The sequence below is a fragment of the Vitis riparia genome, chromosome 8 (assembly GCF_004353265.1).
Source record: "Vitis riparia cultivar Riparia Gloire de Montpellier isolate 1030 chromosome 8, EGFV_Vit.rip_1.0, whole genome shotgun sequence".
Classification (NCBI taxonomy): domain Eukaryota; kingdom Viridiplantae; phylum Streptophyta; class Magnoliopsida; order Vitales; family Vitaceae; genus Vitis; species Vitis riparia.
The window spans coordinates 17,928,128-17,999,938 of NC_048438.1; the positions used below are offsets into that span (position 1 = coordinate 17,928,128).

General features: G+C 35.7%; 4 protein-coding genes across 8 annotated transcripts in view; 3 read left to right on the forward strand and 1 right to left on the reverse strand.

Annotated features, from left to right (window-relative positions):
- Window positions 1–248: 248 nt before the first annotated feature.
- Window positions 249–39,102, forward strand: LOC117921178 (1,4-alpha-glucan-branching enzyme 2-2, chloroplastic/amyloplastic-like). 4 transcript variants are annotated; one of them, XM_034838990.1, is made up of 24 exons: window positions 270–662; window positions 2,790–2,947; window positions 3,580–3,863; window positions 6,041–6,139; window positions 7,720–7,762; window positions 10,209–10,268; window positions 10,815–10,832; window positions 10,988–11,068; window positions 22,634–22,750; window positions 22,977–23,060; window positions 24,214–24,335; window positions 24,520–24,639; window positions 27,000–27,129; window positions 27,225–27,335; window positions 29,582–29,710; window positions 30,340–30,443; window positions 31,574–31,718; window positions 35,451–35,598; window positions 35,726–35,826; window positions 37,121–37,198; window positions 37,393–37,548; window positions 38,257–38,331; window positions 38,433–38,562; window positions 38,663–39,102. In XM_034838990.1, the coding sequence occupies exons 1-23, from the start codon at window positions 533–535 to the stop codon at window positions 38,535–38,537; spliced, it is 2,598 nt and encodes an 865-aa protein (XP_034694881.1). In that variant the 5' UTR covers window positions 270–532; the 3' UTR covers window positions 38,538–38,562; window positions 38,663–39,102. The 4 variants fall into 4 exon arrangements, with proteins under 4 accessions (XP_034694884.1, XP_034694883.1, XP_034694881.1 ...); XM_034838992.1 differs by lacking the exon at window positions 37,121–37,198 and having other exon boundaries at window positions 259–662; XM_034838991.1 differs by lacking the exon at window positions 10,815–10,832 and having other exon boundaries at window positions 272–662.
- A 770-nt stretch (window positions 39,103–39,872) lies between these two features.
- Window positions 39,873–42,454, reverse strand: LOC117921179 (growth-regulating factor 3). 2 transcript variants are annotated; one of them, XM_034838995.1, is made up of 5 exons: window positions 42,116–42,454; window positions 41,994–42,051; window positions 41,737–41,861; window positions 40,911–41,259; window positions 39,873–40,504 (listed from the first exon to the last, which is right to left on the reverse strand). In XM_034838995.1, the coding sequence occupies exons 1-5, from the start codon at window positions 42,312–42,314 to the stop codon at window positions 40,048–40,050; spliced, it is 1,188 nt and encodes a 395-aa protein (XP_034694886.1). In that variant the 5' UTR covers window positions 42,315–42,454; the 3' UTR covers window positions 39,873–40,047. The 2 variants fall into 2 exon arrangements, with proteins under 2 accessions (XP_034694886.1, XP_034694885.1); XM_034838994.1 differs by lacking the exon at window positions 41,994–42,051 and having other exon boundaries at window positions 41,737–41,928; window positions 42,116–42,452.
- A 12,571-nt stretch (window positions 42,455–55,025) lies between these two features.
- On the forward strand, window positions 55,026–56,481 carry LOC117921120 (golgin subfamily A member 6-like protein 7). Its single transcript, XM_034838914.1, has 4 exons — window positions 55,026–55,348; window positions 55,637–55,747; window positions 55,925–56,008; window positions 56,149–56,481. Exons 1-4 carry the CDS (start codon window positions 55,115–55,117, stop codon window positions 56,218–56,220), a joined length of 501 nt encoding a protein of 166 aa, XP_034694805.1. The 5' UTR covers window positions 55,026–55,114; the 3' UTR covers window positions 56,221–56,481.
- An 11,738-nt stretch (window positions 56,482–68,219) lies between these two features.
- The window catches only part of LOC117920903, a 3,621-nt gene continuing 29 nt past the window's right edge, over window positions 68,220–71,811 (forward strand). The window contains exons 1-3 of the mRNA XM_034838595.1: window positions 68,220–69,673; window positions 70,298–70,499; window positions 71,056–71,811. The exon at window positions 71,056–71,811 is cut by the window's right edge and continues 29 nt beyond it. Coding sequence (XP_034694486.1) covers window positions 68,813–69,673; window positions 70,298–70,499; window positions 71,056–71,600 — 1,608 coding nt within the window. The 5' untranslated portion in view covers window positions 68,220–68,812 and the 3' untranslated portion in view covers window positions 71,601–71,811. The remainder of the gene's footprint in view (window positions 69,674–70,297; window positions 70,500–71,055) is intronic.

Below are 71,811 nucleotides of genomic sequence, written 5' to 3' on the forward strand. Positions count from 1 at the left end.
ATTATTTTTTGGTTTTCAATATGAAAAATTGGATTGGATTAAATATGTCTAATTCAAAATAGTCGATCAAATCAATAAATATTAAATACAATTAGAAGTAAAGAAATCGAAAAAGTATCGTTTGGGAGGCGAAGTACAAGAAAGGGAGCTGAATCCGGAAAGGAGAGAGAGAAACTGAGAAAGGGTAATTGATTAGGGAGCACACGTGATCCGTCCACCGCCTTTCGTACCTGATCTTCAGAGCAAGCGAACCCACGTGGCGGCCACTTGTGCGTTAACACTTAACGCCTATCTAGGGAAACAGAATTGAACGGACGACGGTGGAGCGTGGGCTGCTGGGTCCCAACCGCCTATCTCCATGCAACTCACGACTCCACACGTAGCGCTCCATTCCTATTGGCAGTAAGCACAAGACCCAATATCACGAAAATATCTGCTGATCCGATCATTCACTAGTCATAACGGGCTAGAACCTAAAACCAACGCTCACTAGATCGCTCCCGCTCCTCTCAAAAGAACCCTAGAGGGAAAAATGGTGTACACTCTCTCTGGAATTCGCCTTCCTGTGGTTTCATCCGCCAACAATCAGTCTGTATTGAGCATTTCCAGTGGTCGAAGGACTGCAAATCTGTCTCTCTTTTCCAAGAAGAGCTCGTTTTCTAGTAATCTTTCTCTACTTTTTTTTTTTTTTTTGTAATATAATATTTTATTACATGTAGAGTGTCTCACCTCTTTTCCTTTTTGGCGGTTCTGGTTTCTTAAAGTTGCAGAGGTTTTTCCTGCTTCTTGATTTGGGTTGATCCTTCTTGAATCAGGATCGCTTGAAAGGCAGGCTTACATTCATGGATTTTTTAATTTAAATCTGGAATTTGATGTTTTATTATTATTTTTTCAATTACTGTACGATCAGTTGATAACGGGTAATTCATTAATTCATCTGAAATTGGTTATTATTTTTCTTGTTTGAAGTAAGAGAGGGATCCATTCGAGTAATTTTGTGTGACTAACTGACATTACTCAGAAAAGGAATTGTGACTATGCAACTATAAAATTATAATGTTACCTACAGAAATAGTATTTGTATCAGTCCTAATAGTCAACTCCACGTAATAATTTTCCCAAATGGCATCCATGACTGGTAGATCTCCATCTGCCTACTTCTTGGACTTGATAAATTGGCATCCTGGTGTAGTAGCTTGTGACTCAATTTTACTACTTGCAGATGGGGAAAAAAGAATGCTGGGAGGTTGCTTTCATATGGGGATTTAATGTGTGATCAGGGGTGGTGGAAAGAGATGTGAATGCTTTAGTACCTGTTAAAAAAGGGGCTCCTTTGTATTGAAAGATCCTGAGGAGAGGATTGTGACAGTCAGGACGAGAGGTTTTTGACAGTCAACCAACTGATAAGAAGAGGAAAAATCCTTCTGGATGGATTGGTGTTATATATGTGAGAGACATGAGAAATGTCAAACCCCCTTCTTCTCTACTGCACTATAGAGATGAAGCTATGAGCATTGGTGTTTCCTTATGTGGAAGGGCGGCTATGGATAAATAAAAAGAGTTTGACGCAGTGTGGATGTGGAAGGGTGGCTATGGATGGATAAAAAGATGAAGGCATGAAAAGTTGTATCCTTATGTTTGATGTTGTGCATCTGGAAGTGAGGAACAAATGCATCCTTGAGGGTTAGGAACTCCCAATTAAGAAGTTTAAGGAGATGGTCCTTGAATGCCTTTTGTGTTGTGGCTGGAGGACTCTAAATTTTGCATTAACATGGGATGTGGTTTGAGTGTTTGGTTATGCATCCATTTCTTATTGTTTTCTTTTATGGTGTAATTTGTATATTGCATGTGCAGTTGGGTGGTGCCTCCTTTGCCATTATTTAATGGATTTTTCTTATGAATTAAAAAAAAGGACTATGAGGGCAAGGTTAAAAAATTGAAGCCATTATCAACCTTACTAGGCAAGATCTAGCGGAGTATGGGCTCATGGAGTGCTGAATTGAGGTTTTACAGAGAGGAAGTAGCATTTTGTGTGGTAGATTTTGCTCCTTTAGGGTGTGAATTGACAACTTACAGTCTTATACCCTTTTGAGGACGGCAATGGGAAGTTTTGCTTGTGGAATTGGCCAGACCATGGAATTGAAGGGGCAAAATCACCCTTGGGAGGTAGGTTTCAAGCTCCTCAGAGATTTTAGTAATTGACTTACTGCATGGATTAGAATCCATTCCGCATCACATAGGGCACTGTGAGTGCAGAGAAGATGGTTCTAAAATATCTCTGGTTCTTGTGACAATGATGTCAAAATGGTGTTAAAGGATAAGAAATTTCATTCCCTGATGTTTGCTCTGAAGAATCTTGCAACTCAACTATGGATTTAGAAAATGTGCTTGGTGAACTAATGTGTTCCCATCCTACATTTTCCTTTTGGAAAAGGACAAATATATCATGTTGGGATGTGCTACAGAGGTACCCTGTTGTTTACTGGTTATTGCCTATTGCTGGTGGTTTAAGGGCTTCCAATGGAATGAGCTGAGTTTCTTGTTTGGCCCCAAGGACACTGGCAACTGTACTTGATAGCAGTATTAATTTATCACCTTTAAGTTCTTAACATGTGAATAGATGAATCTTTTTTTTCTTCCCAATATAAGGTTGAAATTAATTTTTTTCCCTACAGTTACAATTAAGTCTCAGAACTTGATGTCACTATTCTGAGCAATGATTACCTATCTTGACTATGAACTTGATTATCTTATTATATTTGCAAAGCTAACATGATCATTGTTTGTAGGGAAAATTTTTGCTGGAAAGTCTTCTTATGATTCTGACTCATCGTCTTTAAGGGTTGCTGCATCTGACAAAACCCTTGTTCCTGGAAGCCAGATTGATGGCTCTTCATCCTCAACAGGTCAAATTGAAGTTCCTGACACAGTTTTGGAAGATCCCCAGGTATCTTAATGTGTGCCTCCACATGTACAGATAGACTGCGCTGAGACATGCACAAGCATCCATGTTTATGCACTTACCTATATATCGAAACAAATGATTCAGCAGACTCAGCCAGGAAATCCATTTTTGGCGTCTTCCTTCACATTGTTACCATTTTTCCTTATTAAAGTGATTTCACTTTTATCCTGAATGAGGACATGATTAAAGGGTTGTTGAGGGGTGTAAGGAAAAGAAGTTCTATGTCAATTTTAACATGATCCTGTCTTTTCTGTACATAATTATTTTTATATCATATTTTGGTATCAATGTAGTCTATGTCAACCTCTATAATAAATGCATCTTTTTTTAGGTTTTGGTCCAAAAAACCAATGATGGGCCATAGAAACCATCCCACTTCTTCATGGCTGTGATCCCCTACCCCATAAATCTCCCAACCTTGAAGAAGTTGGGATTAGATCCATGAATCGAATATAATTCTCTAGAGCCTTTACCAGCCAAGCTTGCTAACTTTCAACTAGCATAGCTTTTATATATTTCCTATGCTTTTGAATGCCATAGCAGGTTATTTGTGTTGATTTTTTTGAATTCCACCTGGTGTTTTGTCTCCTTGTGCCTCATGATTCTTGTTGTAGGTATTGCAAGATGTGGATGATCTAACAATGGAAGATGACAATGACATCAACAAACCAACCAATGATTGTAGTAAGGTTGATGAAAATCAAGATTTCGTTCATTCAGATCTCATAGATAAAGATGATAAAGTTCAGGGAGCAGAAAAGGCAGTTACTTTACCTGGGACAGGAACGATTAAAAAGGAGGAAGCTAGACCAAAGTCCATACCTCCGCCTGGCACTGGACAGAGAATATATGAAATAGATCCATTTTTGAGAGGTTATCGTGAACATATTGATTACCGGTGAGATTCTTTTCTGGTTGCTTGGTTCTATAAGAAATATTTGAAACAAAGAAAATTTTGAGTAACTAAATGGATGAGAACATGAAAAATTGTTGTCAAAGCATCTCCTAGAAGATGCGAGTTCATTTACTTCAGTCAATGCTGACATTCAGGCTAGGAGATCACTAACTTGGCAAATCATTCTTATTGTAACTGCTAATGGCGCCTGTTTTAACTTTTATAGAATAAGGTTTAATAAAACCTATAAAAAAAAGAGAATAAGGGTTAACAAAGGAAATCATAGCATAAGGTTGTAAATTAAGTTTGTGCCTGTTTTTTTGAATGTTCTACAGCTTAACATTCTCTAAGGTTTATTCAACTTTTTGCCTTTTTATCTTTGACTATTTGATTTGTCATATAATTCTATTAAGGATTACATTAGGTGAATAAATGAGTATATTTGTTTTTCATTTCTTTCTTAATAAGCAAATAAAATACATAATTAAGTAGGATTACAACTTGGGTGGGTCCAATCCACCCAACTTGGTATTTAGGTTGGTGGGCAAGGTTTGAATGGGATGGGGTCAAACTTGAGTGAGAAAAATACCATATTCAAAATATTAGGGTTGGTGTGAGTTAAAGGTTTGGGCACCCCGCTGAAACTCAAACCCGCATATTATTAATTTATTTATAATTGTATTGTATATTGTATTGTATATTGTATTGTATATTGTCTTATTATAATATAAAAAACATAAAAATGATAGGAAAGAACTCTTACCTTTCTTATCTTTAACTATATTGAAGTAATGAATTTATCATTTTTCTTTCATTGTTTAAGTATCTTTGATAGTTGAAGTTTTAGTTTATGAATAATGATTTATGTTAAATTAGTAACTAATAATTTATTTTATGACTGATACAATTAGCCTTTAACATCTTCTTTTATAATATGGTTTATATCTTGTAGGTTTTAAAATAATTGTTTTATTTGATAATCCTTAGTAACACATGGGAACTTGATTTGCCCATGGGCTTGACGTGGTCCAACATGGTCTCAGATTGGGTTTTGGCGTGGGTTGGACATATCGGTAGGCGGGTTTGGAGTAGGTTAACCCTCTAATGCGCCTAACTTGCCCAAGTTGCAACTCTATAATTAAGTGTCCTAGAGGGGCGAACTCAAGTAAACAGGATGTATAAATGAACCTCCAAATAGAAAGAAAAGAAGCAAATAACACAAGATGGGGCTGGGAAAATAGCTAATAAGCCAATTCATTCTTGTCAACAAATCAAGAAATAGCAAGCATCCCTCTCCTAGTGATTCTTGAGACCAAAAATTGGAATAAGACTTGAGAAGTTGGTCTTTTGAAGCTAACTCTGAAACTTCATCCTCTCAAAGATCCTCTGGTTCTGTTCCTTCTAAGTGGACCTCACTAGTTGATCAGAAATTCTTTAATTGAAAAGGGGAACATCCAAAAATATCAAAGATTGAAAACCTCTTCTTTAAAGGTTTTGGGTTGTTTTAATCCTCTGCTTTAAAAGTTTTGAATCTTTACATGTCTTACAACTTCTCTTTAATTTTATTAATTGATAGCAAAATGAGGTTTCCTAGGTTTGAGCCACGTGTGTAACTCTGCTATTCTCTGCTTCACTTAGAACATTTGTCTACTTTGCATGTAATTCAATTTTAAGCATGCCATCCATTATTTCTCTGTCTCTGACTTGGAGACTTCAGTTGTTCAAGTTCTAAGTTAGATCAACTGGCAAAGAAATGCTTCTGACTCCGCATCTAATTTGTTTTAGAGGTTGTTAGTAAGCATCTTTGGGGCAAACGATAGGTTTGTACTATCATTCACAATATCTTAATGCCTGGAAATCCAAGCAAAGGACTGTTGAGATAGAATGACTCAAACATGTGTTTAGTTATTCCACTTTTATGTTGGCAATGCAATCTGACAGAAGTTTTTGGGTTGCTTTAATGTGTCAACCTTAAAGTTCAATATGTGATTCTTCTCATGTTGTAGTTACATGCTAGTTCAACTCTCTTACCAAGCAGGCTAGCATAAGCATGTCCTTCCTTGCTGGCTATTTCAAGTTTGATAGCCTAACTGTTTTTGTTGAACAACTCATATTTCATCTTTGTGATGCGTGTCTCTGTGTGTGTTTCATTTTTTTTTTGGTTGTATCCTATGTTACAGTTTCGGACAATACAAGAAAATGCGTGAGGCAATTGACAAGTACGAAGGCGGTTTGGACTTATTTTCTCGTGGATATGAAAAGATGGGCTTCACTCGCAGGTACCACCCTTTTGCAGTCTCTGGTGATTGATGTCCATGCTTTATTTGCTTCTATATTGGTGCACCAATACTTCTTATGACATGATTGTTTACTATCTCAGTGATCACTAATTATTCCATTATTGATCTGAAATGAAGAGAAAAAATAAAGAGGGAATCTTCAAAGCAAATCAGATAAAATGAACAAAAGATATGAAGGTGGTTTCTATCCCTATTCCATAATCACAATGAGCCCAGTACTGTAACATATTACAACTGTAGTGTTGAGAGGCTTGAAGCAACTCTTTTGGCCAAAATACCACATCTGAGTTTGCCAGAGTTTTATTATGTGATGAAGCAACTAGCATATGGAGAAGACAATCAGATTTCATTTAACTAAACTATCCCTTATTTAAGCTGCCCATGAGCATGAGCTCTGCAATTATGACTATATGAAGTGGTAAACTAAATACCATGGTGTAATTTTTGAAGTGTAAAATTTCAAATTTGCATTATGAGTACTATTTTGGAATGCGCCAGAGTGTACATAGATGGCCATTCTTTGTCTATGCTAGGCTTTGTTGATTGACTTTTGGCTTAAAGTAAGAAGTTCTTTCTTTTTTGGGCATCAATTGTATACATTGTGTGCACTTTGCTGCACCATTTAATGAGGTGCCATTAACATATATATATGCTATTTGCCTATAAAAAAAAAATAAAAAATATCTTCAAATCTGCACATGCTATTCCCTGAAGTAAAAAGTACAAAAAAGAAAAAGGAAAATTATCTTCTGTGCGTGTGCGTGTATTGTGAAGAGAGGAAATATGCATGTATATTAAAAGAGAAAACAGGACTGAGTTTAAAGGCTAAAATGGGAGCCAGCTGCTTTGGAGGATTCTGAAGACAGTTACACTCACCTTTGTGTTTTGGCTGTATCATACATATTTTTCTTCCTTTTACAATGATGCCTTCTCTTTCTCATTCTGTATCATGTCTTCTAGTTTAATAATCATTTGGTGGTTGCAAATTAAGCAAAGAAAGTCTTCAACATGAAGTACAATAATACCTATAAAGAATTCATAGCATTCGGTGTTCATCGCAGTTCATAGGAAATCGATGTAACCAACTTCAACTGAGAGCACCTAATGCAAGAACCAACCTCTGCACTCTTCTTCCAAATCTCCTTCCTTTATGGCCTGTAATGGCTCCTGCAACCTGAATCTATGACCCTGAAAGTTCAAAATTCGTACAGGGCATCCATCCCCTGCTTCTTTTGTTTGTGAAACCCAGGATAGGTGACTATTTACTCTATAGGTTTGATGATATATTGGTACATAATTCACTTACTCCTGCATTTTGGAGGAAAAATGTAGCTGCCCATACGATGCTTTCTAATTCTCCTTTATGTACAGGGGCTTTTGCATAGACGTTTTCATCCTTAATTTATCATGCTGCATTTTTTGTATATATTTTGTTTATAGAAAATATCTATGCTTTTCCTTAATTAAATTTAACTAATAAATTTTTAGTTTTGGCAAAGGATATTTCCATGGTAATTGTGATCTTGCAGTCGCTGATTTCCCATCCCAATTGTTTTCAGTGCAACAGGTATAACATATAGAGAGTGGGCACCTGGAGCTAAGGTTTGTTTTGCTTTCTACCTCATATTTATTTTTTCTTCTTTTCTTTTCTTGGTGGTGGGGGAAGATAACCAACTGGATAATGTATTAGAAGATACTTCATATAGGTGTTGTTTGTCTTTTAAACTTAAGTCTTAAAGCAAGTTGTTTAAAGATTTAAGATAAAAATTTTACTTTTCTCTATTGAGACAATTTTCTTAGAAAAAGTAATAAGGTAAAAAACAATGACTTAAGCCTTAAAGCATTGAGTAACAAAAAAAGCCAAAAAAAAAAAAGAAAGAGAGAACAAGCAAGTTTTAATACTTGACACTATTAAGTACAATTTAGATTTAAGTTAAATGTCTATTTAGATTTAAGACCAATATATATATAAATCCCACCAAGGTTTACAAACAATAAATTAACAAAAAGGAATAGGGTCTTATTGTGAAATGAAATGGAAGATGTGCTGCTTAGAAAATCTTTGAAAACTGAAACTAAGATGGAATAATAGATAATGTTTATTTTCCTTCTAAAATGCCCAAATTCCATTAGCTAAAATCATCAATCTTTTGTGGGGCAAGGCGTCTTGTTTATTCGAAAGAATAACATATATGAAGGAGGACTTCTCTCAAAAGAAGGCCATTATCTGACTGCAACTTTTCCCCTTCTTGGTCCATGCTTCAAATGCAATAAATTCTTAGGTAAAAAGGCAAACATATTTGTTGGTATTTTGAGAAGGTCATCCATGGGATTGCACTTTTTACCCTTCTTGATCTAGGCTTCAAAATCAATAAATATACTTAGAAAGCAAATATATTTGTTAGTATTTTGAGAAAAAAAATGAGCTTATTTTACACTATTACTGTAATGTTAAATATTGAATAGATATTTAAGCATAAAATAAGAATAGCAGGATCTTGTGTTTGGGCCTAAAACTCTATTAAAGATCATTTAATCTGATGAGCTAGGAAGAGGCTGGCCATTTTTGTCTGATTTACGGTCCTACAGATGGTTCCTTTAGCAATAAATTTTCTTTAATAAAATTTATTTTAATTATTGGATCAATTTTATTAGATTTGCTTATTGGTTAGATTTGCTTATTGGTAATTAGAAATGGTTTGATTTTAGTAATTTTTTTGCTCTTGAGAGGCAGCCTTTTTGGTGAAAAAGCAAAATTGGCGCTGGAGATTCAGCCATTGGGGATATTGAGTGAGAATGTTATAATAGGTCATGGATCTTTGATTTAGTGCACATAGTTGTTAAAAACTTATGATACATGATACAATATAACGATATAATACATTTTTAATGGAAATCGACATGTATCATAATCCATATCTTATCCGAAGTGTATCTTATGATACATGATGCAATGGTACAATGATCCATACACCTTTAATTATTATTATTTTTTTTAATTTTTAAGAAAAATTTAATTAAAATTTTTTATTAAAAGAATTATTATATTAATTGTTTAAAACGTACAATAAGGTTAGAGATTGATCATAAAAGGGAGAGAGAGGTAAGATAGTCCTACTTGAAAGACTACTTTATTGTTGTCAAAACAATGTTGAATTATTCTTATAATGAATATTGGAGATTTTTTTTTTTTTTTTGAATGATTTGAATTTTGACAATGAAATTGATGAGTAAAAACTTTTACCTAATATATTAATTTTTTTAGATTTTTTTTTTCAATTAAGGAAAGAATGACGACAAACATGAAAAATGAAACTTTGTAAATGACACATAAATACATACATATTGACCACACATATAAGTATATATGCCTTGTTAGACTTTGGATTTAAAATTATGTTTCAAAATTCAAAAAGTTTATTTTTGTGGATTTTATGATGATTTAAACTCATATTTTGTTAAATTGAACTTTCGAAATTCTAGGATTCAATGTTTTCATATGGTATAATCTAGTTTAACTCTTTAAATCCTACTATCTTTCGTGAAATTTGTTAGATATCACTGAATACTTTATGCTCCAAATGTATATGCATATATATGCATATTTTTTCTATTTATTTTTTGTTGTATAAAATAATTCATGATACATGATACGATAGAATACATGATATGGCAACATAGAAAAACGATACACAATATGTTTTATGAGTTAGCAACTATGGTAGTACACCATACATGTGTATATATATATATATATATATATATATATTTGTAGGGATGATTAGTACACCAAAGGTTATATAATAAAATGATTATAAGAAAAAACATATCTGCCCTAGATGGTTCTGTTTGCCCTCATTCTTGTTGAAGTTTTATCTGGCTAAACTGTTTGTGTGGATATTGGTTACAGTTATTTTCCTTCCACAATGATCAATTCAAGTATTTGATTTTTTTATTGCAGTAATTGGAGGAAGTTAATGTTCTCGAGTCTAATATCATTATTTTTCCTCCTATTTTCATATATGGTATTTGGTTACTGCATTGACAGTCGGCAGCATTGATTGGAGATTTTAATAATTGGAATCCTAATGCGGATATAATGACTCAGGTATGTTATATTTGCTCATCTTTCTTAATGTCAATTCAGGCAGTGGCTTATTATTGACATTGTGCATGGTTGTCAGATTTGATTCTCCTTATGCTTCCAGCTAAATCAATAAAAGTTAGAGCGTTTATCTCCTTCCTTTCTTTTGTTTATTTATTTATTTTTTCTGAACCATGATCTAGTTTTGTTTGGTCTTCCACCTCCACCTTTTGTTCCTTCTATTACATTGTTATTATTGTTCTGAAGAATTTAAATGGATGATCTTGTTCAGTATGCTACCTTATTGGCATGGAAGATCAGATTTCATGGGAAAAACAAAGATCAACTGATGTCTTTTTCTTAGATTGTTTTGATCTGATATTAAAAATTAGTTTGCTCAGGAAGAGGGAAAATGAAAATCGTAACATTTTCTCCACGCCACTGCTTCAGTGTTACAGTGGAGAAAAAGATTAGTGAAAATCTAGGGTGACAATTGAGTGGTCAGTTTATACTGTATTATTGGGTCTACTGCTAATACTTCATTTGATGAATTTGGTGTGAGCTTATCAGGTAGGCTCCAGGACAAAGGTGAAAGTCAGTGGCCATCCATTTTGTATTAAGACCGAGACTGCTGGGCATAGTTGCACTTTACTTTTTTTATGTTGTGCTTGGAATTATATACCAGTTCAATATCTTTAATTAATCTAACACAATAATAAAATTCATTGATTATTCATGAACAGAATGAATTTGGTGTGTGGGAGATCTTTTTGCCAAACAATGCAGATGGTTCACCTCCAATCCCCCATGGCTCTCGAGTGAAGGTACCTTTTTATAACATTGACTATAGGATTTCAGATGTGGTGTGGATAGCATTTTAGAAGTGCTAGTAAGTGTTCAGCATTTTAGAAGTACTAGTAAGTGTTCATATATGATGCATGTGAGGTAATATGAAAAAAGTCCAATAAAAAAATGAACATGTGAATTTATTCTTTTAAAACCTTGTATGAAACTAAGAAGAGATTCAAAGTCAGATAATTGAATTAGACATGAAACCAAATAGGAAAAAAAAACAGATTGGGCTGTAATATAAATAGAAAAAGAAAATGATTGAGATGAAATATAATTAAGGTTACACTTTTCCATACCAAAATTTTAGATAGTAAAATTCTTCTCAAAACCAATTTTTCTAAGTTAGGCAAAATAACTGTCACCTTAGTCCTTAGCTATGATATGTACCAAATTTTATTTAAATACATTATCTATTTCTTTTACATTGTGAGATTTTTTTGAGTTAGTCCTTTTATATATAATTTAAATAATCTTTTCTTTTAACAACCATAATACTTTAGAATTCATTATCATTATCTTTGTGTTTCCAATATTCTTGCTAAGTCAACAATTAACATAATCAAATTTATATTGACACTCATTCTCAAGTTTGGGTCTATTGTTGATGCAAATTCATTCCAATTTAGAGTCCAACAGAATGTAACTTTCACTTATCTTAATTTTATGAAAAGTAGATGAATATTAAAAAAAAAAAAAATACAAATTAGATTGCTTCTCAAAACATACTTTCCTTGTCAATTTCCTTTAATTTTATCAATTTACTTACACAAGAAAAGATGTGTTACGGGAATGTAATACAAAATAATATAGGGAAATGATGAGCAAATAAAAAGAGAAATATCATATATTTTTTTTTTTTTATAAGCAAGCAATTGTATTAAAGAAGGCTTAGAAGCCGCAAAGCATACAGAGAGTATACGAAGCTACAAAGACCCCTCAAACAAAAAACAAAACAACCCAACCCCTAATTGGAGGCTAACCACTCCAAGAAACCTATTAGGGAATTCGACTCCATATCAATGTACACTTTAGTCCAACCCCAAATATTGTACACAAACAAAGCTTTTAATTTCTAAAAAGGCAACACTCCCCCCTTAAAAGCTAGCCTATTCCTCTCCTTCCATATTGTCCAAAAAATGTATAGCGGGATGGATTTCCACACTTTTTTCCTTTTTCTCCCCACAAAAGAGCCTTTCCAACTACTAAGAACCTCATTTACAAATTTTGGAAAGACCCACTGTACACCACACAACGCAAGAATGATATCCCACAACCCTTTTGCCACTGTACAATGAATTAAGATATGATTGATCGTTTCCTCTTCACACCCACACAAGAAACATCGGTTAGGGAATTGCCACCCTCTTCTCTGCAGCCTATCCAAAGTGAGAACCTTCCCCCAAGTAGCTTCCCAAGCAAAAAAAGCAATTTTGGTTGGAACTTTGTCCACCCAAATATTGCTATGAGGGAAATCCGCTCCTGCAGTATTTGCCAACACACTACGCTTTCTTGATTTCAAACAGCCCGTCTTCTCCTTCCTTCCAAAACACCGAGTCTTCCTCCAAAGTTACTCTATAATCCCTCAACACAACTAATAAATTGCCCACCAAACCCAACTCCCAATCATTAGAGTCCCTTAACAGCCTTAAATTCCACCCTCCTTGACCCAAATTCTGATCCCAATATTCTTCCACTGTGACATTCCTTTGGGCAGCCATGGAAAAGAGGTCCGGGAAACCTTGGGACAGCACACTGTTTCCGCACCAAGGATCTGTCCAAAACCTTATTTTATTGCCTTTTCCCACCTTGAACACCATATTTTCCCAGCACCAAGCTGACTCCTTCAAGATTTCCTTCCAAACTCCAACTCCAAACACCCCATTTACCTTTCTTGTCCTCCACCCAAACTCCTCTCCTCTTGCCCATACTTAGCCACAAGCACTTTTTTCCAAAGCTCCTCCTTGGCACGCGCAAATCTCCAAATCCATTTGCCTAGAAGAGCTTTGTTCAAACAAACAAGCTTCCTTAACCCCAATCCTCCCTTCTCTTTATCCGCGCACACCACCTCCCATTTGACTAGATAAGCCTTGTTCCCCTCGTTGGCTCCTCCCCACAAAAAGTCTCTTTGAAGCTTTTTAAGCCTTCTTGCCACTGATTTAGGCATACGGAATAACGGCATTTGATACAATGGAATGCTGACCAGCGTACTCTTTATAAGAGTAATTCTCCCTCCTTTGGACAAATATTGACGTTTCCAAAGAGCAAACCTCCTCCTCACTTTCTCCTCCACCCCATCCCAAACGGAAGAGGCCCTATTAGGAGCCCTAAAGGGCAGTCCCAAATAGACAGTAGGCAACTGTCCCACCTTACACCCAATTTCAGCAGCCAGCTCAAGCACCCCTTCCACCTCCCCTACCGGAATGACCATACTTTTGTCCAGATTAATCTTTAATCCTGATGCTGCTTCAAACCAAAAGATGATCCAACTCAAATACAACAAAGACTCTTTCTTTGCCTCGCAAAATACAATTGTATCATTCGCAAACAGTAGATGAGAAATATTGATGGCCTGCCCTCTTCCTCTCCATATCCTACAGCCATGGATGAACCCCCTTTCAACGGCCCTATTGATTAACACACTTAGAACTTCCATTCCCATGACAAACAAGTAGGGGGAAAGGGGGTCCCCTTGCCTTAGCCCTTTTGAACTTGAGAAGAACCCAGCTGGAACCCCATTCACCAGCACTGAGAACTTGGCAGTGGATATATAGCTTCACATCCATCCTATCCATTTTGGCCCAAAGCCCATCTTTTGCACGACCTTTAGTAAAAATTGCCAATTGATACTATCATACGCCTTCTCAATGTCCAATTTACATATTAGACCTTTCTCTCCCCTTTTTTTCCAAGAGTCTATTACCTCATTTGCGATTAGGGAGCCGTCAAGAATCTGTCTCCCTTTGATGAAGGCATTCTGATCAGGAGAAATCACCTTTCCTATGACTTTTTTAAGCCTATTGGCTAACACCTTAGCCAATAATTTATACAATCCCCCAAGCAAACTGATTGGCCTGTAGTCACCCAAGTCCTCCACCCCCCCTTTCTTCGGTAACAAGACCAAAAAGGTATGATTTAGGCTCTTAATGAAGGAGTTCTGATCATGGAACTCCTTGAACATATCCAAGACGTCCTCCTTGACAATCTCCCAATATCTTTGCCAAAAGGCCACTGTGAATCCGTCCGGACCCGGGGCTTTGTCCCCATTCATTCCCATTAAAGCTGCATAGATCTCAACCTCAGAAAATGGAAGCTCAAGGGCTTCCGCTTCTGAAAGGCTGATCTGCTTCAGCATAAGACCCCCTATATCCGCCTTCCAACTCGAGTTTTCCGACAGGAGCTGCTGATATGCATTTGCAATTCCTTCCCTCACTTCTTGTTCCTCTGTAATCCTCACCCCATTTATCTTTATTTTATCCAGGGTATTGACTTTCCTTCGGGCATTGGCCATGCGGTGAAAGAACCCCGTGTTCCTATCCCCTTCCCTTAGCCATAATTCCCTAGATAGCTGTATCCAGTGCACTTCTTCCATTGACACCCACTTTGCATAATTCTCCTTAGCTTCCTTTTTGTGACCTAACTCCTCCTCTGTTAAATTTCTTTCTTTTTCCACTGAATCCCAACGCTCCACTTGCTGAAGAGCTTTAGCTTTGTTTTTCTCTAACTTTCCAAAAACCTCCTTGTTCCAAATTTTTAAGTTTTGTTTCAATCCTTTCAGCTTAGCCGCTAACCTGTAGCTCGGCCTGCCTCTAACCTCTATCCCTTGCTACCACCCCTCTATCAGATCTTTGAACCCCTCAGCTTTGAGCCACATATTCTCAAATTTGAAAGGGGACGAACCTCTCCTTAGCCCTCCTCCCTCAAGCAGAACCGGGAAGTGATCCGATGTTGGACGGGGCAATCTTCTTTGAAAAACCATACTGTATTGGTCTAGCCAACTGGGGGTCACTAGGAATCTATCCAACCTGGCCCACGATTGATTATTGAGCCCCCCACTCCAAGTGAAAGATCCCCCTTGCAAAGGGACATCAACAAGCCCTAAATCATCTATGATCTGGGCAAACCTCCTCATGGCTGAAGTAATCCTCCCATTTCTACTTCTTTCAGCTTGGTACAGAGTTGTATTGAAGTCGCCTCCTAAACACCATGGCTCCTCCCACAATCCTCTAATTGCCCCAAACTCCTCCCACAAGCACTCCCTATCTTCTCTGGAGAAGGGACCATAGACCCCCGTGAACACCCAGATTGCTCCATCTCCCACATTCCTGAATCTACAGGAGATGGAAAATTGGCCCTCTTCCACCCCCAGCATCTCCAACGATCTTTTATCCCAACAAATCAAGACACCCCCTGCCGTCCCCATAGCATTCAACACCTTCCAATCAAGAAATCTCCTCGGCCCTAGACTCCTCACCACCTCTTCAGACATAACTTGCATCTTTGTCTCTTGAATACAGAACAGGTCCACCTTTTGATTTCTGATAACTGACTTGATTACTTTCCTCTTGGAGCTATCATTCACTCCCCTCACATTCCAACTCAATATTCTTAAATTCATTGGACACCTGCACTCTGGTTCCCTCTACCCTGGGTAGGGCCTTCTTCTTAGTATCCCCCTCATGGTTAACAGAGCACTCCAGTCTCTTAATCTCCCTTTCGAACCTTAAGGTCTCCAACAAACCTTTACCAACTATCTTCTCCCTCATTTTCCTGATTTTGCCCAAGAATGTCAAGATTTCCTTTTCCAGACCTTCCGTTGAGAAGCCCAGAAATTGACTGAATTTAACTAGGCTACTCTCCTCCCAATTAAATAGATCTTCCTTCCTACCCTCTTGGACTTCCATCTGGTCTACAATCCACCCCGAACTTCTTCCCAAAGGGTCGACACTGTTGACCTCAACCAAGTCCCAACAGCCATCCCTTCTCCCTATATGTTCTTCTGCGCTTGGTCTTCGTGACCCACTTCCAATAAGAATTCCCTCCCTTCGCACCCCAGAATGGTCGTAACACTTCCTTTCCGGAGTTCGACCAAAACAAAAGAGATTAGAAGAGGAAGACCCTTGAGCCCTGAAACCCCCCAAATTTACATCTAAACCATACCTCGCAGCTTCTTCCTCTAACATCCTTTCTGCCCTCGGATGGTTGAGATCCAGCTGCTGCCTTCTCCCCATTTCTTCTTCTCTGCATCTGATGAACTCTCTCTCCAAATTGTCGTCTTTAATATGACCGTTGGAGCCTGAGGGATAGGCTTTTAAAAGGAGCCCACTGTCCATGAGATGGGCTTGGTCTGAGATGGCTTTCCCCTTATGAAGATGGCCCAGACTAGAGCCAGTAGCCCGCCCCGAACTTCTGGGTTGCCGCGGCCCAATCTGATTCCCCTTTGAGGCTTCACTTCCTGATGGCAATGAGAGCCCATGAGCCCAATTCAACTCCCGGCCTGGAACCGCAGGCCCAGTCTTCGATCCGGGCCCCTGCAACAAGCCCATTTGCACCTGGGAGCCCATTGCAGCGGAGCCCACGTCTTGCGTTAGACGACCAGTCCCATCCTCTGATTGACGCTGCGCCTCGAACCCTGCACCCGCCATCTCCTCCACTTGCGCCCCGGCGCGTGTATCATCATCACCTCTAACCTCCCTTCTTGGACGACTCCACAGGCCGCGTTTTCTCTCCTCTTCCTGCCTTAACGACGGCGCTGCCTCCCACCATAGGGTTAGGATAGTCATTTCTTCAACCCCTATCTCCATCGAGCCAGGGATATTCTCGCCGTCCGATCTAACCAAAATCCTAGCCCACTGCAAGTCCTCCATGCTCTCCGTCTGTGGGTCGACGTTTAAAAACCCACCGCACGCATCTCCCACCCTTCTCAACACCGACGGGACCCATAGCGAAATTGGGAGCCCCAATAGCCTCACCCACACTTCCTTTCTTGCCTCACCTTCTTCCAAACAACCCGATCTTGGGTTCCACTGCTCCAAGTCCAACTGAACTCCTCCCACCGCCTTATTACCAGAGCGAAGGACCCGCGTTGCTTCTTCCGCTAATTCTAATTCCAGTAATACTCGCCCTTTTCCTAAACTTGCCATCCCCATCTTGCCTTTCAATCCCCAGGCCTTTGCCATTTCCCAGCCCAAGTTTTTCGGATCTTCCCCTTTTGCATTGCTAGGGCTCCAACTTCCAATCAGGTAATGTTCCAGCCTACTGAGATTTCTAGTTAATTCCTCTCGTTCCACCTCCACTCGAATGTTATTGGACCCCTTATTCCACCAACCCTTCACCGTGTCCGCAAATGACCTTCCCTTCACCATATCCGGACGCAACCTTCCCAGTGCCTTCACCTCTTCTTGTTGTTCCTTTTTGTCAAAACTGATATCCAAGTGACGAAGAGCCTCTACCATCGCCGTCCATCCCCCCTTGTCCCCTTTGCCCTTTGGGATACATATACTGTATCTCTTCAATTCCAAATCGACGATCCCTAATCGCAAAAAGCAACCTGCCCTGTTAGTAACACGTACCAGGGAGAAGCTTCTCCCCTTCTCCTTCCAGCCCTTTTCCCATCTTCCTTCTTTCACATCCTCGATGCACTGATGTAGCCTGTCCATGAACAGACCTACGCTATTCAACCCCATTCGCACCCAAGACGACACCCCTTTCTTACTTTCCGTTATGATTATTAGGGTTTTTCCTCCCCTCTCCACCATTTCCAGCTCAAATGTCTTGGACTCCACCCCAAAACTGCTCGTCTTCCTCTTCCTCCTATTCTTTGCGCGACGAACATTCTCGCCACTGGCAGCCTCTCTCGCTCTCTCGCTCATAGTTTCCATTGCTAACAAAAAAAGAGAAATATCATATTAAGAATCAAAAACCGTTTTTGATCTCCCAAATATACTTGGTATTCCTTTTTTTTTTTTTTTTTTGATAAATAAGCGCAACATGTATTAACAAGAGGCAAAAAAGCCACAAAGCATACAAGGATATTCCATTTTCAAATCATTAAATATAGTTATTTAAAATTTCTTTTAGAATAGTGGTTGGTATTTAAAAAAAAAAAAAAAACAAAGATGATGAGAAAATTCTACTCTCCCAAAATGAAGATTTAGTTAAACTAAAAATGGGGAAAAAAAAAAACACTTACCCCAATTTCAATTGACATAAATAACTTTTCTTATTACAAGATTCAAGTTGTGAATATTGGTTAAAAATAAAATTTAAAAGAAACAAAATAAGACAAATTAAAAGCATTTGCAGAAATACTAAATTTATAGCATAAGTAAGAATGGTAATCTCCAATTATTATAGACATTTGATTATAAAATGAAGAACTATATTCTCCAATTCCTATTGTAATTAGATTATAAAATAAAGAAATGAATTTCCTTCTAGAATAGTAATTTATATTAAAAAAAAAAAAAAAATCAAAGATTTTGTTTCTTGGAGAATTCTAATTATTCTAAAATTAAGATTCAATTAAACTAAATGAAGAAAAAAACACACTCAATAAATGCTTACCCAAATTTCAATTGAAACAACCAACTTTAGTTTTTTTTTTTGATAAGTAACCAACTTTAGTTTTTTATTAAAAGATTGAAGTTGTGAGTACTTGTCTAAAAATAGTAAAAATTAAAAACATAATTAGACAAATTAAAAGTATTTACAAAAATACTAAATTTACAAAATTGCAATTTAATTCCAATAAACATTGGATTATAAAATAAAGAATTAGAAAAAATGTATACTTGAATACTAAACTTGGTTGCCTCTCAAATTTATCAACTACCTTAAATTTCAATCAACAAACTCCTCAAAGAATTGAGTATTGTTCTAAAAAGCTCAAAATCATAGAAATAAAATTCAATAGAGTAATCAAATTACACTTAACACATAAGTAGCACGAACATTTAATCAAAATCATCAAGAACACTAAGCTACAACTCACCAAATAGTACTTTACTGAAATTGGGTACCAATTTACAAAAACCTCTTAATTCTCTTCAAAGAGAAAAAGGTTATGAGAAATTTGAAAAGTTTTTAATGTTTTTACCTATCAAAAAGAAGAAAAGTCAGATACGAGCTTGAAGAATCTCTTCCTTCGGTCTCTTCTTGAATGGTCTCAACAGTTCATGGACGTGAACTATCTCTCTTTTATGAATGTGTTGGGTGGTTGATTTGTTGGTCATCTTTGGCATTTCTAGGTTTTTGTTTCTTCTTTGTTGCCTTGGGTGAGACTTTCTTTGTATACTGCCTGTGTACTTAGGGAGCGCCCCCTGTTTTGGCGTGTTCTAATATGATTTCTTCTCTTGGTTTATCAAAAAAAAAAAAAAAAATTGAAAAGTTTTCAAACTTTAGAGTTGAAAAGTGAAATGGTCATCATAAGAAATTTGAAGAGTGAAAGGGTAATTTTTAATTGTTAATTAGATGATATATTAATTATAAATATTTTATAATGTTATAGGGTGATTTTAAAGAGAATAAAATTTTAATATAATTGATATGAATAGGTTGGGGTAATAGAATAAATTTTGTAACATTAAATATTAATAAGTTGTAATTAAAACACCTTTTAAAATTATAATTTATGTTAAAATAAACATATTCTGAGAAAATTCTGGTCATTGCAAAATGAAGATCCAACTAAATTAAAAATGAAAAAGAAAATAAAAAGTCTCTCAAGAAACACATACCCCAATTTCAATTGAAACATCCAACTTAATTTTTTTTTAGTAAAACCTATAAGTTATAAACATTTGTCAAAAAATAATACGATCAAACAAATTAAAATTATTTACAAAAATACTAAATTTATAGAATAAATAACAAACTTCAAATTCAGTAAACATTGGATTATAAAATAAAAAATTAGGATTCATTAAAAAAAATAAAAAAGTATACTTGAATACTAAATTGGATTACCTCTCTAATTTACCAAACACCCTGGATTTCAATCTTTCCCCGATAAACATGTAAGCAAAATCATCAAGAACACTAGACAATAATTCACCAGATAAAACTTCAGTTAAATTGAGAGAGGTTATGAGGAATTTGAAAATTTTTCAAACTTTAGAGATGAAAAGTCAAATAGTCAATAAGAAATTTGAAAAGTGAAAATGTAGTTGTTAATTGTTAATTAGATGATATATTAATTGTAAATATTTTTTAATGTTAATTAATATTAATAAGATGATTTTAAGGAGAATTAAATTTTGTAATGTTAAATATTAATAGGTTGTAATGAATGAATTGATTAAAGTTTTCAAACTTTAGAGATGAAAAGTGAAAACAGTCATAAGAAATTTGAAGAGTAAAGGGCGTTTGATGATGAGGAGCATTCTACTCAGTTTTTTAAGATGTTCTTTCTTAGGAATTTGTTCTACGGGGTACACTAGTATATAGAGATAGATTCTATGTCTTTCCTTGATTTTATTGAGTAGTTAGGTTCTGGTTAAGGGAGGGAGTTGTTGTTAGGATTATTTTTTTATTTATGTGCTATTAGGTCTATTTGTATACTTCCTGTGTACTTTGATGTGTCCTTATGACATTTTTATTTTTTAATGAATTTGATTTATTTATCAAAAAATAAAATAAAATAGAAGAGTGAAGGGGTAATTCTTAATTGTTAATTAGATGATATATTTAAATAAGTATTTATAACGTTATAGGCTGATTTTAAAAGGTATAAAATTTTAATGTTAATTCATACTAATTCTAATAGGTTGTGGTAATAGAATAAATTTTGTAACATTAAATATTAATAGGTTGTAATTAAAAATCCTTTTAGAATAGTAATTTATGTTAAAATAAACAAAGATTCTAAGAAAATTCTGGTCATCTCAAAATGAAGATTCAACTAAACTAAAAATGAAAAAGGGGAAAAAAAAAAAAACCACTCAAGAAACACTTACCCCAATTTCAAGTGAAACAACCCAACTTCATTTTTTTTAGTAAAACCTTTTAGTTATAAATACTTCTCAAAAAATAATACAATAAGATAAATTAAAAGTATTTACAAAAATATCAAATTTATAGAGTGAGTAACAAACTTCAATTCCAATAAACATTGAATTATAAAATAAAAAAATCAGAATTCATAAAAACAAATGGATACTTAAATACTGAATTAGATTACCTCTCAAATTTACCTAACACCTTAGGTTTCAATCTTTCCCCAAGAAACATGTAAGCAAAATCATCAAGAACACTAAACGATAAATGGTGGAAATTTTCTTGTATTGAAGAGAGCAAAATAAAGAAAAAAGGGTTATGTTGGCATTGAAAAAATGGGGCTTAGGCTCATCCTCAAGAGTCAAAGAGTATCGCAGGTTTTAAAGAAAATAACACGTATAATGTTAATTGATATTAATTAGGGAAATGGAATAAATTTTGTAACGTTAAATATTAAGAGGTTGTTGACGAGGGGTATTTTTGGAATCAAAAGATAAATTGTCAACATTTTTGAATTGAAAAAATTGACAAACACGTCATACTTTTATTAGTAGTATAGATATTTTTTTATTTGGAAAAACAAATTTTATGATTTAAGTCTTTCAAAATCTTGGGCTTTTGGATTCTTAGCTAGCTAGATCTTGAAATTATGTTTTGTATTGTTTGATTGTATAAACTTAATGGATTTAATTGATACACTTTGATAAATTCTTTTTTTTTTTTTTCAAAAAATTTTGTCAAACCATCTACTAATACAAAGCAGATTTTGTCAGTATGGTCTTTATCATGGCAGAGGAAATTATTTCTCTAAGAAATTAAAGAAGTATTGTAAGCAGAGAAAAGTTATATACAGTGTAAGCAGAGCCATCCTTCCACCTGACACAAAGCCAAAAGCTAAAGCAAAAAAGGAAATTACAAAGAGGCCAAAATCCCTGATGTAACAGAATTTATTCCAGAAAGGTCAAGTGGGGTAGATAACTCCCCTATAAATCAGATATGGGATTTTGTACTGTACATGGATTAGTCACTCTACAAGCAAGAAGTATATTTTTATTTTGTACCTATATATGCATTCTTGCAGTAGATGAAAAACGAGCTGATTTATTTGAAAAAAGAATATTCTATGTAGTATGCATACAGTGTGTATAGAAATTACGCCGAGGATGAAAATTATGTATTTTTTTTTTTTTTTGATAGGTTTGAGAAAAATATGAAAATTGAAATGGCTGTAAGGCATGATGAAAAATTCCCATTCTCACTTGCAACTTTTTTCACAATGCTCATATCAAAACTATGTGGATGCTACCAAAACCAGATAACAGCTTTTAACTTTTAATCATTTTTCATTTATAAGAGGTACTTGCTGATTTTTTTATTGTTTGTTCTTTCAGAAAACATATTCAATATGTTATATGGGGTTGCTCCATTTAGCTAATGTCATAATTATTTCTAAATCCTTGCAATTGTTTACTTTGCCCTAAAAGCTAAGATTCGAGAGGGCCTGTACTGCTGCAAATAACTCTTTATAAACATTGTGATTGTAGATCCACATGGATACTCCATCTGGCATTAAAGATTCTATTCCTGCTTGGATCGAGTTCTCTGTACAGGCTCCCGGTGAAATTCCATACAATGGTATATATTATGACCCACCAGAAGAGGTATGGTCCTGCAGAGTACTGATTTTCTGAAAACATGGTGAAAAAGTATGAAACATATAGGGCTTTCAATAACATTGAATTTGAATGATTTGTTAATACTTCTGCCTATAACAAAAGAAAAAGAGAGAATATTCCTTTTGCAGCTCATATTGATTCCCAAATATCTGTTTGTTGTTTTTTCCATTTTGACCTCTGGCTAATGATGCTCTTGTTCATTTGTTTACAGGAGAAGTATGTTTTTCAGCATCCTCAACCAAAAAAACCAAAATCACTTAGGATTTATGAGGCACATGTCGGAATGAGTAGTACGGTGCGCGTCCTAAACCAACTCCCACACCACCTGTCTTCCCAATACCACCTTTGTGTCTTTTCTACATAACGAGTTCATATTTTATGCATTTGTTTTCTTTTTTTCCAGAGCTATAATTTGTTATTATCTGTCTTAAGTGGTGCGATATGTGTGGAATACTTTCCCTTTTGATAATTGGTGTTTGGTGCATTTGTTGAGATGATATGATTGTTCTCTCACTCATATAATTCAATTGTTTGGGCACTTAAAAGAAGAGTCTGCATATGCATGGAAAACACATGTATTGGCTTCCTATTATAGAGCCTATTGAAGAGTTATTACTTTCTTCGTTAGTTTCCTCTCTATAGTCCAGAAATTTCTTGGGTTTTAGTGTGTTTCCTGCTCCCTCATAGTGTTAAGACTCATACAAATAGAAACTTGAAACAAATTGTAGCCCGATTTAAGAGTTTGAAGTTCCATTCTCTCAAAGATTCTACAATATGCTCTTTGACACAAAGACGCATTCACAATTAAAGTAAGAATAACAAAGTTTTGTGTTTGCAAGAAGGAAACTTGTTGGTTTTTCACATCAACATGCCAACTTTTTGGTTTTTCTCCAACTAATGACAGAATTTTCTTAGTATGTTCTCAGATTATCTATCTTTTGTTAGAAGTTTCTGATAAAATGACCAAGCCACTTTGGTTTTGGTTCTTGTACTGTCAACAAGTCGATTAGTAGTACTATATGTACCTTTTATCATCTTAATGAGTTCTTCTCTATCTGCTCTTATATATTAAGCATCATTTTATAATGTAGCAGATATAAGAAATATCTGTGACTCGTGAATATGTCCCCCTTTTAAGTAACTCTGTCAAACTTCCAGTTTTTCTAAACTGTTAACATTATTACATGTAATAATGGCCAAGTTGTAAGGGACTGAGCTAGGGATGTGTGAGATTCCAGGTTGGAGTCCCAGCAAGGATAAAAGAAGAAAAAGGGGAAAAAGGGAAAAAAGGGGAAGCAGAAAAATTACCAATAAAAGAAAAAAAAAACTCATCAATCAATCAAATTGGAAAAATTTAAATATCCACCCTACCCCTCATCCTTATGCTTTCAATTATGCATAGAATTTCCATTTTTAATACTCATTTTACTGTTGACTTTGAGATGTAGGAGCCAGTAGTCAACACATATGCCAACTTTAGAGATGATGTGCTACCTCGCATCAAAAGGCTTGGTTATAATGCTGTCCAGATAATGGCAATTCAGGAGCATTCCTATTATGGCAGCTTTGGGTAATTCTTTTTCCAGTATAAACTTTGATTTATTGGTGTCTTATGTGTTCATGTTTGTCAAAATGCTTGCTTTCATGGTTTCACCTCTTCTTTTAGTAGATAGATCAGGCATTATTTTTTTTTTTAATTGGGTTTTTTCTTTACTTTTAACTGAAGATTCCAAATTCTCATTTATTTTACACAGGTACCATGTCACAAACTTTTTTGCACCCAGTAGTCGCTGTGGAACTCCTGATGATCTTAAGTCTTTGATAGATAAAGCTCATGAGCTAGGTTTGCTTGTTCTCATGGATATTGTGCATAGGTAATGACTAATTTTTTAGATGCAAATTATTGGAATAATTTGTCAAGCACTTGATATTGGTTTTCAAGAAATATATCCTTTAGAGGAGTTTCTATAGTAAGCTGCCTTAAGCAAAAGTTATTAGAATTGAACTTGTGATATGGGTTTGATGCTCCTTTTGAAAATAGAATTATATAAATTTTTTACATAAGACATCTGTAGGGTTATGACCAAGTTTTTATGATTTGATTTATAGAGTCTAGGAAAGTGAAATTTTCAATTCAGTGGCTGGTCTATGAAGAATTATCAGACACCGCATCAATGATGACAATCTGTAACTGTACACATCTAATTGTTGGCTTTTGTTGCCAAAGGTACAAAGGCAGGAGCATCTCATGTAGATTTTCTGGCTGTTAGAGCTTCTTTGGCTGATTTTCTGGCAATAGCAATCTGCAATAAATGGTCGTCAGGGTGTCCTTAGGAGGGAAAAGGGCAATTAGATATCAGGATGGAAATATACAGATTGATTTAACTTGGAAAAAATGTTGATAAATTAAGTGAAAACACTTATTAAATAAATAAAAACACTTAGATGCATAACATGATCTAATAGTTAACCTAAATTTCAGATAATTATGAGATAAAAAAAAAAAAAGAAAAAGATAAAAAGCACTTAAAAACCTTAAAAGTGAGTACTGAACATCATGGTAGCCATTTCTAGACGTGCTTCTTAATTAATAGATCATTTAGATGATCAAGGGCACAAAACAAGTGGTGCAACCCAAAGACATCTTAGAGAGCGTAAGAAATAAAACAACCAATAGTAAGTTGTAGGAAACAATGCGGGTACATATGTTCAAGAATCCAAGACTCAGGAGTGCAAACAACCCAGAAGCTGAAATTTAAGCATGTGCACAGCAAAAAATTTGTCTTCTTTCCACTTAGGCTTTCACCTAAATATAAACCTCCCATGCCATTCTGAAATCAAGTGTTCAGCTTTCCTTGGAAGCACTCAACATAACCCCAAGTTGAAAAGGAAACAACCATTAGTGTGTTGCTACTCAACCACTAGCGTTGAACTGACTCTGCATCCTCTTATACATGCTGCACCTGTTAGAATGTCAGTTCTCTCTTTTTTACTCAACTGCTTAATGTGAGATCCTATCCCAGTCACTATCCATATAAGGAAAGTGACCTTGGTGGAACTCCTTTGTGCCACCTCTTTGTGAGGAAAAAAAACCCTTTCATACTTTCTCCAACAAATTATAAAAAACAGTCATTATGAACTTCTTACCCTTGGTCCAAACCCAGACTTCCCCTCCTCGACTCCATAGATCCTACTCAGCAGCTCTTGCATTAACCACCTGAAAAGTTCAATGAAGCAAAGATTCCAAAAAAAGTTAAGTCCTACCTCGCACGCATATGCTCCACCACTGTAGCTGCTTTATTTCTTGCTATGGCAAAAAGGACTGGGAAAATCCTCTTTTGAGCGACTCTCCTTGCACCACATATCTGGCAAAAACCTAATCTTGCTATGGAAAAAAGATGGGTGAAATCCTTCTTCAAGCAATTCCTAGATTTTATTTCTAAAATTGCTCCTTTGTCTTGGGTTTAAGTGCTGGAAACGATCAGTGAGACTCTTTTTCTTTTCAAGAAGTAAAATTTACCAAAATAAATTTGAACAGCTTCATACGGCTTTCAGTGTTTTGCCACAGTATTTGTTTTCATGAAATACTTTTATGTTCGAGTGATTTTATAAGCATGAAAATTACCTATATAAAAAAAAAGATTTATAAGCATGAAAAGATTTCTCATTGCTGATCTGTGAATCACCCCTTGTCACTTGTGGATGATCAACCATGTTAGGTAGGAATAGTAGCTGCAAATAATAACAATTATATGAGAATTGCTTTGAGGCTTCCCATATGTCATAGACCTACTCTAATGATTATCCTACTTTATTGATTATTTTTCTAATAAGTGGTGTCAACCTCCTCTTATCAGGGCTAACATTAGAAACAAAATGGAAAAGAAATAAGTTTAGTGGTTTCATTGTTCAGTGATCTTGCCGCTTGGCTGGAACCTGATAGAATATACTGATAATTGCTTTTTGAATATGGTCATTTGATTGAAATTTATAGTCCAATAATAAAAAACCATTGATACCTACAATCTTGATGGGAATTCTAGCAGCAGTGTTCTATGTATTGTGAAACAAACGTTGGGTGAGTTTTGATCAGCTTCACGAAAAGAGGATTTTCTCAAATGCTGATCCTTTTTTTATGTTTTTTCAAGGATCTTTTGGTAGAAGATTCAATCAATTCTCTTTTCTTGGTAATATTTCCCATCTATTTACTAACTCCAAATATTTTGTGCACCAGCCACGCATCAAATAATGTGCTAGATGGGCTAAACATGTTTGATGGAACTGATAGTCACTACTTCCATTCTGGATCAAGGGGTTATCACTGGATGTGGGATTCTCGCCTTTTTAATTACGGAAGCTGGGAAGTATGTGCTTTGATGCCAAAGTTCAAGAAATAGTGTTTTGCCCTTTATGCTCTTATTGTTTTTTGTTGTAGGGATTAATTGTCTCTTTGTTTTAGGTACTGAGATTCCTTCTTTCAAATGCAAGATGGTGGCTAGATGAGTACAAGTTTGACGGGTTCAGATTTGATGGTGTGACTTCCATGATGTACACACACCATGGATTGCAGGTGTTATCTATGTGCTTTGAGAAACATACCTATATGCTTCTTGGTGTGGTATAATAACTTGATAGCATGTGCAAAATTCTCTTAAGAGGGAGGGTTTCTCCTCAAGGAAATACACTTATGTGCTTACTTGTGTCAAGAAGCATGTAGTTATGAGGAGGGCTTCTCCTTTATCTTCTTTCGACCTTTGAAGGGAGAGAATATCTCTTGTCTAGGTCCATGCACCATTTCCTTGGTAGCTTGTCTTATTGGTTAATAAGATTCTATGGTACCAAGAGAGAGGAATCCTTAACAGAGCAACTTGTACCTAGGTCTAGGTACCTTTTCTTCAATAACTTGTCTACTAGGTGATAAGAGTCTTCAATAGCAAGAGAGAAGGGATCCATTCTATAATAAAAAATTAGAAATTTATCTTAAGTTATGATATTTGTAATGTTGACTCTTAAGTATGTCATAGACATCTAAGCTATGATCTATGGGCATAGACAAAAGTGTTGCTTGTTTACACAACTTTAAGGTTATGTTTGGTTCCCAAAAAATTTAAAGGAAAATGCAAGGGAAAGAAAATAGAGAGGAAAATAGAAGGAAAGAAAAAGTGAAAAAAAAGGAAAAATAGATTTAAAATCAATAAGTTATTTTTATATTCTACTTCAAACTCATTTAATTTATTATAACTTTTCCATATAAAGATTACATAATTTGAAAACACACAAGTTTCTAACTAATTTTAATTATATTTGATTTTCTTTGGTATTTTCCATGGGACAACTAAACATGAGAAAATCGTTTTTTTTAGCATTTTTTTCTCTTTCCTTAGTTCTTTATGGGAACCAAACATAGCCTAAGATTTTTGACAAACTTTGTAGAATCTTGACACAAGGACACAACTACTTGTATGTTTGAGTGAATTTATTATTTGAGGCACATTTACTTATGCTTTAGAGTATAAATTTTTTAAATAATGGACAAAGTAAAAGCTTTATTATAATTTGTACAAAATATAATGTACTTGTTTTTGTTTTTTACTCTTTCTTGTATGTTCTTTACATTGTTGAATTGAGCAATGTTTTAGAAGCCTAAGGTAGTGTTTATGTATTTTTAATAAATTAAATGAGGTGTAAACCTCAAAGTGGAACAAGGTGTAAGCCTAAACTTTAAAAATAAATAAGCAAACAATAATAAATAAAAAAAGCAAAAAAAAAAAAATCTTAAAAATCAGAAAAACACTAATAACATAAAATTTAATAATAGTAAAATAATATGATTCATAATTACCAAATTAATTATATGTCATTGTCAAGAATTCTAATTTAGTTCATTTTTCTCTCTTCTAAATCCAATTCTCTTTCATGTCTTCATTAAATAATCTTGAGCACTATCATCACCAGTGGCGGATTTAGCTAGGGCTTAGAGGGGGCACAGCCCCCCCCCTGAAAAATAACAAAATTATCATGCAAAAGAGAAACTAACCACCTAATAAGCCAAATATTGCTTTTTGACTTACATTTGCCCTCCCCCCCCCCACATAAAGTAATCTCTCTCATATTGCTCCCCTGAATCTTTTTTCTAGCTCCGCCCCTGATCATCACTATCATTAGTAGGATCCTCCATTGGGTCATTATCATATCTAGTTGCTCTATTATTGATCTTTTAATTTAAATTACCTATTATGCCTACATAAAAAAAAAAAAGAGTTTTTGTTTCAAAAAAATAAAAATGAAAATACAGAAAAAAAGTTTTTAAATAATTGTAAAAATTGATTTTTAAATAACACGATGATTTATTTAATTAAAGGTTGATTTTTATATCCAATTAAAGAAAGTTGTTTAAACTTTTAACGGCCCTATTTTAGTCATTACATATTATGGTGACATCACTTAAATGTTATTTTTGAACCTCTCATCAGGTTTGCAATCATGTGTTACCAAATACTCAATTGTTTCTTGTTACAATTGATTTTTCTTTCAGCACATCAAGTGATTTTCCTAAAAGCTGCTACAATACCAAACAAGCCTTAGTATGCCATAAAGATTAATGCTTATTGTTTGACGTTTCTGATTTTTAAAAATATTGATTGAAATATCTATTGGTATTCATGGATGTTGATATGGATATATTGATGGATATTCCATTATTATAGTTGATACCCTGTTACTTGGGTTGCTGAGGTTGCGTTCTATATGAATATTTGATTCTATGTTCTACTGCAGCCTGGGTCTGACAGCATTTATTTATGTGCTTGCTGTTAGGTAGAATTTACTGGAAACTACAACGAATATTTTGGATATGCTACCGATGTAGATGCCATGGTTTATCTAATGCTCGTTAATGATCTTATTCATGGGCTCTTCCCTGAGGCTGTTACTATTGGTGAAGATGTACGTATTGTTCAAAGCACCTGAAACTTGTCTTTGGCTCCTTGATTTTTCAAGACCTTCCACATCTCTCTACAGAATCTAGAATCTCATGTTAGGATCCTCTGGTATAACAAACTAAAATGAACTCTTATTCGGATTGAATTCACAGATGTTGTCGCATAAACTACATACATAATATTCTATTAATGGGCACCCTTGAATGCATTGTACCCCAGGGTTATTGAAATCCAGTGCTGGAATTAGGATGAGACCGCATATCAATTTTTTATTTCAATAACCCCTCATTTGGTGTGCATTCAATGGGTCAATGAGGAAATTAAGTGGAAGAGAGTTAATACAGAGAAGCCAAACTTTAAACCTTCTCATCCTTTTTTAAAAGGGGAGGGAAAAGAAAGAGAAAAAGGAAAAGGAAAATAGAAAAAAAGTCATGGTGGTTGTGGACTGTTATTTTATTTTATTGAGATAGGGGTTTTGGTTGTCTAAGGAAAAAGTTAGACATGAAATAAAAAGGGAAAATGAAAACATGAAATAAAATAGTGATTTTTTTCTAATGCACTAAGAATCTGTCTATGGATGCTAATCCAAGGAATTGGTTTTCTGTTTATGATGCAATTATTTCCATTTTGCAGGTGAGTGGAATGCCAGCATTCTGTATTCCTGTTCAAGATGGTGGTGTGGGATTTGATTATCGCTTACATATGGCCATTGCTGATAAATGGATTGAGCTTCTCAAGTAGGCCTCTGAAAACTCATTGTCTTCTTTCTTCTTCCCCTCTTCTTCATCTTTTTATTTTCTAGCCTCAAATTAAATTCAGGTTGAGCAGTGTGAAGATGAATCTCACCTATGGATAACACCTAGAGGGGTGAAGGGTGGGATAAGTGAATGGGTGTTTTTAAAACAACTAGAGATAGCATCTCATACATGCTTATAATTCCCCTGTTTTTCCTTTATAAATTGATCTTTTTCAATCCTATGAACAAACAAGCAAATCACAAGCAACAATGGATGCACCAACACTCTCCCAAACAAGTTATTCAATGCAAGTCACATGCAAATGAAACGACACTCCTCAAACATCATATATAAGACATCGCATCAACACAAACACTCATTTTCACATGCCCCTGGACATCAATCAACAAAAACTAATATATATATTGTTCTTTCAAAGCTCCTATAACAAATACCAGCTCATGGTTCAATTAAACATTCAATATAACTTAATGAAAATATCATAAGCTAATGAAAAGCTAATCAAAAGACGATAAAATAGAGAGACAATGACACCAATTTTTTAACATGGAGAGACTTCGAAGAGATAAAAAACTATGGGTTTCAAGCAATTATATAAAACTCAAATTCTAAAGAAAAATGAATATAAGACAATAGAAAAAGTAATAAAGTATATTCTATTTTATATTGCATCAGCTAGGGCAATTCTGAATGTGAAAAATTTAATGAAAAGGTTTCTAAAAACTTGTAATCCATAAAAATGTTTAGTGAAGTTCCTGTTCAAAAAATTAAAATTCAAAAGAAAACAATTCTACTTTTAGTAGTAATTCTAGAATTATCTGTTTGTGTTTTATGTATTTTACTCTCATCTTGGGTAGAAAAACAAACAACCTGTGATCAGTTCCGGTTTCTATGTTCCTATTCTGATTGTTATTCTGGTCAAACATATAATAGTTTCTAGGCTATTGTCTTTTAAAGTCAATAATTCATGCTGCTGTGAGGTGATGTTAGAAGCACATTGCACGATGGATTTGGTATACCAGGTCAAGAAAGAGTTGTTTTACCATAGTTTATTAATTTTTTCCTTCATGTTATTATAATTCATTTCACATGCAAATGCTATGATGCAGGAAACCTGATGAATATTGGAAAATGGGTGACATTATTCACACGCTCACCAATAGAAGGTGGTTGGAAAAATGTGTTGCTTATGCTGAAAGTCATGACCAAGCTCTAGTTGGTGACAAAACCATTGCTTTTTGGTTAATGGACAAGGTTATACAAGTTCTTACTAATAATATAAGGAAAGATCTCATCTATATTGTGCATATCACCGACCATAGAATATGCATAAACATGTCTCAAAAATATCAAAATCAGATATGTTTCATTTTATAGTTTAGAAGTAAGATCTTTTGCATACACTTGTTTAACATATTTTTGCTCCTGTGGTCGTTACTGACTTGTGTTCATCCATATTAGCAGGTTACTCTTAATGTCGTTTTCATTAACAAATTAACACCATTTGTGCAATATTTTACTTTGTAGAGTTCGCAACTCAGTGGGAAAATTTTAATGTGTGCATATTAATTTATGTTTTTCTTGAATTGGTATAACTTTTTTTCATAAGCGTGTTGCTGTAATTTGGAGGTACATATTTTTAGTTTCAATAAAAAAAACTTGAGATGGATATTTTGTTAGTTACCAAACAGCTTGATCCTTTACTACTAATGTGTGTTGGATCAAGTGTGCAACTCAAGAAACATATATGCATGGTAGAATTTTTTATTTTTTATTATTTATTTATTTATTTATGAGGCTAATGCTAGAATTTGGAGGGATATGTCTACTTTCAACCAGGATGCTTAAGATGAGTATTTACTTAACGGCTTGATCCAGTACCACTCGTGCACTCAATCAAGTGTGCAACTCTTGAAACATGTATGAACGATAATGTAGCCTTTTCAGTCAAGATATTTAAGACAAATATTTACTCACCTAACAGCTTGATCCAGTACCACTTATGTGCCCTGGATCAATTGTGCAACTCTTGGGACATATATGCAGAATAATGTAGCCTATTTTGGAAATGCATATGCTGAAATTAATATTAATACTTCCATCTGACATAAGTACAAAGTTGGGATTAGAAGAATCTGAGTTTTGTCATTTAAACTTTTAAAAATACAAGGATTCAGACACTACCATTATATACTTTAATTGCATGTCTCATGTTGACAGCCATGTCTTTTACATGGTTCATTCCTACATGGAATGTAGTGGGGGGTAGGGGGATTGAATAGGTAGATTAGAAGAAAATTTGTTACACTGCATTTAGTTTGTGACACAAATAAAGGTTTTTTTTTGGTCTTAATGGGGTTGTTTATGTCAGCACCATGGTGCACATGCTGCCCTTTGTTGCTGTCAACGCAGTGTTAGAGGAATCCGAAAACTTAGTTTTATTCTGAAATCTAGAAACTATAGTAGAGGTAGATTGCAAGCAAAAAAAAAAAAATTACACTCTATATGGTTTGTGATTCAAATAGAGAAGGAAAAGGAAAAGAAAAGAAAGGAGGGGAAGAAAAATGAAAAGAACGCTACGGTATTTTCCTTACTTTAAAATGTTATACAAAGAAAGAAATGGAAGAAAAGTGAGGAAAAGCCTTAGGCATCTTTGTTACTTTGCTAGGCAGTGTCAATGTCTTTCATGATATACTAGTTAGTTATTTGCTCCATATAGTGAAGTGATGTACCCAAAATCACCCTTATGTTTTCACTCTAAATATCTAGACTTTGAGGTATTTTGATGGTGGAAAAAAAATTCTTCTTATATCATTTTTTTTTGTTCTCATTAAAAAAAATTCCGTGGACACTTTCAAAATCTTCCTTTTCTTCCTTGCAAAAAAGAGTGGTAATCTTTATAAACACAACTTCTGAAAATTTGTGCTCTTATGCATTTACTTTTTCTAAATTAAAAACAAATTGAGGAACAGTGTGGAAAACACCCAATGAAGACCAAAAGAAAAAGGAAGAATGTTCAACAAAAGTAGTTTTGTAATTTTAGCATTTCATAGTTTTAGTTGGAACCCTTTTTTTTTTTTTTTTTACTTTATTAGAATTGGTTTGGAAATAGAGTCTTAGTCTTATTAGGGAAAGGAGTTCCATGAGTCTATATATACCTATGTAGTTTTTTTGTTGATAATATTTATTGAGAATTGAGTAGCTATTATTAAGGCTTGGTTGCCATTCTCTTGGTGAGATTGTTTAGAAAGCCCTAGGTGTGATTTTCTAGGGTTTTTTTTTTTTTTTTTTATGATTACCAAGGATATACCTTTTCTTTATCTTCTTTGATTTCTTATCTTATTATTCAATAAAGAAAAACTTCTATAGTGCTGGAACTTTTTACAATCTTGCATCACAAATATGTTCATCTCATTGAATTTCGTGAGTACAAAGAAGCCACACATCTTAAAAAGGAAACCAAAACAAAAACAAAGTATATTCCAAAACTGTGGTACACAACCTAGATGGGTAAAAAGACCCTTACAAAGGATATCAATTGCCTGGCCTTTTGGAATAATAGAGTCAACCTCAATATCAAAAGGTGAAAGGCTTAAAGCTTAATCCTACAAGACTCACTGAAAAAGCTTGCATCTTTGCCTCAATAACTATGCATTCTCTTGCCAATTTAGAAAAAGCTCTTAGCATTATACCACAATGATCTTTAAATACTCTTTTAAACCTAAGCTATCTCAAGTTACATGAATACTTGTCTTTAGCTAAAAGGAATCTATTGGAGCCAAAATCCATTCAGGTTGAGTTTCCTTGCTTAACCTCTTGAAAATCTACAAATAAGAGTCCAATCTGCTTCAACAAGCTCAAAAGGATACCTACAAAGGAATTAGTTGATGAGAACTTAGATCTATAAATGAGAGTTTTGTCTTGCATTGACAAGTCAAAAGGGTATTCACAAACACATGGGTGACCGAGTTCCACAAAGAACTATAAAAATAAGTTGAGTCCTAATTATAAAAAAAAAAAAAAAGGTTGAGTCCCGTATACCCGTTAGACTTCCACTTGTCTTAAGCATCATGGCATTCATCTCCCACAAAATAGTTCAACCAAAGTGAGGCTAGCCATACACCAGAGAATTTGGCATCTCAAAAGCCACCAATACCCTTTAATGAAATATTATCACTATTGTCACACTTCTTGATTTTAGAGAAGGGGAGGAGGAGCCAGAGTCCCAAACATATCATTGGTATTAATTTTCTTATTTTATGCAAATCACTAGAAGGCCTTCATCCTAAGACTTGAGTTATGGTAGGAAAAACATCCAATTAATAGAAGTAGCTGAAAAAGAATTGGCTGAGAATATCATGGTTGTTAAAAACTTATGATACACGATGAAATATAACAATATGATAACCTTTTTATGGACATCGATATGTATGGTAATTCGTATCTTATCTTAAAGTGTATCTTACGATATATATACGATACATGATATAACAATACAACGATACATACATATTTAACTATTTTCCATAATTTTTAAGAAAAATCAAATTGAGGTTTTTCTTTTTTTTCTTTTTCTTTTTTTTTTTTTTTGTTAAAAAAGTTTATTATATTAATTGTTTAAAATGTATTAAAAGATTAGAAATTGATCATTAAAAGGAGAAATGGGTAAAATAATTTTTCAAGGTAAGTACTTGGGTGTTTTGTTTCTAAGGTAGACATGCTCAATGAATAACTATTCTGGAACATCCACATATTGACTATGGTTCCTTAGAAAGTAAATTGACTTCATCTTGAACAGGACATTCATTCTTGTATTTGTACTATATATTTTTCTGGTTTGCTGCTTTTCTTTTCTTATTTTTATTTTTTCTGTACCTGCTGTCTGTAATGGTCAAGATATTTAGTGTGTTTATGCTACCAAAAGTGCATATGACAGGCCTATATATTTTGACATTTTAATCTTATATTATGGAATTTATTTTTCAGGATATGTATGACTTCATGGCTTTGGATAGGCCAGCAACTCCTGCTATAGATCGTGGAATAGCATTACACAAAATGATCAGACTTATTACCATGGGCTTAGGGGGAGAAGGATACCTGAATTTCATGGGAAACGAATTTGGACATCCTGGTAAAAGAATAAAGTCAATTATTTTATTTGCATTCCCAAAGTAATGATTCTTGCTAGTGTTTATATCATTCGAAATATATTTTTGAATCAGTTGTGATTATTTATCCTACATTATTTCTTTTATCAGAGTGGATAGATTTTCCAAGGGGTGATCAACATCTTCCTAGTGGCAAAAGAATTCTTGGGAACAATTTCAGTTTTGATAAATGCCGGCGCCGGTTTGATCTAGTAAGTTTCTGCCATAAGCTTTTATTACTAAGTCAGTGTCAGGGAGAGCATGCTAATCCTGTGGGTTCACTTGAATTTGTGCATCATCCTCTCTGGCCTATAGTTTTGAATAAGGGGATTGTACTTTGTTGTCATCTTTTAGTAGATAATATTTTATTTTCATTTTCGAATTATATATTCAGTGTCAAAGGATAGAGCGAATTGTGCACTGGATAGACCTGAAATTAATATCAGATCAATAATAATTTTGAAGTTCCCTTTGTGTGTGTTCTTTGTTTGAAGGATTCAATTAAAGAAGCAACAAAAATTATCAGAACATTCAATTATGACAAATAGGATCAGTAAGAGGAGAATCAACTGTTTAAAATGTAGTGAGAAGAGATGGCCTGCCATTTTTTAACCTGAAGGTATTGTTTCAGTTGTGGTTTTTTAATGTTAAAGAGAATTGAATGTTCAAGTATGAGAAACGATATTGAAAATCCTGTAATTCCTGTTTGCATCCTAAACAACTAAGAATTAATGTTTCCGTTTTTGTAAGTTTGAACCCTGTCAGTGAATGAGTTTTTGTTGTAAAATTGTCTGGAAAATTTATAGCACTAAGTTCCTCAAGCTAGTGGAAATTTAATGACAAGATTGCACTTTCAAAAGCTGAAAATTTGAGAGTAGCATGGCCTTCATCCATGTTGGTTTCATTTTAAATAGGAGTTTAAGAGACAAATATTGACTATTCCTTAAGAGTAAAAGGATTATTAGACTCATGTATTGGTAATATAGCCGGAACTTTCTTATTCATATCATTTACATTTCATTTGAGGTACTTATTAATGTTGATATTCCCTTGTAAAAAATAGAAAATAAAAAATAAAACAGGGATTTTTTTTTCTTGAAGTCCATTTGTTAAATTGTATCAATAGGGTCTGTTGGATTATGGAAAATAAAGAGGACAAAGTAAAGCAAAGGAGAGCAAAGGGAAATATAGAAAATACATTTAAGCTCATTTTTTTTTCTTTCATCCTTCTTTAAATTTTTTCCTCTTTGAATGGATAAAGAATGGAAAATGCATAAGTATTAATTTTCCTTAGAAATTTGGATGGCGAACCAAACAAGAGAATAGATTCTTCGTGTCCTTCTTTTCCTACTACTTTCTAAGATTAAGGCAGTGTTAAATTTGCAATAAGCATCTTATATGCTAATTTTCCTAGTATGGGGTTGTAGAGAAAATACATGGCTTTCCTTCTTCCTTTTCTTTTTCTTGTTTTTATTTTTAAAATAATTATTATTTATGTATAACCAGGGGGATGCAGAATTTCTAAGGTACCGTGGACTGCAAGAATTTGATCAGGCAATGCAGCATCTTGAAGAAAAATATGGCGTATGCATCATGTGTACCAAATATCTAGTTTTGCTTCAGTTGCTAATGTCCTAAGATTATAATGTACTTCATATTACAACCTATATGTTTTCTGGGATTTTGAAATAATTAAAAAATTTTATGATGTAGAATATTTCTATAAAATTGCTTATTATAGATTAGCATTGACTATGATTCGCTTACTGTTCATGCAGTTCATGACTTCAGAGCACCAATATATATCAAGGAAGGATGAAGGAGATAGGATTGTTGTCTTTGAGAAGGGGGACCTAGTTTTTGTCTTCAACTTTCATTGGACTAACAGCTATTCAGATTACAGAGTAGGCTGCTTAAAGCCAGGAAAGTATAAGGTACGGTCCTCAATTTTTTCTTTGATATCCTCTGAGCTAGTTTGCATGTTTGTTCTTTATTCCCTTTCACATTTTCTGTGCTGGCAACTCAACTCAGCAAAGCTTTAATCCAAGCTAAACTACATGAATCCCATTCATTCAGATCTCCAGGATTCATGTTCATAACTTGTTGCTATATGTTTTATGTCATAACTTGTACCGTATGTTTTATGTCATAACTTGTTACCATATGTTTTATGTCAGTAAGTTAGCTACTGATGTTTTATGATGACATAGATCCACCAAAGCTACCCTTGTTGCCAATGGGTCCAGAGTAATACTATGCCCTCTGTTAATTAAATAATTGCAAGGATGGTAGTCCTTGTGACTCAATATCATTCTTGAAGTTGCTTTTAAAGGGACCATAAAATTTTAGTTGTATCCTGAAGTGTATGAAATATAATGTAATGATCATCCTTAACCAGTAAGGGTGCCTTTTTCTGAAATAATACTTTCAAATGGCCTTGTGGTATAAGAGCTGTATTGACCAGAATGATTGAACTTTATAAGACAGGGACTGAAGGGTTATCATTGTAGATGCTACCTGTTTGTGTTTGTTCCATCTTAATCCTATCTATTATTCCTCTTCTGATATTGTACTTTCATTTAAACGTGCAATCTATGTTTGCCCAACTATGAAGTAAATCTAAGCTGTGTTTCTTCTTCCAGATTGTCTTGGATTCGGATCTTTTGTTGTTTGGAGGCTTCAATAGACTAGACCATAATGCAGAATACTTCAGCTCTGTAAGGAAATTCACTCACAAAACTATGTCTGTAAGAATACCTGAATATATCTGAACTTTATGGAATGTAGAGGTTTTCATATCTTAACGGCTCTTCTGCAGGATGGATGGTATGATGACAGACCTCATTCCTTCCTGATATATGCACCTTGTAGAACAGTAGTGGTCTATGCCCCTGACAAAGAATTGGAACCTGTCAAGGGCTGAAACTATCTTAATAAAGCTTCTCGATGTAAGAATGTCATTACAATATGTTTGCAGCACCCTGATTCCTAGAACTGAATGATTCCTATAATTAAAAGTAGCAATTGCTGTGGTGTCTGTCCTTGCAGATTTACGTTGCTGCCCATTAGTGTCAGCATCCTGGAGACAGAATAACCAAGATGACAAAAATGAAGGGTGTACATACATGCATGCAGAGTTGAAAAGTGTGAGCAGCATTGGAATATCAGTCTTGTAAGCGGAGGAGCAACATGGCATTGTGTAAATGTTTGTCATGTATCATCTTGCCAGCTAAAACCATGGTGGTTGCTATAGATTTCTGCGGGATAGGTTTCAGTGTATAGCACGCCGCATTATTTATAATGAAATGCCTTGGATTTTTGTAATTTTGCAATTACGGGTGCTTATAATGGAATGCCTAGTACTGACACCCTGTATTGGGCAAAACAATGCTTGCTTGTCTGATGGGTTCTTCTCCACCCTTTTCGGTTCAATGACCTTTGTCTCACCTGTCCTGCATGCCAGCCCAATCATCAGGCGAATTTTTCTTGATGCAGGCTTAACTTTGGTTTGTGACTCTTGGTTATGTTGGTTTGTGGCCATGCAGGTTAATTAGGTCAAGTCCTAAAACAGTAGGTTGTCTCTAAACCAGGTTCATAGGTGAACCAACGTCTGACTTTCTACAGGAGTTGAAGCTAGGACGCCCTCACATGCTGGTTTTTAACTTTTTATTGTTTTTGTGCAGGCTGTCATACTAAAAGCTGACATGTATTTGGGAGAGGGTATTAAGGCTTTCTTTCACGTGCCAATACAATGTTGTCTGTCCTGTGGAAGTAGATCTCAATAAAAGGGAGGAATAAAGGCATGCAAACCACGGATTTTTTTGTGCTTCAATTGTTGGGTTTGGGCTCATGAACGTGACCATTCACTTTCTTAAAAGTTAAGAGGGTAAAACAAAGCAAATCATCTCTATGGGTCCATAATCCTGAGATTCACTGTCAAAATTCTCTCTATTCTGCCAAAAGGAAACTTGAAGGATAGAGCTCACGCGAGTTGGTCCAGGGCAAGACAGACATACAATGGGGCGGCCTTGACACAATTAGTCTCTCGCTTGCATCATAATTAACGCCTTATTCCCAATTATATGGGTGACTGATGCTACAGAGTTTTGGCTTCCTATCTCGTTTTCATCCTGAGTAGACTAAAAAATGGTAAATAAATTTTGCATTATATTCAATTCCTTCCCCATTGGGACACAATCCCCCTACTTATCAGACATTTGAATGTGGTTATGCAGCATAAGGATGATGCATGGAGACATGGCACACAATAAATCATATGCAATAAAAAGCAGAATCGTTCAATTTATACAAGGGATGATTAATTGTGTTTCACAACAAAGAAGGAAGATTTTTTTTTAAAGAAAACAAAAAATAAATAAAATAAAGAGGAAAACCATCCCTTCTGAAATGAATGAAGGGATCGGCAACAAAGTTTAGGTGCTAACATAGCTAGTATCTGAGGCTGTGGCCCGAGGCAACTGATGTAGAACGCTGGTTGGTGATGAATTGGATGTTGCGGACCTCAGCGCCTCAGCAAGGGGTCCCCCCATTTGGGCCGACTGGTGTGTCCCCCAACCTGCAGCCCAATTTAGTTGGGGCCTCTCCCTCTCAGCATTTACATCTTGGGGGCTTTGCTCATCTCCGTTACCAGTGGACAGTTTCAACGACACGTCGGATGAGTGGTGCCCAAGAATGGACATGGAGAGGTATGTGGAAGAGGTTGCCTGCCTGTTATTGCTTCCATTGGTGGCATTGTCAGGTTCTTGGATTGATCTTGGCCAATCGTCAAAAAAATGCCGTAGGACTCGTCCATCAGATCTACCATCCCCAGAAACATTCTCAGTTTGATGCTCAAAAAGACCCTTGTTTTCAGTTTTTGGTTCTGGGGGGCTGCACCAAAAACAAAGAACATGGAGCAAAAATCAAGTAAAGAGCATAAAAAAAGGGGGGAAAGGCAGTAGGACACAAGCAAAGCACTATGCTGTTGTGCTAAAAAGAAGTGGTTGGGATCAGTTTCAGCAGAATCCAAAGCTCTTTCCCAGATTTGAAACAGCTTGGGCAGTCCTTCAGTAGGGTCCTACCATGGAGATTTTGTTGGCCAAAAACCCACCCACATTCAGATTAATATCAAATCCAAAGTTACAAAGAAACACCCCACAACCAAAATTAGTAAGTACAATACATAATATCAACAGTCCCATGGTCATGGGCTATTCAACTTCTATAGTCAATATTTTAGCCTTATAAGCACCATATTACAATCCATATGAACTGTAAGCAGAGAGATTAAGCATACCTCCGATTGAGGTGCAACAGATCAATGGAAGGCGGTGGCCCGGAAAGTGCGAAATGAGTCCCACCAGCCACGGTCGTTAAGGGCTGAACAGCGATGGCAGCAGTAGTGGATTTGAGGGCCCCAACAGAAGCAACAGCAGCAGCAGCACCACCACCACCACCCGCGGCAGCGGGTGTGGGGATTTCCACAGGCTTTCTTGAACGGTTTCGGCCACGGTGCATGTGGCGCTCGCAGTACTTCTGACCAGTTACCACGTCCCTTGAGCACCTCCATTTTTTACCGTCTGTTCTTCGGCAACGCCCGGGCTCCGGATCCATTGCAGCTCTTCCCCAGTACCCTGATTGCAACACTGCAAATACAGCATGTTTAAACAAAGCCCCATGTTCGACAGCCATCTATAAATCTATGCTTGCTAACATTTGAAATGCCTAGTCACTACGCTATTAAATACATGTATAATGTAATACACGCATTTCGGTTATAAATCGAGAATACCATTTCAAAGTGATACAACAAAATCAGGGTCAACGTGAGACTAGGATTTATGTAACCGAGCCCAAAATAGTCAAGAAATGGAGCTTTGTAGAGTTGATTGTGAGTGAAGATATCATTCAGGTGAGTAGAGAAAATATAAGAAGAGAAATCCCATGCCCATAAAAAAGAACTCCCATCATCAATTAGCAAACGATTACAACATATATATTTACCAAGTACCAACAACATGAAAGGTTTATTGTCAAAAAGAAAAGAAATTGCAAAAATAATCCTGGGAGAATCTACCACTCAGGAAGATGTTGGAAAGGAGAGGAAAACCGAGACAACTTACAAGCAGGCTGATAATGCTGGTAATGTTGAAGAGGGTGCTGGAGGTAGTATGGAGGAGGGTTAAGAAGGCTTTTCTTGATTAGCTGGAGGAGTTCAGGAGGCACAGCAGCACCAGCTAACATGTGCCTGAAGATCAAAGCCTGCAGCTCAAGTTCCTGCCACTGGGCCAAGCTGAAGTAACTTCCTCCAGTTTCTAGCAAACCAAAAGCACACCACCAAACAAAAAGGGAGAAGAAGAAAGGTAAGTTAGAAGCAAACCTGGAAACGAGAAACCCAGAAACTTTTCCATACCGGGAACCAAGCTTTCTGAGTTGTTCTGCCACAACAGATGACAAGAATAAAAAAAGAGAGGGATAGAAGAAAAGGAATGCAGATCTTACTGGAAAATCTGGTAGCAGTTGTTGTTGAATCTGGAAATGCTGACAGGTTGCTGATCTTGCTGTTGGGTTCAGGTACAAACAATGGAAGAGCAGACCCAGATGGTTGTTGATCAAGGAGAAGTCTAGGCATCTTTCCAGAAGGTGCTTCTTCTGACTCATGCTGGTTTCTCCATTGCTTCAGATGGAAATCCATGGACATGAGAGAGAAAAGAGAGAAAGAGAGAGAAAGAGATGGGGGGGTTTTAGTCTCTAGTTACTTGTTGGCCTGGTTGGTTTAATAGCTTTGATGTGTTATGTTGGGTATGTGAAGAGAAAGTTTGTAAAAGCTTTTACAGAGACTTCTTGTGGGCTCTTTATATCTTTTGCAGAAACCCCAGAGAGAAGCGTCTGACACGAAAGCCTGCTAAGTTTGTTTGTGGCCAGTGGAGAAGCCTGAGGCACTTGAGAAAAAGACAGTCAGACAAGACAGCTGATTAAAAAATTGTTTTTTTCAAATAAAAAATATCCTGATCTCAATCTCATTAAAATTAATTAACTATTTAGTCTAATCTTCACATATATTGAGACAAGGTAAAACCTGCAGTGTTTCTGTCTCTCTCTCTCTCTCTCTCTCTACCTTTTGCTTTGGGAATGGAACAAGTGAGAGGCAACCAGCATTAGGGTTAAAGCCTAAACTCCCCCTCTTCTTTTCCAATTTCCACTCCCCAACCACCTGGGCTGGCCCCAGCTAAGATTGTCGGACCAGCCCATGTAACTGGTTTTTGAAACTAAACCCCGAGCCACACCCGCTGGCTACCAGTTGGTAACTACTAACTAAGCCACAAGTGGGCTCCACTCCTCTGTTCCTCTATCAGTCTATCCCAATAATGGCAACGTTCACTTCTCAATTTACACAGATGCCCTGTCCTCTCCTTTCTATTTACGTGACTTTTCCACCGACCTTTTCCCTCTTTCTTACTTCTTCCTTCTTTCAGCGTATAACCCATTACACCTTGCATATATTTATCATATACATAAAGCATTTAACACTGTACCGTATAGTTAATTCTGATATTAATTTTTTTGAGTATGATTTAGTTCGTTTATGCAATGGAATAGGTTTTGATGAAACTATTTACACATAAAACAAACTAATTTCATGTAGCACCACCCAGATCAAAGCATACTATATTTGGCATCAAACAAAAAGCAAAATTGCAATCCTCTTTGTGTTTTGACTCAGACAGCCACGCCAGAGATTCTTTTCCTACAGATGATGTTGGTTAAGTGAGTCATAAAATTTCCTTCCAAAATGGTGGTAATGAAATTTAGAAACGAAAGTCATGGATAACAAAGAAGCGATGGCCTAAACCCCGGTCTCTCACCAACCAGCACAAGGAAAAGTGAAGGTAAAGATAAGGGCAAGGAGGTAAATAAATTGGGAGAATCAAACATCCGAAAAGTGTCAGAAAAGCAAAGGCATAGAAGGGTAGCAGTGGGAGGGGGGTGGTGGTGGTGGGAGCTTTGACTGATGTGACCAACTACCGTTTAGTGAATGACGTGACCATTCACTTCCCCCAACGCACTGTCTCTACTCTTTGCCTCTTCTTCCTTCACCTCCATTCCCTCCTTCTACGCTTCTGAATTGTGACTCCCACCCACATGCAATGCCAGTCTCACCAGGAACTCTCTTTCCAACTTTCGACTTTCAAGTTTCAACTCACCTCTCAACCCCATGCCCACACGTACGTTTTGCAGTCCGTGGAAGCAAATACAAGTCAAGCAACCACTCAACTCCCTTCGCTCTTATCTCAAAACTAAAGCAACTTTTGTCCGGTAACCCATTATCCGATGGTCAATAAAAAAGCCGAGTTTCAACTTAGGATCATATTCAATATTATTATAGAGCAATGCCTCCTCACTTCTCACTCCTCTCCAATGACTTGGAAACCTCAACCCTGATTTTTTTTGGGAAAACTGATCAAAAGGGACAAAAAACCCTCAATATTGTAAAACTAACCCCCCACTTTTAATAGCCTTCAAAATGATCCGATCTGGACAAAAATACCCCTCAGCTACATCAACTCCTTTTTCCCTCCCATTCTAATTTTATTTCCCTCCATTCACCTCTTTTTTATTATTTCTTCCACTTTCTCCTTTTTTTCATTTTCTCCTATTCTTCCGTTTCTCTCTTTTCAGTGCATTTCTTCAAGTCTCACACAGTTTCTCTTCGGATTTCTTCAACTCAAAGCGCTTTAAGTTGTGGTTGGATAAACAGTGTACGTTTATTTTTATTTTTCCATATTTTTTTCTTTCATGTTTTATTTATTGAATATTTTCAAACATTTAATGAGATGTAGTAAATATTTAAATAAGTTTGAAATTGTTATAATTTTTTTAATATCATTTACAGTCATGAAAAAAGGGATTAAAAGAAGGAAACCATCAGCTTAAAAAGTATAGTGTGGAGAAACATTGTCTATATGAAAAAATCAAATGATGGTAAGTAATAAAACTTGTGGAATTTTATGATGGTTTTGGTATTGTTTGCATATTTGTTCTTTATATAGATGTAAATATGTGTGAATAGGGTTTTGATATAATATATAAAGTTATCTTTTTTAGTTATATATCAAAACCTTACGGATATTAAGTTGAACTTGACGTGTGTTAAGTTGAACTTGACGTAAGTTAAGATTGTATATAGTTATTTTATAGTAACATTATATTATTGTTATTTTATTTAATTATACTCAATTTGAGTTGAATCATTTGCAAATTACCCTTGACATTAAATGAATTATAACATAACCAATCTTTTAGTAAATAAATATATTTTTATTGTTTAAAATAGTTTAGAGTTACAATGTTTGAATTTATTTAATAACTATATACATTGTATTTCTTTAGCATTATTGGTATTATTTGAGGTAGTAAAGATGATTAATAATGTTATTTATTTGTTGTTTATTAAAAAATAAATATGTGTAATGAAATAATATGTATTTAATAATGAATGAGTTTTTTAAAATTAATACCTACTTATTGGTGCTAATGCTATGATGTAACTAAAAAATATTCTAATATTGTTTGTTGATGCCACTAATTGAATTATTTTGTTATTTTAGTGGTTGATGAAGTAGGAATAATGTTTTTATATGAAGGAGAATGGGTACGAGATGGAAATGTTTTCTATTTCGAAGGAAGTAAAGGTAAAGGCATTGAGATCCCGAAAACTATATCATATAAAGAGTTATTAGGGGTTGTCCATCATATTCTGAAGCTAGATCCAACAAATTGTTTTCTTTCAATGAAGTATGTATTCAATGCCAACATATCCACAAGTCTTATACAACTAACTGATGATGGGGATGTGAAATTCTTTATTGGTTTAAATTGTACAAATGGTAAGCTGTCTGTTCCATTGTGCATCATAGTTGAAAAGAGAATTGATAATCACAATCAGAAATCAATTTACAATTTTGATTTTGAATGTCATATGCCTTCTGAGATTGATAAAGAATTGAATGGAGACTCAATGTTGATGCAAAAAGTAGACACATTCATTGTGATTCAGTTGAAACTCTTACTGTTGATGGTGAAAATGGACCAAGATTTCAAAATGAGTCATTTGAAGGGTATAAAGTTCATGATTGGAACATGAATGAGACTGCAATTAATGAGGAGGATTATAGGATGAATACTAACCCTACTAGTGATAAGCAAGTGACCCAAATTGGCTCATTCAGAACTAGTTCAGCTCAGAGTGCAGAAATCTTGACCATGATTGATACAAATGATGGTTTCATACATGACAATCCCACTATAATCGAAGATGTAGCAAATGAAAGACAAAACATGATGCAACAACCTATAGTTAGTGGAATTAGTGATGACCATCTAGAAGAGCACCAAATATACTCAAATAAGAAAGAATTATAAAGGAAGTTGTATATGATGGCTCTGAAAAGGAAGTTTGAGTTCAAAACAACTAAATCCACTACTAAGTTATTGCTTGTTGAATGTTTTGATAAAGAATGCAAGTGGCGAGTTCGTGCTACCAAGTTGGGGATTTCCAATATGTTTCAAATAATGAAATTATCTTCAACACACACTTGTCGGTTAGATATGATGTCTCGTGACAATCGACATGCAAGTAGTTGGTTGATTGGTGAGAGTATAAAAGAAACATATCAAGGGGTTGGTTGTGAATTTTGACCAAAAGACATTGTAGTAGACATTCGAAAGCAATATGGTGTTCAAATCAGTTATGATAAGGCATGGAGAGCCAAAGAACTTGCTCTAGATTCTATTAGGGGATCACCTAAGGAGTCTTATAACACTTTATCATCCTATTGCTATGTTTTAGAGCAAAAAAATCCTGGTACCATTACTGATATAGTTACTGATTGTGATAATCAATTCAATTACTTTTTTATGTCGATTGGTGCATCTCTTGTTGGGTTTCACACATCAATAAGGTCTGTGATTGCAGTTGATGGGACATTTTTGAAAGCAAAGTACTTAAGAACTTTATTTATTGCAGTGTGTAAAGATGACAACAATCAGATATACCCTTTAGCCTTTGGGATTGGTGATTCAGAAAATGATGCCTCATGAGAGTGGTTTTTACAAAAACTGCATGATGCACTTGGACACATTGATGATTTGTTTGTGATATCAGATCGACATGGTAGCATTGAGAAAGCAGTACATAAAGTATTTCCCTATGCGAGGCATGGTATCTGCACTTATCATGTTGGACAAAATTTGAAGACAAAGTTCAAGAATCCTGCAATTCATAAGTTGTTCCATGATGCTACCCATGCTTATCGTGTTTCAGAGTTTAATTTTATATTTGGGCAACTAGAGATGATTGACCCAAGAGCAGCAAGATATTTGATGGATATAGGTGTTGATCGATGGGCACGTTCATATTCTACCGGAAAAAGATATAATATCATGACGACAGGGATCGTTGAAAGCCTTAATGTTGTGTTGAAAAATGCTAGAGATCTTCCAATTTTGCAATTGGTTGAAGAATTGAGAAACTTACTTCAAAAATGGTTTGTGACTCGTCAACAACAAGCAATGTCAATGTCAATTGAACTTACCATGTGGGCTGATGGAGAACTTCATTCGAGGTATAATATGTCAGCAACATATCTAGTGGAACCTATCAACTCCAAGGAGTGTAATGTTAACTATGCTGGCATTAGTGCTCAAGTGAATTTAGACACTCGTTCATGCACATGTCGACAATTTGATCTTGATCATATTCCATGTGCACATGCTATTGCTGCTTGTAGATTTTACAACATTTCATGTTACACTTTGTGCTCCAAGTATTTTACTACTAAAGCATTGTTATCTTCATATTCAGAGTGTATTTATCCAACTGGAAATGAAATAGATTGGGTAGTACTTAATCATATTCGTGACAAAGTTGTGTTACCACCTAAAACGAGACGTCCAACAGGAAGACCAAGGAAAGTAAGAATTTCTTCTGGTGGAGAGGGCAAGCACACATCTAATTGTAGTCGATGTGGTCAATATGGGCATAATCGGAAAACATGCAAACGACCAATCCCTTGATATCATGATAGCTTTGGCACTCTATGAACTTACATGGAATGAAAATTGTAATAGTGAGCTTTTTTGTTTTTTTGGTACCCATGTGAACGGAAATGTAAGTTACTTTTTTGTATAAGGTGATAGGATAAGCACATAGATGAATATTGTAATAATGATCCCCTTTTTTTGCATACCCATAGAAATGGAGATATTTGTTACTTTTATACATATATGTTATGATGAGTTATGTATAAAGTATGAATGAAAATTACATGTTTATTCTCAAACTATGGACTCAACTGTTCTCACGTTTATTGATAAGGAACTTGACAATAGTTAAGTTCAGGTTTTGTCTGAAGACTGTAGACTTAACTACCTTCAAGTTTGTACATAAAACAACTTGACAATGGTTAAGTTCAGGTTTTGTCTAAAGACTGTTGACTTAACTGCCTTCAAGTTGGTACATAAAACAACTTGACAATAGTTAAGTTCAGGTTTTGTCTAAAGACTATGGACTTAACTACCTTCAAGTTTATACATAAAACAACTTTACAATAGTTAAGTTCAGGTTTTGTTTAAAGACTGTGAACTTAACTACCTTCAAGTTTGTACATAAAACAACTTGACAATAGTTAAGTTCAGGTTTTGTCTGAAGATTGTGAACTTAACTACCTTCAAGTTTGTTCATAAAACAACTTGACAATAGTTAAGTTCAGGTTTTGTCTGAAGACTGTGGACTTAACTACCTTCAAGTTTGTTCATAAAATAACTTGACAATAGTTAAGTTCAAGTTAAAATGGCAATTGTAGACACAACTTCCTATGAGTTTATAGAAGATCAACTTGATACCTGTTAAGTCCAGATTAAATATGTTATTCTGGAATAGATTTCGACTTAATATCTGTTAAGTTTGTTCACAGTTAACTTGATAGTAGTTAAGTTCAGGTGTTCTATTAAGACTGTGGACTTAACTACCTTCAAGTTTGTACACATAACAACTTGACAACATTCAAGTTTAGTTTAAAAGGACAATTGTATACATAACTATCGAACAACATTCATCAAAATATCCAAGTAGATATATCAACCTGTCCAACTACATTCATCAAAATGTCTAACTACATATATGAAGCTATCCAATTACATATAACAAACCATCCAACTACATTATCAAAATGTGAAATATCAACATGAATTCATTACATAGGCAAGTATTTCATATAAAATAACTCTGCTGCAATCGTTTCCCGAAACCAGTCCATTCGAGCACTTGTTAATGACTTCAATGGATGGTTGTGCATTAAGTATTCAACATATTTGATAACAAACATGCCACAATCACCACTACATGGTACACAGATAATCAATGTTAGAGATTTTATTAAGGATTAAGTGTATAAGTTATGAAAGTAAATTTAAGATCACTTACTCATTTTCCTGTTGAGGAATATCTTACAGTCGTTCAATTTCCCATTCCTGGTAGTTAACTTTTGTGTCACCATGAAACCCATAATATGCTATTGCATTCAATATATGCGGCAACAATTTGGCTAATGGTTTAATGACAACTTGCAATCTTGCATTATTATTGATGCCTATCAATAAGTCATATACATATATAATCCTTCGATGAAGGTGGACAACTCCTAATACCCATTTTGAAATTGCAACCTGTTGACAATGAACTTGATAGCAGTTAAGTTCAATTTTTTCTTAACATATATATTTAAATCAAAATTCTAAATATTTGGATAAAATAATTTCATAAAAATTATATTCAAATACGTTATAAATTCATAACAAATAACTTCATTACACAAAATTTCAAAACCTTTTAATGGTAAACTTGATAGTAGTTAAGTTTAGTTTTTTCTAATCATTCAAATATTGCTTTAAACCTTGGACTATAACCTCACTGAGAAAATTTTCAACAATTACATTATCAATTCATGAAAAATAAATTCATAAAAAAGGATAATCGATTAAAAATGATAAAATTAAAAAAAAAATTAAAAATCAAAATTTCAAGTAGAAAATTAATGCTTACTGAATCAATTGATTTTTTCTCATTTTTTGATGACGATGACGAGGTTTCAAAACCTGGCTTTCTTTCACTTCTCTTTTTTCCCAAAATTTTATACCTCTTCTGTTTCGTATTTTTCATCACCGAATTTTTTTCTTCCTCCATTTGCATGAACTGAATCAACACACAATATCAGAAAGATGAAAAATAGGGTTTGATTGAAAAAAAAAAAATGAACCAAAATAAGACACTTAGGGTTTTTTCTCATTTCATGGATGAAGATTCATATGTGAAAAACTAAAATCAAAGAATGAAATAGTGAAACTTACTTTCTGTTTTTACTTTATGTTGTGTTGCCTTTTTGTTCTCTTGCAATAAATGGAAAAATCTTTCGTGATTTGTTTCTCGCAGGTTAACAGATGGAACAAATAAGTTTGCAAGGTAAGGAAGAGACACAATACAAGGGAAAATTGGAGTTGGAGGGAAAATGAGCTGAAAAGATAGCTGAGGGGGTATTTTTGTCCGAATTGGGTCATTTTTGAGACTTAAATAAGTGAGGGGTTAGTTCTGCAATATTGAGGGATTTTTGTCCCTTTTAATCGGTTATCCCATTTTTTTTTACATAGTAAGAAATAATAATCAAATAGCGAACATTGATTACTAGACCTGCGTGACCTTTTGTCACATTTGTAGAGTAGTCACTTTTCAATTGTAATAATAAATATACAGTGACAAAGCCTTTCTTGTAGACTTGTACTAATGCAACCACTCATTTTCCAAGGCCATTTCGATTTGGGAATTGGGAGAGAGTGAGTGGGGCCGAACTCTACATTTTACAAAGTGGATTTTTCCATATATAATAAAGTAAGAAAAAAAAAAAAAAAAAGAAGGCCAGCTGTATAGGGGTAGATAAGTAATTTTGCAGATGAGAAAGAGAGAGAGAAAATAAATGACAGGTGGGGAGCAAAAAAAACATCTCGGATCGAATGAGGGTACGGATGGGAGTGGGGCCCAGGCAAGTGATCCACGTCACCTGATTCGTCTTTAAGTCAATAATATAATAGGGCGTCACATGTCTATGGTGGTGAGGGATTAGTCATAGGTCACTGACACACATGTCAGATATTTGCAGAAGAGACAGCTGCTCACGTGGGACCCACCCCACCCCAACCTTACTTTTTCTTTTATTCGCATTTTTTAAAAACATTTTGTAGGATAAAGGCGAGCACGCCGGCACGCGAGTCCTTACGCCCATCTCACGTGCCTTCACGTGACTTCTTTTATCGAGGTATTGTTCCTTTCTTTTATTGGAAAATGTTGAATGCATGCACATTGCGCACACAGAGTACATGGACGACACTCCTTCCCCTCCATCCATCACTCCTCGATCATGTTCATGGGTTGGACCCACTTTTTGGGCTGGACCCTGGATTGGGCCTTCGGCCCGGTCTATTGACGATAAGAATCATAAGACGATAAAATGACTTTTGAAAGGGAAAAGGCGTCACGAGGGGGAAGCTAAATGAAACAAAGGCGGATCCGTCTCCTTAAAATCTTTTGCATTTAACAAGCAGCTCTAAACTTCATAATGAAACTCTGGTCGTCGTTTTTTTGTTGAATCAATCTCATGAATTTTAATTTGGTTTCAGATATTAACCTTTTTGTTTATTCTCATGGTTCGTTTCAAACTTTTCATAGGAGACCGAAGAGGACTAAAGTAGTATCGTCTTGCCATCTCTAAAAGTTCCAACGAAGCTTACCCTCTGCTAAGTAGCAAGTGACAGGAGGAGAGAAAAGAGACGAAGAAGAAAGTTTTTGATGCTCTAGAACTCTTCAGTGTTCTTCTAGAGACTGATCAAGACTCCAGGTCTTGCTTCAAGCGTATATACAAAACAAAATTTGTAGCTTACAACTTTGGATTGGGCTTAACTTAATTTTGGGCTAAAAACACTCTCATCAGAGGTGAGGTTGGGTTGAGTTAATCCATTATCCATCATGGTAGCAACCTATGTGAACAATTTTGATTTAAGATTTGGAGAATTTACCAATCAAATGGACCTGTAACCTGTCAACTTAGATTTTAAATGGCTTGATTGTCCACGGCCCAACAATGCCCAATCTAGGCTCATGTATTTTTGGGCCACAATTGGGCTTTTGTTTTTTCTCCTATTTTTCTTTTTTCCACAACCCAGCTTTGTTAAGCTTTGTCTATGTTGTAGTGTGATAGCCTTATTGGGCTGCGCTTGGAACGTTTGTAAGAAAATCCCTTCTTTGGAGACTTTGCCTGCTTTTCAGGCTGGGCGAAATATGAATATGGGCTGGAGAGAACTCATTGGAAGGGAAATTAAATAACACTGAAGAATAAACTAAAAAAAAAATACAAATTAAAATATTATATGAATGTTGTAATGAAACAAGCAAGCGTGGTATTGATTGTGATGGAACGTATCGCATCATTATCAAAGGTTAATAATAATGGCATATCTGCAACACAGCAAACCACTATGCCATCGCCTTTTCATCATTCACAATAATAGCATCTTCACAAAATTCCTTGGCTATGAAAACTAGTAGGAAAATCAAAATTAAAAAACAAAATGAAAAAAACATATGCCAGAGAACTTTTTTTAAAAAAAAAAAAATATTAAAATTGTTTTAATTTTTTAAGAAATTATAAATACCAACAACTGAAAACAATTTAAAATGCGGCTTTATTTTTTATTTTAAAATATATATATATAAATATTCTTATTCTAGAGAGAAAAAAAAAAAAATCTATAACAGCATTAACGGAGTGTTAGCCCCACAAAAGGATAACGTCCAGATTAATAAATATGATGTCAACGTAGCTACAACCCATCTCATTCGAGTGGGATGAGAAATAAATAAACAAATAAATATTCTTGTTGAGTAGAGAGTACATCTACAGGCAGATGTGCATCCGGGCATTTCATAATTCAGACCATCCGTATCCTTTTTATTAGGCTTTGCCATCAATGAGGGTCCACATCCATTGATCATATCTCCTGGTTCTGTCAAAATTTTGAACTTCGAAATCAAAATAAAGATCGATGAAAAGAAAAGATTGTTTAGAAAACGTGGGGCTCTGGTGTTCATTTCATCACCCTCAACCAACCATGAATTCTGGAGCTCAAGTGAAACATGTTCATTGGTTTCTCCACCATTAAAATAGGTGTACCAAAGTACAAACATTGTCGGACTGTCCCATGGCAGTTACAAGCCGCTGAACCATTATTTAGCTACTCATTCTTATATAAATACATATGGTTTCAATCATATTTATACTTGAGGTTGCATAATTGACAAGACCATGACGCAATGCCCATCCATTTCCACAGTGATAATGGCAATAATAATTTGGAAAAATGGGATTTCAGACATTATTGTTGTTGCTAATGAGTCAACACCGGAAATCGTAGAGTCCCCAGAAGTCTAAGATACTTCTACTAGTGAGAAGAAAAAAAAAAAAAAAAAAAATTCCATTCCATCAACGAGTCCAAAATTTGGGGCGTGGGCCTGGATTGGAGGTGAAGGAATCTAAGGAGAGGGAGAGATGGTGATGTGGTGGAGGTTTTGAAATATTTATATATGCATAGAATGGAGGGCACATTGTTAAGGTGGATTGAGGTAAAATATGGAAGGGGTAGTGGTGGGGCTAGGGCACGACAAATCATTGAGTTCACAAGCACAGGCCTCAAAAGATGTTTGTTTATACTGCATAAAATGGTGTGCATTAGGTAAAAGTAGGTGACTAAGCTGCTTAATCTTATGGCTAAAGTTAAACTAATCGGTGAGCATTTAGCACGCGGGGTGAGACAGTTGCGTGCCTTCACGGCCCCACGCAAGGGGACTCTCAAGCCCCAAATATCAATTCGATTATGGTCGAATCCAGATTTGATTTTCTTGATTTTAACACGTCAAGTGGTGACTGGTCCACCCCTAGAAAGAAAGAAAGAAAAAATAAACGGTAGAAATCCATTGAGTTTGCGATTATTTTATTGTAGAATATTTTAAAGTACACCTTGACTCGGTCACATACGGAGTGAAATAAGAGTTAGAAAAAAAGAAAGAAAAAGGAAGAAAAGAGGAGAGATTCTATTTTTGTCAAAGGTTAGCTTAGCTGCCCTCATCTGCCCATCTTTCCTACTCTGCCTTGCCTCTTACGGCTCTCTTTTATTCCTCTGATTCTGCAGGTGGTCCTTTCTGTCAAAACGTTCATCTTAAGCACCTTGTCTTCAAGAAAATAATAATGATAAAAGACGCATCCAAGACTCTGAAGCTTCCCAGTTCCAACAATACCCATGTCGATGAACAATTTCTGGAACAACCCCAAGAGGGATGAGGGCCATTGTAATTTAAATTAAATCAATCTCATTGTTGTATGCGTACATCTTTATAGCCTATGCATGGATCCACCGTAGGGAAAGATTTTAAGATTTTTGTTGTGGTTAATGTTCACAGTACGATGGGACATGTAACCCAGCAAACCGCCATGAATTGACAAGCATTTATTTTGTGCAATTAATACCAAAATTGACGAAGCAGCAAATGCAATAGTTGTTTGAAAGGTAAAATCACTAGGCGGGTACCCACAAAGCTGCTCTGTGGAATCATTTTACTTGCAAAGCACAAAGATGCATGTCAGCCGTTTACCTTTTGGGGCGGCTTAAAGTTAGACTTGGGCATCTGGTTGTATACATCATACATATGTATAATTGTATTTTAGTAATCGGTCTATGTATTAATGTCTTGTGTCAGTCTGTATAACCAATTGGAAGCTGCCGCTTACCAACTCCGAAAATAACAAGCGCATACCAACAAAGGTCCCTTAAACAAGTTTATATTTGGTGAAACGGAAGGGGGCCCACTGATTAAAAAATTTCCTATTTTGTGTGAGTTATCAGCCACAACTTCAAACCCAATTTCGGAAGTCTAGGGGGGTGAATATTATTTTATTTTATTTTTTGGGTATCCTGTTTTTGAAGTTGTGAGAGTCTTGAGGGCGTTTACGAAGAAGTGGGGTTGATTAATAATTGTGGAGACAAGTTCTGAATTCCCAACGAAACTCTTCATTCAGTAAAGGTGGAATACCTCTACATCTTTATCAGTGGTTGGCAGTTGGGTCATTTCAGATAAACTTTTGGGAATTTGTTTTTTCTTTAAATATAAATTTTGGGGCATAAAGAAAACTAACCGGGGTAGAGAGTTGGGAGACTTTAGGCTTTAAAGCCAGCCTCGTTCATCAGCACCTGCTATAGGAGAAAGAGAGGCCATCATTCCAAAGCAAAAGTAAAAGAGAGAGAGAGAGAGAGAGAAAAGAAAAAAAAAAAGAAAAAGAAAAAAAAAAAAAAAAGGAAGGAGAGGAGATAAAGAGCGAATCCAAAGAAGAAGAAGGGGTTCCTATGGGGGAGATGATTCAAGCACAGAAGCAGCAGGCATGGGAGCAGAACTCAGGCAGCCTCAGCTTCAATGGAAGCCTGTCCAAAGAAGAGGAGGAGATGTCCAAGTCTGCTCTCTCTACCTTCAGAGCCAAGGAAGAAGAGATCGAGAAGAAGAAGTTGGAGGTGAGAGAGAAGGTTCAAGTGCAACTTGGCCGTGTTGAAGAAGAAACCAGACGCTTGGCCACGATTCGAGAGGTACATCCAAACTTCTTACTGTGTAATTTACTCCGATTGGAAAAAAGAAAAAAAGAAAAAAAAAGGGATTTTGATTGTTCTTTTCCGAAGAACCGACAACCAAAAAACAAATAAATAAAAACCACCTTTCTTGTAGATGCTGTTTATTAATTATGGCGTTTTTTCAGTTCTAGCTACGCCAAAAAAACCCAAAAATTAATTATCAATTTTTGTAGATTTATATACAATTTTTACCACAAAAGATTTTTTTTTTAAATAAAAAAAAAAAATAATAGCTGGATCTATTAGGAGCTTGAAGCGCTGGCCGATCCCATGAGAAAGGAAGTGGCACAAGTTCGGAAGAAGATCGACTCAGTCAACAGAGATTTAAAGCCGCTGGGGCAAAGCTGCCAGAAGAAGGTGAAACCTTTCATCTCATATTTAAATTTAGATAATAAAGTTTAATGCTCACAGATTTTTATGTGTCACGTTTCCGCTTCAATCAAAGATTACATGAGCTACTTTGTCAGGATATACCTTTCAATTCGAATTCGAATTTGAATTTGAATTTGAATTTGAATTCGAATATTTTCACAGGAAAAAGAGTACAAAGATGCCCTTGAGGCTTATAATGAGAAGAACAAGGAAAAAGTACAACTAATTTCCAAATTGATGGAGCTGGTGAGCTTCGACATGAACCTAAAACACATATCTCAATTCAGTATACATATTTTCTCATTCCAAGTTCTAACTTGTCTCTCACTCTCTTTTTTTCTGGGTTACGTGTCTGGTTGTGCAATGGGTGATGATCTGAACAGCTGGTGAGTGAAAGTGAGAGGTTGAGGATGAAGAAGCTGGAGGAGCTGAGTAAGAACATAGATTCCATGCACTAATATGGGGGCTGAAACTGATAACTGATTGATGATTAGGTTTGGTGTAATGTATCTAAAGATGATCACTTTTCTATTTATATATGTGGGTGCCTTGGGTTTGGTGTATTCTACGATATCCCTTGTTTGTTTCATTAGCTTTCAAATGAAGGATTTGCTGATTTAGGAAAGGGTAATGCCCTTTAAAACAGGTTTGTAAACTAAACAATGTCTCAACTTTGTATTTTTCTTTCTCATTTTGCATTCAACTTTTAGTTTTGTTGAGTCTTGGGTGGTGTTTTGGGACGGAAGAATGCTTCCTAGGACCGCAAGCTAGTATTAATTATTAAAAATGGATGTAGTCTGCTTGGGAATTATGATTCATGAGACTAGCTGCTGTAAAATATGCTTGCTTGGATATCGATCACTCTTTATATCGTATGCCTTCAAAATGCAGTTAACCACTGCTTCTGGAAAGAAGAAGTATACCTGATGGTAAAAATACAGTGCAAATTGGACATTGTGTTTTTCAAAACACTACCCTTCTTTGCATTACACAAATGTGGCATTTGGACTTGCAGATGTATGGTTCCCAGTGGGCTAATGGCTGCCCTAATGATGAATTTGCATGCATGCAAAGTAATGCTTGAACCCGTTGCATCATAGATTCATAGCATGAAATACATACAAGTACAAGAAAAAAGGGGCGAAAGGGGCTAACCGCAACATAACAAGATTTATGTGGGTTGGCGCTTGGCACTTGGCACTTGGCACTCGGCAGTTTCCCCTGTGTGCCGATCCGTCACAGCACTTTTTAATTCATTCCAAATTACATGTCAGGTAATAAACCCTAGTTAGTGGAACAGAGGAGATTCCCTCTTCCAAAATCCAACACTTGCTGGCACCCCATAAGATGTTGTCTCTCTTAAACCGAGCCCACCACCCCCTTCCCTACAACATCTACTTTTTGGCTTATATCCATTTATTTTCTCAGATAATTTAAGCTTTTGAGATAATAGCAGGTTTCAACATGTAGCACAATTTTGACTGAATTGCTTCCACTGTCCCTTAATTCCCTATCACCTTGAATTTTTTGTGTAACTGATGATTCAACACTGCTACCCGCATGATTAACTTGATACATGGGCACTCCCATTTTATCAGAATATCTAAGTATAATATTGGGAAAAAAAAAAATGGGTCATGTGGAGAGATGGGAGAGATACCAAAGAACCTCAAATTGAGGGAGAGACGCCAAATGGGGAAACCAACATGCGGAGAGGTGACTCAAATCCACGACCTCCCATCAAATTAAACTACCATATTGAATTACTAGATTTGGATTCAAAACTGAAAGCCCCTCCTATGGGCTTCTTCGAGCAAACTCACAAAAAGGTTACATGTTGTGCCTACACAGTACTTAAGAATATGGACAAGCTGAAGAAGTTATTCAAAATATGAATTATTTCTTAAAAAGAATAATAATATAATTGACAGCATGATTTTTCTTTTTTAATTTTTCATTTCAAATTAGGAGTGAAACTGCTCGTTTTCTTAACCACTGCAACCACCAAAAAGTTCATTCTCTTTGTTTCTTTATTGTAAAGAAATGACAATACAGACCACTGAATAAAGATAAGATCTGAGAGCTACTTCAAGCAAATATAATTTGAACAAAATGAGTGGCAAACACAGACTGGACCACACCATCAAGTTATGTCATTAACATTTATATTCAGACATGCTAATCATTAATGCCATTAAGTTTTCATATTTCAAATTTGATTTTTCTCCTTTGAACCCATATTGGGAAGATGAAAACTATAATATAATAATCATATTTGCACGGAATACTTACCAGATGATATCATTCGCAGATTAATTTGCCTCCGGATCCCATTCAAACATACTATTCTTTTTCACAATTTTTTAGTCTAATTATTCATCTATTTCTTCATGTACAAATGTACCACCGTCCTTCCCATCATTTGGTGCATGTTTGTGTCCAGGGCTTTCTAAATTTCTAATTGTCTGAGCATATCATATTGTAATTAATTTCCCTTTTGTTTAATCTTTCTTTAGTCTATACTTTCGATTAGGAAATTTTGGTGGGTCGACCAAATACAAAAAGATTAGCCAGGTGGCATGCTGTAAGGGGATGCAAATAAAGTTGAAAAAATTGTGGACTGTTGACCGGGCAGGGAGGAGAAGTACTGGTTCACGGGTTGAATGGTTCAAGTTCAACCGGACAGCGCCTTCAGAGGAAAAGTGTTGCTAATGCTGCCCACGTCACACCCACATAAAGTTAGAATTATATCATTGAAAATGTATCCTTTTTTTATTTTTTTATTTTTTAAATGCTTGAAATCCATGTAAAGGTCATTATGCATTAGTGGACTTTTGGTCATGCTCTCAAACTTTTTGGTCCAATCAAAGAGATTTTAATGAAGCGATACCAGGCCATTTGAAGACGACGAAAAAGGAAGAAGAGGGAGGAATTAAGTCATTGGCCTTGTTTGTACTTGTTTTATTATTGACGAGAAAAACTATATGAAATTTTAATTTAAAGAGAAAATGATTTCGATAGCATAAAAATTCAGACAAGAGCCAATTTTTTTTTTTCAATTTTTGAATAAATTCGAAAAAAAAAAAGTCATGATATATTCTAATGTCTCTATACATTAATGCGTGGTAGTATTACAAATATATTCGACTGGTCTTCAGCCCAATCCAGCCCATGGGAAGCCCAACAGCAGTGTTCCACCCCTCAGTTCGTATTGAACAACGTCTCGTATTTCATTTACTGATTTACATAATCTGGATTAATCCACAACTGACATCCCTTGACCGTATCGTTTCAAGATGAATGACGGTCCAGAGGGCAGATCCATTTTAAAATGATCACTATGATTGAAAAATCGGTGATTTGTAGGCCACTCACAGCGGAAGAATAGTACATGGGCCAGTTCGGCTTTGCAAACTGCAAAATGGGTCTTTTAATGCATGGGCCTCTTCCCAATCTCGCTTAAATCCCCTGGGCCTTGATCCAATATCACCAGCATCTCTATCATTATTGTCTGGAGCCGCACTATTTTCCTTAATATATGTGACAGTTTGGTTATCTTAGAGCGTGTTTGGGGTGATTTCAGAAAATATTTTTAACACTCTCAACACTTGAATGATAAAAAATTTCTAAATCTTAAAAAAATTAAAAAACATTTTTTAAAAATTATTATCAAACGGACTCATAGAGTGCGTTTTATAGTGCTTTTAGAAAACATTTATAACATTTTTAATAATTGAATAATAAAAATTTTCAACTATTAGAAATATTAAAAGTGCTTTGTAAAATCATTATCAAATGTGCTCTTATGTTATTTATTAGTCGTATATTTGTTATAAGGATAAAAAAAGAAGAAGTTATATTTGATTTTATTATAAAAATAAAAAATAAAATTAAATAAGGTCATTTGATTAAAAAGATGAAATAATCCAAACTTTACTCATCTAATCCTTCACATATTTCAGCCTAAAAAAATAATCTATTCTAGACAAAAATTCCCTTCAACCCTCTTCAAATTTCAACATCAACCTATTTCTCTCAAGCTTCTCACACCAGCATGGCACCAGCACCTCTCCCCATGGTTTCGCCTTCCATGGTTGAGCACCACTACACTCCGCTGCCAATTGCCCCGATGACATTTTCGATGCTTCCGATTTCACGGTAATCATCAAATCTCTCTTTGTTGTTGGTCTTCATCGATGACACTAGCAACACCTTCATCTCCCCTTGCTAACGTGGTGACTTTGTCCTCATTCCCCAACAGAGAGGGAAAAAAAACAATTTCTAATCTGAAAGATAACGAAGAAAAGGAGTCGGGGTAGAAGAGATGAAAGGCATTTATGGACAAAAATAAAATAAAATTATCTATTTTCAAGCTCACCCATGAAAAGATTTATTTCACTCATTTTAATCAAATAATAAATTTAAATTAATTAAAAAATCATAACAACTTGTTCCAATTATATAAATATTATTCGTTCCAAATTCAAAAAATATTATGACTCTTAAAAAAAATTCTCTATTCAATATAAAATATCATAAATACCCTTCATATTATTTATTAGTGATATGTTTATTTTAAAAAAATATTAATAATGAAAAAATAATTAAGAAAAATTATTTTATCATATTTGTTTTTTTTATAAAACATAAAAAGGTTATTTAATTAAAATAAATTAAATAATCCAAAATTTACAAATCTATCCCTTCACATATTTGATCCTAGAAAATGAACTATTCTTCTTGGCAAAAATTCCCTTCAACCCTCTTCAAATTTCAACATCAGCCTATTTCTCGAAGCCCATCACACCAGCATGGCACCAACACCTCCCCCCATGGTTTTGCTCTCTATCATTGAGCACTACTCTACTCTGCTACCAATCGCCACGATGACATTTTCAATGTTGTCCAACTTCATGACATAGCATCGCCGTCATCATCAGATCTCTCTTTGTTGTTGGTCTTCATTAGTGATGCTAGCATTGCCTTCATTGCCTTCTTGCCAGCATGGTGGCTTTGCCCTTATTCTGAAATGGAGAGAAACAAAACAATTTCTAATTTAAAAGAGAATAAAGAAAAGGAGTCTGGGAAGAAGATAAGAAAGACATTTATGGACAAACAAAAAGATCCATTTTATGCTCAAACATGGCAATGTTTAGTTTACTCATTTTAATCATATAACCTCGTTAAATATAACTAAAATTTGTCAAAAACTTATACATTTTCAACTTATTTAATCTTTATACAATTTAGTTATAATAACTTAATCCCAATAGTATAACTATTGTATATTCTAGGCCTAAGAGATTTTATAGTTTTTAAATTTTTTTCTCCATCTAACATGCCAAATCCTAATCACCTCTTTACGAGTCAAACAGACAAACATATAAGATAAAAGGGTGTCAAATAGATAAACACTTTTTATTGTCTATTTATTTTATATATGATAATAAAATATAAAAAAAACACATTCTTATTTATTAATATATATTGATATTTAATTTCGACTATTCTTTAACAAGATAATAAAAATAGGAGATGATATAAACTAATAAAAAAGGAGATAAAAGTTTGACTTAGAATCACTGCAGCATTCTCAAGTCCTCAGCTCCCTCAAACCATCCAATGGGCCAGACATGGCCTAGTGTAATTTTTGTTTTGAGGTTTGAAGTGTAACTTGGGGTGTAGGCTTGGGCTAACCTTTTCCAATCCCTATGTGTGGAGTGGACATGCTATTTATTTAATCGTGTACTCAATGACATGCAAATGTGAGATGAAGCCTCCTCGATATTTCTTTCTATAACCATCAAATAATAATTGTATGGATGTTGTTTAAATTAAAGTAGGCTAAAGTAAGGCATTTTGGTGGGGAAAAGTTGGAGAAAGAGATGGGATGGTAGGATGATTCGTCATTCTAACTAGGGTCATTGAATTAGAGCATGGTGGAACATTCCGAGCCGGAGGCAAACAAAAGAAGAAGCGACATGGCTCATTATTATCCCATAAATTAAAATAGGGGGAATAAACATTTTTATTTGCGAAGATGACAAAACACATTGATCATGACATGGAACTTGCATTGTGATTTTCCCAAATAAAATCTATTGACCCATTCCATATCTTAGGTGTGACCTCATGGCTAGATGAGGAGAATCCAGATTAAAGAGATGTCTTTTTCCCAGCATGAGGAGGATTCGCGTGTCCCCTTTGAGAGCGACCTATTGGAATAGAATATGTATATATATATCTGAAGAGTTTTTGCATATAAGTTTGTGTACTTTTTTTGGGTCTCAATGAGTCAGAAGGGACACATTGAGGAAAATGTGCTTGGAAAGAGAAACAAAGATACTCCTCTTTTTCATCTCTCCGGTGAACTTGAGAAGCCCATGGTTTATAGATATGTGCCCTTTGACCCTTCTAACAAACATAACAATGCTAGTTTCTCACTTTCTCTTAGGTCTTACAGGTAATAGATATCTATCCTCTTATCCTCTTATGCTCTTAGGGAACATCCTTCTTTATTTTACTTTTTTTATTTTTTTGCCTTGATGCCTGTAGTTTTTGTCCTTTTCCTAATCTGATCAACTTTTGCTTTTCTAATATTCTTGTTCCATTCATTTTTAGCACCTATTTTCATGTCTTTTTCAAGAGATTTCTCGCTTTTGAATAAGGTCGGAGACACAGACACAAAACCCCACCTAACAAAAGGAAAAGAATCGGTACCCTTTCATTTACTTGTCAATCTTAAACCTAACTATTATTAACAAATATTGAATAAATACTTTCCAATATTTAAAAGAAAATAAAATACTAGAGCCACGTCACTAATATTACTAGTAAAATTCAATTATTCATAAAGTGAAAAGCCCATATCATCTTCATCGGTCCCATATGATATAAAACCAATGCTTAAAAAATAAAAATAAAAATAAAAAAGCTAAGGTGGGGTGAAATGCAAGAAAATATAAAAAAAGATTTGGCCTTTCTAATTTTTTTTTTCTTTTTTTTAAAAAAAAAAGAGTAAAAAAACATGGGATATTTGGTTTTGTAAAAGGGGGATGAGACCAAAATAGGGAAACAAATGATGAAGATCCATACATAATAATGGAATGATGGGAATCCTATGTTGAGGGTGGGAGGCCACGTCATCGACGGCAAGCCTTTGTCTTTGTCTTATGGAGTAGTAGAGAGTAGGTATGGAGGTAGGGGTCCACACGTAGCGGGCGGACAAATCTCCGACCGTCTCTGACACGTGGATGCGGCTCATCCGTTAACACGTGGGGAATCGACCATGTGAATGCACCCAATTGACGGTGCCTTCATTTTATTTTTATTTTGCAATTGTCCATTGTTTTGTCCTTAAAGAAAATGTCTATTCATCTTTAAGATCACTGCTTTTAGACTTGTATTAAACTGTAGTCCAGAATACTTTGGACATGTTGTATTCTTATTTAAGTCCACTTTTACCAAGGACCGTGATATGGCCGCCAACCTCTTTTCCAAATGACAAACCTGTCCCTCATTCCATCGTTGACCCATTATTCTTGTGTCCTAATTTTGACCAATATGGTTCATGCATGCCCCTCTCTCTTCCACTATAATCGTGCTTTTTTATTTTTTATTTATTTATTCTCTTTCCGCATTATTAATTCTTTGAAAGTTGCTAGTTTTATTTTCATAATTTTTATATTTAATATATTTCATTATATGGATTTTTCCTATGAGTGAACCATTTTCTCAGTGTTTTTTAACTTTTTTCCACATACTTTTATCAACCGATGAGACTCTCAATGGACGGGCATCCACATTCAATGTTTCTCAAAGCTAATTATTACAAAAGCATATTCTTGACCACACGAATGTGACCAAAAAAAAAAAAGGGTTGATTTCATTTTTGTCTATTGCCACGATGGTAACCTGAAATTCCTGGATGGAGACACAAAATATTTTAGGCCACCGTCACTTCCTAACAAAACATGCATATCTTAATAGTTGCGGGCAGTGAATCATCAAAATTACCCCTTATCCAGGAGCTCAAAACACGGATAGAGCAGGGGTAAGATCGTCTTCAAAGCCCCTCCAAACATTAACTTGTCTTAAAATTTCAAAGATTCCAAGTATTTATAATTAGTGTTGTGGTCTTGTTGTCGAGGGCAACTTACAAGAGAATCACTGAAATTTAAGCCATAAAAAATGTACTGAAAGTCATGATCATGTTTCCCTGCAATTTGACATGAAATATCACGATGAATATCTGTTACATTTTTTTTTCTTTTTTTTTTCGGCTTTCTGAACTTGAGAAATCTGAAGATGCTCTAAAAATTTGAAGACAATTAGAAGACATGAATGGAGTAGAGTCGGTTGCTTTACTGGGGAAGGAACTCATGTTCCCTGAATGAGCGTCAAGGTTTTTTAATTAACATTTCAACGTGAAAAGAAAAACAGTGTGTTTTTATTTAGTTGATAGGTTGATGTGAACATGATATTCATCGAATTACTTAATCCGAAGTTCCGTACCAAGTGATGAACTCGGTTGGTAATATGCATGGCCAATTTCTGATGTAGTTATTCTTTTAGATTATGACTCAGAACGGGGCAGAGTGGAACATTGTAGGGGGAGCAAAGAGCCAAACCGAGAATCCTCAAGTTGCAGAGAGATATGGATGGGGTTGATCATCAATTACCATTGGGAAAATTCACCCCCAATTATTATGCATGAGTCTGCCAAAAAAAAAATGAGGTGCATTTATTGATTTTTGTCTGTTGTTTTGTCATCCCAGAAAGGTTAAGACATTGGAGGGTCCCATGGTATTAGGGGAGCCATGTTGACCACCATGGATTTCGTGGAATCACTTGGAAGCTGTGACAAAAGGCAAGGTGGTTTGCGACCTTGGGTTGTGTGTTTTACGGGCCTTATGCTGCCTCGCCTCTTTTTATTTTCTTACACACCATAATGGACTCATGGTTCTACCCTCTGTCTCAGGGCACTGTTTTATTTCTGCCACTGCGATTTCACACTCGAAAGCAAAACTTACATGATGATGATGATGAATCACAGTGCTATCATTGGGGCTACCGTCTCCTTTTCATCATGAGCTTCGTTCAATTGTTATTCCCCACATGTTCATGAAAATTTGAGCTTAATTGGGTCCCCTGAACTCACATTCTATGACACATTTCATCATGTGTTAGTTAATTTTTTATTAATCACCTCACATGATTTCCCATTCCAAGTGCCAAAAATAGAAAAAGCATTTGAATTGACAAGTTTTTGAACTCGTCGGCACAGTTGCGGGCATGCCATATCTCAGACTAAATCTTTAAGTTTGAATTTTAAGTGTTTCACCATTTTTAGGAATTTGGCAAAGCAATTATCACTTGCACCCTCACATTTGTGTCCAAGCAATAAAATTAGTCTCACTTTAATATTTGTTTATATTGCCTCTAGTGATAGACTCATCTAGAATTAACTTAGCACTGAATTAAATAGAAGAGGAATCAAGTTAAAGCGAAACTTCTACCTAACGCTTGTTGAACTTTCGGCGAAAAGATTAGACATTAGTGTTCTAACATGCTAGCTGTGATTGAATTGGCCATGAAGGAATCCGATATATCTGAGTTATTATTGGCTCAAGTGTAGTCCTCAATCCCCCACTTACTCGTAAATGCATTAGTGGAAGGATTAAGTTAATATTAAGACAACAATGTAAATCCAGGTGGCCAAAGATTCTTGATCATCCATCAATGATGGAAAGGAAAGACGCAAGCTGGTTCGATTTAACTAATTAAGTAATAATGGTATGTGCATGGACATGCCCGACATATGGAAGTGAATGGAGATTATTTAAAAAGAAGTACAAAACGATAGGAAGTGAACGTGGATATAATAATAGGGCAAGGGACAAACTTCTGTATTACCTGGGCAAGTGGGTATTTGTTGCTTTCTCAGGTTGATGATCCTTGTAAACATTTCCGCATGCGCTTTGTTACTTATTTTCCGGTGAGATTGTCTTTTTTATCACACTGTTCCCTTGGTAATTAATTTTTATTTTTAATTCAAAATGTGCATGTTAAATTTGGCTAATTCAGTAACTTTTAACTGAGACAAGATTATGGGTATACGGTCATTTCGTTCACATGATTTAAGTTCATTTTTGGGGCACCTAGCGTACTAGACAACCCACAAGGTAGCTGGGCAGTCAAGGCCGTAGCTCAAGGACGTATTGCAATGGGTGGTTCCTATAGCCTATAGGTAAGGTAACAAAGACATAGGATAAGCCGCTAGCCTAAGTAGGTGGAGAAGAGAATCTTGCGTACATCCCACATTGTGTTATCAATTATTGTTATGAATACGTCTACAATATTTCCCACTTCAGCTGGTAACTCTGCAGCGGATATCCCACTAGCAAATTGAGCAATTATGTCGGTAATCATATCGACCTGAATTCTCATCGAAAGTGCTTTATATTAAAGGGAAAATGGAAAAAGGTTATTTGTCTTCACCTTCACGCTCCTTTTCTTTTTTCCTTTTTCAAGTGGATCAACAGCTTGAGAATTGGGCATTCTGAATCACTCTTTCGGTATCTCACATTTGGCTTCAGAGTCCTACCATTACTAATTTTACTATAGGCAGCACCTGTGGATCCCTATTGAAGTAAAAAAAGGAAGAGGAAGCGAAATAGGGATGCAGCGAGAGTATTCGAGAAGATAAGGAGCTATTTCTAGGCAGTATCCTGTTGCAGTTATAGTGCCGTCATGTTGTGTCAAATCGAAGATTATTCCACCACTGCCCGGTTTGGAAGATCGATCAACCTTGGAATTAATCATCTTATAAAAGCAATGAATACTCCATCACAGTTATTGTACAATAATCCAATCGTCAAACTTCAGACTGTAAGTCTTATATTAAATTAAGATATTTTGAGCTTTTTTTCTTTTATGACTTTTTGGATTTTTACATTTAAGTCAAATTAAAATAAATGGAATTGGGTTCAAAATTTGTCTTATGAAAATTTTAAAATTCTTTTTTATTTTACTTAGTATTAAGTATTGATATTTGTAAAAATTTCAAAATTTAATTCATTTTGAAAAGTGAATTATCAATTTAATTAACATGTGATATATCGTATTATTTTTAAATTTGAAAGTTCTAGTTCCAGTCTTCTAGAGCTTAACACAACGACGGTTACTGCTATTTTGCCCCCACACTGTATGGTGGAAAGACAAACGAGAAAAGGAAAGGAAATTAAAAAAATAAAAATAAATAAAAACAAAATTCAAACATTCCGAAAGGTGAATTGATTCAGTTAAAAGTGGACAGGCTGTGAAATCAGGAGATGGCAGGTCACCCTCACTCTTTTCAAGTGGAACTGACTAACAACTATGAAAACCAATTTAATATGAAAAAACATGTGTATATTTAAATTAAAGGCGTTTACTGAGGCAGACTGGACAGGTGAAAGCGTACGACTGGACGGACGCTCCCACACGTATGTCTAGTGCTAGTGCCCCAATGGGTGCAAGTATTCAACATCAACGGCTCAGGACCACCGTCGAAGATCCCATCAGGATCCGATTTTACGTCTGTCCCACTCTGTAACTCGTCGGCACGCGGGGCTTACCCCTTTTTGTCCTTTTCCCCCTCCGTTTCGGCTCCAGTGCCGCCGAGACGCTCACCGCTCCCTATACTCTCCTCCTCGTTTTCTCTTCATTTTGTCGCGATATTTTAATCATATATTTCTACGTTCTGCCATACGTCAACGCCTCATTTTTACTAGCAACGCCCTCAGGTGTAATTAGTCACTCCCTTGACTACCTTTAGGACAGCTGGCGAAAATAAGGCATTGGAAGAAGACGACATTAAAAAAAGATACGTGTCGAGCTAGACTACAGCCACGTTTTTGCCCTTTTCTTTTTCTTGGTTTAACGCAAGAGGTTAAAAATACGGCGGAGTTAGTTATTATTGACGGGGAATGTGTTTTGTTTGTTTAAGAAACTGCAATGGAGAGCACCGGATTGTTAAGGTAGCTTTAGTCATTTCATCATTAATTATAGATAATCGGTAATGGCTTCGTACGTAGGGGAATCATATTTATGGGAAATGCAAACCGGTACCATACCTATTTATTATGAAATAATCTAGAAACCCATTTTTGGAATAAAAAATAATCACATAGAGAAAATAATTTTTAAAAAATACGCTGTCTTTATAAAAAAGGAAAAAAAAAATCTCAGCCATACCTGTCTATTTTAGTGGGGTTGTTTGGGCAGAGAGAAATGAAATCCGGAGTACGCGTAGCTTAGCACATTGTTATATCAAGTTTGTCGTTTGTGAGTTGGATTGGGAATTGGGATATGGGATAGATGGAGATGGAGAATGCAAATTGAGGTGAATTAAAAGGATGATTTTTAAAACAAAGGGTGTGGGGGAGTGAGGGAGGGCAGGCGGAAAGCTTGGGATGGACCAGCGAGGCAGGGCTGTTGTCGCGAATCCTGTGACTGAGGGTCTCTGGTTGTTTGCTGTAAAATTAAAAAAGGCGAGTGGTAATGTAAAGAATGTGAGGGAGTGATAGATATACATACATATGCTCCAAATAAATTCCATAGCCGTCGTCTCTCTCTACCCTCCACTACTCATTTCACCTTTTTCTGTCTTTACAATTACAGGGGTGGTACTAAAAGGAGATGCCCTCTTACTCCACGCTTACTACATTGCTTCTTCTCTAGCCATTTTCACGCCTTGTTATTTGATTTATTATTCCATGTTGTTATAATAATTTGTTTATCACCACCATGCCTCGATATCGTAAACCTCAGATTTGAATCGGGAAGTATCCGCATTCCTTCCTCTTTCTCTCTCCCCTCCCCCCCCCCTCCTTCTTCTGTCTCCTATATTTGTACCCAACTTCTCTCCCCTTCAAGCTCCCTTTGATGTACACATGTAGTTGAGATCTCCTCGACTTTTCTGGTTATAGATTTCAAAGCTGTTTGAAGATTCGAGCTTCATTTTCTACTCTTTCTGTTATTGTGTTTCCTTTGTGACAGATTTTGCTGATGGCACATAAAAATCTGCACGAGCTGTTGCAGGAAGATCAGGAGCCCTTCCTTCTCAAGAACTACATTGCAGACAGACGTTGCCAGCTCAAGCGACCCCTACCCAAGACCCGTATACAACTCAAGAAACGAAAACCCATCTCAGAAACCTCGAGCTTTTCCGGAAATTTCTGTAAAAATGCATGCCTTTTCTCCTTCCACGACTCGCCGGACGTCAAAAAGTCCCCACTTTGGTCCCCGGCCAAAAGCCCCCGCAAAAACTCAAATGCCATTTTCCTCCATATCCCTGCCAGAACAGCAGCTATGCTTCTTGAAGCTGCGCTGAGGATTCAAAAACAGTCTTCTCCAAAACCCAAAGCCCAGAACAAGAACGTGGGCTTTGGTATATTCGGGTCTATAATGAAGAGACTAACTCAGCGTAACCGGAATCGAAAGCGCGAAATCGAGGGTGATGGTCTTAGGGTTTCTGTGAAGGATATTCTGAGGTGGGATTCGTCGGTTGGGCGTAAAAAATTCACGGAAGAGTTCAAGAATGTTTCAGAGGAAATGGTGGGAGTGGAGGAGAAAAGTGCTTCTGAAATGGGGTTTTCATGCTCTTGTAATGGAAGACTCAGTAGTGTTTGGTCTGAGAGCAATGAAGAGAAGTCTTTGGACATGGAGACCTCTAGCAGTAGCCAGTCCGAGGTCTCTGCAGAGATTATTGACTTCGTATCTAAAGAGAGACAAAATGGTGATTTTGCTTCTTGTGAGAAGGATTTTTGTACAAGCCCCTTTCGCTTTGTTCTTCAACGGAGCCCGTCGTCAGGACGCCATACGCCAAACTTCTCGCCGGCAACATCCCCAAGTCGCCACAGGTCTCAGGTTTGTTCGATTTCCATTTTGTCACTTTTATTAGTCCTTCTGAGTCGGCTGGGTGAGCGAGTTGGGGCACAACTCGTGACTCACTCGGGTAAAGTCGCCCAAATTGGGAATGCAAACTCAGCCACTCGTCTGAGTGAGTTGAGCGTGTTTGAATTGTCGGCAAAGCAATCTCTCGTTCTGCTTCGTTGGCCGGAATGTCGTTGCTAGATGACAAGTATACCCATTTATTCCACCGCCAGAAGCATAGAAAATCCCAAACTTGATCATGGACATAAATGACATTTCAACGTTTGTCAGCATGAACCCTTGTTGTTTTGCATAACTGTACTTTAGATCACGTCTCTGGCATGAAAATCTTTTTATTAAGACCTTGCCATACAATAATTTCCCGATACAGGACAAATCGAATTTTTTTTTTTTTCAGGTCGATATGTTTTGCAACAGAATTGTTATGATTAATGGTTTGCCTAAAAGATTAAAGCAGGCAACATTCACTTGTTGATAGGCAATAATTGAATTATAGTTTAATCGCATCTGTAATGATTCTTCATCCAATTATTATTAAAAGCAGTTCGATTCCCTTTACAACTGTGGTCAACTTCTGAGCATTGTGAATTTTAACAGGACAAAGAGAACAACTATGAAGGAGAGAGCTTAATAGAAGAAGAGGAAGAAGAGAAGGAACAGTTCAGTCCTGTATCCATATTGGACCCTCCCTTCGAAGACGACGATGATGGACACGAAGGAGATGATGATGATGATGATGATGATGATGGTGATGATGATGGCAGTTTTGATCTTGAATGCAGCTACGCCATTGTACAGAGTACGTATCATTATTTCTGTGGCATCTTCAGCTTTTATCGTCCTTTTCAAGTGATGCTGTTACCATTTATTTGTGCGTTCGAACTTCGATGTTGGTTAAAATGGATTTTGAACAATGAAATTGAAATCTATGTCAGATGGCATTCAAGCACTGTAGGTGAATGGGACTTGTACCATGGGTTTAGGCTGCACATCCACTTGTCCATGAAACCGACTTTACTTCATATGTTTATGGGTGTCCCACATTTTAATTAAATGGACCAAAGGAAATGATCAACCTAGCTTTGGGTTCAATTTCTTTTCTGGGGATGGCTATGCTCATGTGACAGTTGTCAGAGTCTTAAACTTAGTGGAACCAAATTCATAATGAGTATAGCCCTACTTACCTGCTGTGTGTTTAAAGCGTAAACCGGAGGTCTCCTGTACTTTTCTCTTCTGCAAACTGACTTTCCATTGTACTTTGTTACATTTTTTCCTCATGACTCCCTTAATTAATGCACAAAGCGGGTCATTGGATGATTGTTTAATCCTTTTGTTCCATGGTGTTGGATTTACAGGAGCAAAGCAGCAGCTACTGCACAAGCTTCGTAGATTTGAGAAATTGGCTGAGTTGGATCCTATTGAGCTTGAGAAGAGGATGCTAGAAGGACTAGATGATGATAACAATGATGCGGCCCAGTGGGATGCAGAATCAGAGGATTGTGTAGATGATGATGAGTCAATAGCATCAGATAGGGAAAAGAAGGTAGATGATTTTGTAAGAGAAGTCCTTAAGAAATCAAGGTTCCACCATTTTCAGGGAATTCCCCAGGACATGAAGAGACTGGTGTCTGATCTCATTGCCCAGGAAGAGAGAGAACAACAGTGCTCAAGGAGTAGGGAGGTGGTGGTGGAAAGGGTTTGCAAGAGGTTGGAGTCTTGGACAGAGGTGGAATCCAACACCATTGACATGATGGTGGAATTGGACTTCAGAAGAGAGCTTAGTGGGTGGAGTAAAAACCAGGAGCAGGTTGACGAGGCGGCAATAGAGATTGAGCTAGCCATCTTTGGGCTATTGGTGGAGGAGGTGTCAGAGGAACTCGTTTGTTTAAAAGGAATTTAATGGGGAGACTTTCTAAAGTTCCTCTGTTCAATCTAATTGAATTTTGGTTACAAATTAATCTTTTATTTTTTCAATTTTTAAGTTTAATTGGAGGATCATAGTCTGACTTGCACTGTCTAGGAAAATGACCCAACAAGGATCTTAGTTAGATGGTAGCATGGTATTATGTATTTGTATCATGTATGTATCTTACTTGCTTTATGAGACATTA

Excerpts from the sequence above, each read along its gene's own strand:
- LOC117921179 (XM_034838994.1), bottom strand. The coding sequence starts at position 42,314 with ATGTCCATGGATTTCCATCTGAAGCAATGGAGAAACCAGCATGAGTCA. Across the intron at positions 41,929-42,115 it reads AACTGCTACCAGATTTTCCA|AAACTGGAGGAAGTTACTTC; the intron begins GTAAGATCTGCA and ends TTGGTTTGCTAG. Across the intron at positions 40,505-40,910 it reads CTGTTGCACCTCAATCGGAG|CCCCCCAGAACCAAAAACTG; the intron begins GTATGCTTAATC and ends TTTTTGGTGCAG.
- LOC117921120 (XM_034838914.1), top strand. The coding sequence starts at position 55,115 with ATGGGGGAGATGATTCAAGCACAGAAGCAGCAGGCATGGGAGCAGAAC. Across the intron at positions 55,748-55,924 it reads GGCAAAGCTGCCAGAAGAAG|GAAAAAGAGTACAAAGATGC; the intron begins GTGAAACCTTTC and ends ATATTTTCACAG. Across the intron at positions 56,009-56,148 it reads TTTCCAAATTGATGGAGCTG|GTGAGTGAAAGTGAGAGGTT; the intron begins GTGAGCTTCGAC and ends TCTGAACAGCTG.
- LOC117921178 (XM_034838990.1), top strand. The coding sequence starts at position 533 with ATGGTGTACACTCTCTCTGGAATTCGCCTTCCTGTGGTTTCATCCGCC. Across the intron at positions 663-2,789 it reads CAAGAAGAGCTCGTTTTCTA|GGAAAATTTTTGCTGGAAAG; the intron begins GTAATCTTTCTC and ends CATTGTTTGTAG. Across the intron at positions 30,444-31,573 it reads AAATGGATTGAGCTTCTCAA|GAAACCTGATGAATATTGGA; the intron begins GTAGGCCTCTGA and ends GCTATGATGCAG.